Source organism: Amphiura filiformis, chromosome 8 (genome assembly GCF_039555335.1).
Source record: "Amphiura filiformis chromosome 8, Afil_fr2py, whole genome shotgun sequence".
Taxonomy (NCBI): domain Eukaryota; kingdom Metazoa; phylum Echinodermata; class Ophiuroidea; order Amphilepidida; family Amphiuridae; genus Amphiura; species Amphiura filiformis.
The window spans coordinates 14,758,845-14,819,792 of record NC_092635.1 but is presented as its reverse complement, the minus strand read 5'-3'; the positions used below and the strand labels follow the sequence as shown (position 1 = coordinate 14,819,792).

Sequence of the window (60,948 nt, the reverse complement as noted above, 5' to 3'; positions counted from 1 at the left end):
TTTTCATTTTCATAAACTTGCTAATTCATTACATTTTACGAGAATATTGCCCATCTCCAAATGGAAGTAAACATTTTTCAAAATATTCACAACCCAATGCTGGAGGGCATGCTGACCAACTCATTGTTGGATGGTGAATGGTGACACTGAAGATGACGATTTAATGTGGCTTGGTAACATGTGGTATCAATACGGGACAAAATTAGGAACTCGCATATAAGAAATAAAACCGAAGTCAAGGACATTCTGGAGAAAATAAAAGAGGCAAAATTGAGATGGGCAGGACATCTAGCAAGATCAAATGATAACAGGTGGACAAAACGACTAACAGAGTGGCAACCAAGAACAGGCAGAAGGAGAAGACAAAAATGCAGATGGCGGGACGACATCACATCTTACATTAGCACAACCTGGGCTAGGATAGCACAAGACAGAGAACAACAGAAACTTCATGAGGAGGGCTACAGCCAACATGGGCTGACGTAGCCAGCAAGGCAAGGCAAGGTAACATGTTCCATAAGAGTGGTGTGGCAGTACAAAAAGTACTGCTGATACTGAGTTGATTCCGATATTACATTTGGTAGTTATGCACAATTACGTGGAGAAGACTGTTCCACTTTGTTGCCAACAGGATATATGGACAATTGCTTTGGCAAATGAACAAACCTGCATGAAAGATTATGTAGTCTGATGGTGTTGAAGGGTGTAGGTTTGAGGCTGTGGAATATAGTTCACCAATGTCATCTAAACACATTTCATCTTTAAATTAATTTGTCATCTCTCTCTCTTTTAATGACATCACAGAGAGATACAATGTCTAAGAACAAGGCATGGAGTCACAGACAGACCAAATCCGTTGTTTCAGTTATCTTCATTTTTAGGGCCCCCATAAGTATCAAAATAATTGTGTGTTATGTGATTATGACACAAGATCAAGACAGTGATACCTCAATAAAACAAAATTCTCATCAAACTGCGATCTAAAATGATAATGTAAATCAAGGCATATAAGGTCTTTCAACAACAACTTTCATAAAGCTAAATTTTGTTTAATTTTCACAAATTATTTTTAGTACATGTAATTTACATGTGCATTTTGTTTATATTGTAATATAAAATACGAATGTAAATAGTCATTTATAACCTCATGAATGTATGCAGAATCATCTACACATAAATATTTTGGGCAATTTTTTACAAATGCAGGGCCCACCCAAAATGACTTTATTAAGCGCCCTGGGCAGTTAATGGAACGATCATGGTATTATGTTTTGGATCCAATTTCTTCACAAACTTGGATTCATCAAAACATAATGCGTTAAATAGGTTCCAATGTACAGGTACTGTTGTCTTGTTTATTCAAAAAGGTGTGTGCTTTAGATTGGAATAAAATTTTAATAACTAATCTATTTATTAACCACATAAAATTAACACTATTGGGTTACTCCATATGAAATCAAGGAGGCGCCACCTGACCCCCTCAGATTTGCTTTATATTTTAGTCATATGTTGTACCTGTAAAAATATTAAAACCTGCAAATTTGAGGTCTGTAGCTCTTACTGGATTTTCTGTGGCAGCCATTTAAAGTTGGAGTAGGGGTCTAAATTTGGACCCAAAAGTTGCCCTTCAAATAAATTTCATCTTTGGGAGTCTGTGCCTTCTTTATAAAAAGAAAGAGAGGTCTGAAACTTTGCATACACACTAACTGCATGCCCAATTTGTCAAAAAAAAAAAAATAAACAAATTCTGTAATTGTGCGTTGTGTCACGGGGTCATTAAATATGCAAGAAAAAATGTAATGTTTTGTAAACTGGCAAGTTTAGCCCCCTAAATTCACATTTTTGTCAGATTAATTATTTTTGTTGTCACCGATGCTATATATAGGATAAATACAATGCATACCCAAAAAATTGGGGTCACAACTCATTTACATTTCGAACAGCGCCCTCACGAAGATGAAATTTATTGCAAATTCAACATTTTCAGGGGGCCCCAAGTCGATGTGGTCCACCTTCAAAATTTATAAAACATCACTTTTATATAACTACTAGTCTTAAATTACAACTTTGCTAAGTCCCAGTAATTGTATAGGTTGACTTCATATAAAATGACAAGCCCAAAGTTAACCATTTTCTTATGATTGCATGTAGTGCAAATGTGCCGAATTCGGAAGGCTTGAAAGTCAAATTGGCCCCAATATTGAAAATAAAATGGAAATAAAAGTAAATAGGGCCAATAACTATGCATCTAGTCATTTATTTTCAATATTGTGGCTATTTTGACTTTTAAACCTTCCGAATTCGCACATTTGCAGTACATGCAATCATAAGAAAATGGTCAACTTTGGGCTTGTCGTTTTATATGAAGTCAATCTATAAAATTAATGGGATTGAGCAAAGTTGTAATTGAAGACTAGTAGTCATATAAAAGTGATGATTTATAAATTTTGAAGGTTGACCACATCAACTTTGGGCCCCCTGAAAATGGTGAATTTGCATTAATTTTCATTTTCGCGAGGGCGCTGTTGGAAATGTAAATAAATGGTCACCTCAATGTCTTGGATATGCATTGTATTTGTCCTATATATCGCATCAGTGACAACAAAAACAATTAATCTGACAAAAATGTGAATTTAGGGGGCTAAACTTGCCAGTTTACAAAACATTACATTTTTTTTCCATATTTAATGACCCCGTGTCCGGGCCTGTGACACAACGCGCAATTAATAATTACAGACATTTTTTTTTACTTGTTGACAAATTGGGCATGCAATTAGTGTGTATACAAGGTTTCAGACCTCTCTTTTTATTAGGAAGGTACAGGCTCCCAAAGATGAAATATATTCAAAGGGCAACTTTTGGGTCCAAATTTAGATCCCCCTACTCCAACTTTAAATGGCTACCATAGAAAATCTGTATATATTGAAAACGAAATGGAAATAAAAGTAAATAGGGCCAATAACTACTCATCTAATCATTTATTTTTAATATTGTGGCCAATTTGACTTTCAAGCCTTCACAGGAAATCGGCACATTTGCACTACATGCAATCATAAGAAAATGGTCAACTTTGGGCTTGTCATTTTATATGAAGTCAACCTATACAATTACTGGGACTTAGCAAAGTTGTAATTTAAGACTAGTAGTTATATAAAAGTGATATTTTATAAATTTTGAAGGTGGACCACATCGACTTTGGACCCCCTGAAAATGTTGAATTTGCAATAAATTTCATCTTCGTGAGGGCGCTGTTCGAAATGTAAATGAGTTGTGACCCCAATTTTTTGGGTATGCATTGTATATATCCTATATATAGCATCGGTGACAACAAAAAATAATTAATCTGACAAAAATTTGAATTTAGGGGGCTAAACTTGCCAGTTTACAAAACATTACATTTTTTCTTGCATATTTAATGACCCCGTGACACAACGCAAGCAATTACAGAATTTTTTATCTTTTATTTTTTGACAAATTGGGCATGCAGTTAGTGTGTATGCAAAGTTTCAGACCTCTCTTTCTTTTTATAAAGAAGGCACAGACTCCCAAAGATGAAATTTATTTGAAGGGCAACTTTTGGGTCCAAATTTAGACCTCCCTACTCCAACTTTAAATGGCTGCCACAAAAAATCCGTCAGAGCTACAGACCTCAAATTTGCAGGTTTTTAATATTTTTACAGGTACAACATATGACTAAAATATAAAGCAAATCTGAGGGGGGTCAGGTGGGCGCCTCCTTGATTTCATATGGAGTGACCCTATTAGGTCTTTTATCTGCAATGTGATATTTTATCAGTCAAAGAATGTAAATATCATCTTTTCATCTTGTACAAATTTACATCGTGTTAATGATGCACACATCAATGCGACATCTTTAAGTGTGTGTGGGAGTGTGTGTGTGTGTGTGCCTTTGTAACCGCATTCAAACTGGGGAGGTGGATGTGTTTACACACCTTCTAATTGTGGAGGAACTGCCAACTGGGGAGCTCCCCAGTTGACATTTATGATTTTCTTGGTTTTCTTGAGCTAAAATGATGACCCCTAAGTTTTCAGAAAGAAATAAGGTACCTCCACAGATGGCATGTTTTAACTGGATAATGTGTATGTGTGTGTAACAGATTGTGTAAGTTAGGGGGCTTTAGGCTAGCTTTGACCTTAAAAACTGGTCAAATGGAAATGTAATGATATGTTGCATAATCTTGGTTATACTCCTTTCCTCTGTAGGTAAAAAACAAATGTTCAACGTGCGACACATTTTTGGTATCAGTTGAACTTCAGTGCAATTGTGACGGAGATGATGACGGTGACGGAGATGACATTAGCTGCAGAAAAAGCCAAAAAATACATCAAGTTGCTAATAAAGATTGAGCCAAACACTTTTTTACTACACTGGAGACACATATCATTCTTAATCTGTAAAAAAAATAATAGAAAAATCATTTTGAAATTTCTATTTTCCAAACCATCAAATAGGCACCTTACCGAATATTGACCCATCTGAAAATTTAGTTATAGGGGGGCTTTAGCATTCAACAACCTTCCAACTGCTGCAAAAGCACCACTTCCAGCCAAGCTTGGAACTTTTAAAAGAATTGTATCTTAAGGGCTCTGGAATGAGCATTTCGACAGTATTTTTTGTGGGACATGGGAGCTAGCACATCAAATGTATCGAATTACATTCTGAATACGAAGAATGGCCTTCTGATATCAAATAATTTAGATTTTTTGAAATTCGGGATAAAATACAAATTTTATGACAAATTATCAAAATTTGATATTTTTAAAAATTTTGATATAAAACAGTCCTCGAAGTAAAATTTATCAATCTTAAAGTGTATGTAGCTGGGAAGAAAAGCCGATGATAAATTGAAAATTTTGACCTTTCATATGGAAGATATACATTTTTTTCCCCAAAACACCTAATTTTTTGGGTGTTTTTTGGGGAAAAAATCCATATTTTCAATACGAAAGGTCAAAATTTACAATTGATCGTCGGCTTTTCATCCCAGCAACATACACTTTAAGTACATATCATCAGAATTATAAAGTTTACTTCGAGGACTGATAAATATGAATGCAATTCGATATGTCTGATGTGCTCTCATGTCCCACAAAAATACTGTCCAAACGCTCATACCCCATCCCTTAATGCTTTTTAAATATATATTTGCTATCTGTACCTAAACGTCTTTTAATTTCAGAGTTGTAAATTGAATGTATTTTAATATATGATATTTATTATTTGTATTGTTAACCATTTTGATGTACTTTGTTTGACCCTGGGCACCCATGGAAAACAGTGTTTACACTGAATGGATTTCCCCATGTAAAATAAGATCTAATAAATAGATCTAATAAATAAATAAATAGCCAAGGACAAGCAAAAACTTTTTTTATCCTGTTTGAATTTGACATCCCCCTCATGTAATAACTCCACAAGGATTCCAAATAAAATTTCTGCATTCAGTCATTGTGGGCCACCAGGGTGGAAGGACCACTTAGCCTTTGGTTGTTACAATGTATGCTGGGATGGATCAGAGAAGATGTAATCTTAAATTGATAAATTTATCAATCTAATGATATGTACTTAAAGTGTATGTAGCTGGGAAGAAAAGCCGATGATAAATTGAAAATTTTGACCTTTCATATGGAAGATATACATTTTTTTTCCCCAAAACACCTAATTTTTTGGTGTTTTGGGGGAAAAAAAATCCATATTTTCAATACGAAAGGTCAAAATTTTCAATTGATCGTCGCCTTTTCATCCCAGCAACATACACTTTAAATACATATCATCAGAATTATAAAGTTTACTTCGAGGACTGATAAATATGAATGCAATTCGATATGTCTGATGTGCTCTCATGTCCCACAAAAAATACTGTCCATCCCTTAATGCTTTTTAAATATATATTTGCTATCTGTACCTAAACGTCTTTTAATTTCAGAGTTGTAAATTGAATGTATTTTAATATATGATATTTATTATTTGTATTGTTAACCATTTTGATGTACTTTGTTTGACCCTGGGCACCCATGGAAAACAGTGTTTACACTGAATGGATTTCCCCATGTAAAATAAGATCTAATAAATAGATCTAATAAATAAATAAATAGCCAAGGACAAGCAAAAACTTTTTTATCCTGTTTGAATTTGACATCCCCCTCATGTAATAACTCCACAAGGATTCCAAATAAAATTTCTGCATTCAGTCATTGTGGGCCACCAGGGTGGAAGGACCACTTAGCCTTTGGTTGTTACAGTGTATGCTGGGATGGATCAGAGAAGATGTAATCTTAAATTGATAAATTTATCAATCTAATGATATGTACTTAAAGTGTATGTAGCTGGGAAGAAAACCCGATGATAAATTGAAAATTTTGACCTTTCATATGGAAGATATACATTTTTTTTCCCCAAAACACCTAATTTTTTGGGTGTTTTGGGGGGAAAAAATCCATATTTTCAATACGAAAGGTCAAAATTTTCAATTGATCGTCGCCTTTTCATCCCAGCAACATACACTTTAAATACATATCATCAGAATTATAAAGTTTACTTGAGGACTGATAAATATGAATGCAATTCGACACGTCTGATGTGCTCTCATGTCCCACAAAAAAATACTGTCCATCCCTTAATGCTTTTTAAATATATATTTGCTATCTGTACCTAAAGCGTCTTTTAATTTCAGAGTTGTAAATTGAATGTATTTTAATATATGATATTTATTATTTGTATTGTTAACCATTTTGATGTACTTTGTTTGACCCTGGGCACCCATGGAAAACAGTGTTTACACTGAATGGATTTCCCCATGTAAAATAAGATCTAATAAATAGATCTAATAAATAAATAAATAGCCAAGGACAAGCAAAAACTTTTTTTATCCTGTTTGAATTTGACATCCCCCTCATGTAATAACTCCACAAGGATTCCAAATAAAATTTCTGCATTCAGTCATTGTGGGCCACCAGGGTGGAAGGACCACTTAGCCTTTGGTTGTTACAGTGTATGCTGGGATGGATCAGAGAAGATGTAATCTTAAAGGGTAAAACCTTTGCCAGAACACAAGGCCAGATTTTTTATTTCAGCAAAACTTGTTGGTAGTGGTGGAAACAAGTATTACACAAGCTGCCAAATTTGTGTATTAATGACCTCATTTGCATTGGCTGATAATAAAAAAGATTAACCTTTGACAGAATATAATGCCGGTATTTGGTATGTCGCAAGTGGTGAACAAGTATTACCCATGCAATTTTATTTTTCATTGCCATATTCGCATTAAAAACCTCACTTACATATTTGTTCAGATTGTCTTTCTACTATTTAGACCCACGGCTGCCTGAAAATGCACCCCTACATCCTGCCATAATGTCCTGCTATACAGTATTTTTCATTGTATGTGTTAATATATATATATTAAGCAGTGAAATACGCAGTCATAAGTGATCTCGGATCACATGACCTTAAGTCAGATGTTCAAATTGAAGTGGTACTCATAGCCAGACCACCTCATCATGTTTCCCCCATAGGTGGCCCACGTTTGTATATTCTGTTTATATAGGGAGGCGTGCAGGCAGAGAATCATGAAAGCAGAGAAAGCAAAATTCTAGTTTTAAAAACGACATCTATATTTATATTTGTTTTCCAGTTAGCTGAAGTGGCCCAGAGTGAAGAGACCCACAATAATGAAGTAAACGACACGGAAAATGCAAGAAGTAATGACGTCTTAAGGGATGATGATGACATCTTAAGGGATGATGATGACTTCATACCACCATCTGATGAAGAATCAGACTCTGGTAGATCTGACATTATTCCATATGTTGGAAAGAGAACTGTTCCTACAGAGACTTATATGTTATTCCAAACATTAAAAAGCCAGTTCCTAATTCTATAGAAGTATCAAATTCCGATTCATCTGATGATGTTGGAACCAGTAAAAAGCCAGCTCCTAGTCCTATAGAAGAATCAGATTTTAATGCATCTGATGATGTTAGAACCAGTAAAAAGCCGGCTCCTAGTTCTATAGAAGAATCAGATTCCGATGCACCTGATGTTGGAACCAGTAAAAAGCCAGCTCCTAGTCCTGTAGAAGAATCAGATTCCGATGCATCTGATGATGGAACCAGTAAAAAGCCAGCTCCTAGTTCTATAGAAGAATCAGATTCTGATGCATCTGATGATGTTGGAACCAGTAAAAAGCCAGCTCCTAGTTCTATAGAAGAATCAGATTCTGATGCACCTGATGATGATTGAACCAGTAAAAAGCCAGCTCCTAGTCCTATAGAAGAATCAGATTTTAATGCATATGATGATGTTAGAACCAGTAAAAAGCCAGCTCCTAGTTCTATAGAAGAATCAGATTCGATGCATCTGATGATGGACCCAGTAAAAAGCCAGCTCCTAGTTCTATAGAAGAATCAGATTCTGATGCATCTGATGATGTTGGAACCAGTAAAAAGCCAGCTCCTAGTCCTATAGAAGAATCAGATTTTAATGCATCTGATGATGTTAGAACCAGTAAAAAGCCAGCTCCTAGTCCTGTAGAAGAATCAGATTCCGATGCATCTGATGATGGAACCAGTAAAAAGCCAGCTCCTAGTTCTATAGAAGAATCAGATTTTAATGCATCTGATGATGTTAGAACCAGTAAAAAGCCAGCTCCTAGTCCTGTAGAAGAATCAGATTCCGATGCATCTGATGATGGAACCAGTAAAAAGCCAGCTCCTAGTTCTATAGAAGAATCAGATTCTGATGCATCTGATGATGATTGAACCAGTAAAAAGCCAGCTCCTAGTTCTATAGAAGAATCAGATTCTGATGCATCTGATGATGTTGGAACCAGTAAAAAGCCAGCTCCTAGTTCTATAGAAGAATCAGATTCTGATGCATCTGATGATGTTGGAACCAGTAAAAAGCCGGCTCCTAGTTCTATAGAAGAATCAGATTCTGATGCATCTGATGATGATGGAACCAGTAAAAAGCCAGCTCCTAGTTCTATAGAAGAATCAGATTTTGATACATCTGATGATGTTGGAACCAGTAAAAAGCCGGCTCCTAGTTCTATAGAAGAATCAGATTCCGATGCACCTGATGTTGGAACCAGTAAAAGCCAGCTCCTAGTTCTATAGAAGAATCAGATTCTGATGCATCTGATGTTGGAACCAGTAAAAAGCCGGCTCCTAGTTCTATAGAAGAATCAGATTCCGATGCATCTGATGTTGGAACCAGTAAAAAGCCGGCTCCTAGTTCTATAGAAGAATCAGATTCCGATGCACCTGATGTTGGAACCAGTAAAAAGCCAGCTCCTAGTTCTATAGAAGAACCAGATTCTGATGCATCTGATGATGATGGAACCAGTAAAAAGCCAGCTCCTAGTTCTATAGAAGAATCAGATTCCGATGCATCTGATGATGAAACCAGTAAAAAGCCAGCTCCTAGTTCTATAGAAGAATCAGATTCTGATGCATCTGATGATGTTGGAACCAGTAAAAAGCCAGCTCCTAGTTCTATAGAAGAATCAGATTCTGATGCATCTGATGATGTTGGAACCAGTAAAAAGTCGGCTCCTAGTTCTATAGAAGAATCAGATTCTGATGCATCTGATGATGATGGAACCAGTAAAAAGCCAGCTCCTAGTTCTATAGAAGAATCAGATTTTGATACATCTGATGATGTTGGAACCAGTAAAAAGCCGGCTCCTAGTTCTATAGAAGAATCAGATTCCGATGCACCTGATGTTGGAACCAGTAAAAAGCCAGCTCCTAGTTCTATAGAAGAATCAGATTCTGATGCATCTGATGTTGTTGGAACCAGTAAAAAGCCAGCTCCTAGTTCTATAGAAGAATCAGATTCCGATGCACCTGATGATGATTGAACCAGTAAAAAGCCAGCTCCTAGTTCTATAGAAGAACCAGATTCTGATGCATCTGATGATGGAACCAGTAAAAAGCCAGCTCCTAGTTCTATAGAAGAATCAGATTCTGATGCATCTGATGTTGGAACCAGTAAAAGCCAGCTCCTAGTTCTATAGAAGAATCAGATTCTGATGCATCTGATGATGTTGGAACCAGTAAAAGCCAGCTCCTAGTTCTATAGAAGAACCAGATTCTGATGCATCTGATGATGATGGAACCAGTAAAAAGCCAGCTCCTAGTTCTATAGAAGAACCAGATTCTGATGCATCTGATGATGGAACCAGTAAAAAGCCAGCTCCTAGTTCTATAGAAGAATCAGATTCTGATGCATCTGATGTTGGAACCAGTAAAACGCCAGCTCCTAGTTCTATAGAAGAATCAGATTCTGATGCATCTGATGATGTTGGAACCAGTAAAAAGCCAGCTCCTAGTTCTATAGAAGAACCAGATTCTGATGCATCTGATGATGATGGAACCAGTAAAAAGCCAGCTCCTAGTTCTATAGAAGAATCAGATTCTGATGCATCTGATGATGTTGGAACCAGTAAAAAGCCGGCTCCTAGTTCTATAGAAGAATCAGATTCCGATGCACCTGATGTTGGTACCAGTGAAAAGCCAGCTCCTAGTTCTATAGAAGAATCAGATTCTGATGCATCTGATGTTGTTGGAACCAGTAAAAAGCCAGCTCCTAGTTCTATAGAACAATCAGATTCTGATGCATCTGATGATGATGGAACCAGTAAAAAGCCAGCTCCTAGTTCTATAGAAGAATCAGATTCCGATGCACCTGATGTTGGAACCAGTAAAAAGCCAGCTCCTAGTTCTATAGAAGAATCAGATTCTAATGCATCTGATGATGTTGGAACCAGTAAAAAGCCAGCTCCTAGTTCTATAGAAGAATCAGATTCTGATGCACCTGATGATGATTGAACCAGTAAAAAGCCAGCTCCTAGTCCTATAGAAGAATCAGATTTTAATGCATCTGATAATGTTAGAACCAGTAAAAAGCCAGCTCCTAGTCCTGTAGAAGAATCAGATTCTGATGCACCTGATGATGATTGAACCAGTAAAAAGCCAGCTCCTAGTCCTATAGAAGAATCAGATTTTAATGCATCTGATGATGTTAGAACCAGTAAAAAGCCAGCTCTTAGTCCTGTAGAAGAATCAGATTCCGATGCATCTGATGATGGAACCAGTAAAAAGCCAGCTCCTAGTTCTATAGAAGAATCAGATTTTAATGCATCTGATGATGTTAGAACCAGTAAAAAGCCAGCTCCTAGTCCTGTAGAAGAATCAGATTCCGATGCATCTGATGATGGAACCAGTAAAAAGCCAGCTCCTAGTTCTATAGAAGAATCAGATTCTGATGCATCTGATGATGATTGAACCAGTAAAAAGCCAGCTCCTAGTTCTATAGAAGAATCAGATTCTGATGCATCTGATGATGTTGGAACCAGTAAAAAGCCAGCCCCTAGTTCTATAGAAGAATCAGATTCTGATGCATCTGATGATGTTGGAACCAGTAAAAAGCCGGCTCCTAGTTCTATAGAAGAATCAGATTCTGATGCATCTGATGATGATGGAACCAGTAAAAAGCTAGCTCCTAGTTCTATAGAAGAATCAGATTCCGATGCACCTGATGTTGGAACCAGTAAAAAGCCAGCTCCTAGTTCTATAGAAGAATCAGATTCTGATGCATCTGATGTTGTTGGAACCAGTAAAAAGCCAGCTCCTAGTCCTGTAGAAGAATCAGATTCTGATGCATCTGATGATGATTGAACCAGTAAAAAGCCAGCTCCTAGTTCTGTAGAAGAATCAGATTCTGATGCACCTGATGATGATGGAACCAGTAAAAAGCCGGCTCCTAGTCCTATAGAAGAATCAGATTCTGATGCATCTGATGTTGTTCCAACCATTCAAATTGTGCAAACAAACAATGTTGATGGTAAGAGAACATATGACAAAGTTGCATACTGTAAATACTGCAATAAAGGAATGAAAAAACTACCAGAGCACTTGAAAACCAAGCACAGCAATGAGATAGAGGTTGAGGGTGGGATGCAGCCACAGATAAAAAGAGAAATACAAGCTGCTTACAAAGATAAGAAATGAAGGCAATCACATCCACAACTATGAGGTAATCGAAAGTGGACAAGGAGACATAATACCAATATATAGGGGAAGCGGGAACCATCATGAACCAACTGATTACAAACCATGCCCGACATGTCTGGGGTATCTACCTAAAACAACAATGTGGAAACACAGGTGTCCACTAGAGAAAAAAAAAGATATAGATGAACCTGAAGCAAAAAACGACGGTATCGTGTCAAGGAAGGTAACCTACTATATGCTGCACAAATCTGATGTTGTGGATCTGCAAGAACAATGGCTCTATAACTTTGAGCAAGATGATATTACTCAAATCAACTGCAACTTCAGTGCATTTATTAAATCTGTTGATGATGACAATCCAATCTATCCTTTTCAGCACCCAAGAGGCTATTATAGTGTTGTTGCACTGTTATGGAATAAAAACCTTGACCACTTTGTCAAGAAGCTGCCTGACCAAGGTAAACGTGTGATGTGCATTAAGATTAATCTTGAATCTGAGCCAATTTGTGTTATCAACACTTGCCTTCCTTGTACGGTGAGGCTGACTATGATGATACACTGGATGAAGTGGTGGAGATTTTTCAGAAGTATGGTACTACACCTCAACTTATTCTTATGGGGGACTTGAATGCTTCGCTTAATAGAAAAATACCAGATTTCGCGCTGACAATGACATCTCATTCAGTGTGCAAAGTGATATACCTTCTTCCATGTTAATAGAACTAACAAGAGCCAGAGTGACTATATATTGGTCAGAACATGAGAAGAAAATCTTCTGTCATTTACCTTCACTGAACTGCCTTCCAATACTTGTGACCATATTCCAGTTATGGCTGCATTTGAAGTGTCTAATCTGAAGAGAAGGAAGGATGACTGTTAACCCATCAAGTGTTCTGGAAAGACTAATTGGAATAAAAGGAACAAAGTGGAGTACTGCAGTGCTGTCCAGAACACAGTTATGACTACCACCGACATTACAAACATATGTGAGTTGCAGATTCAAGTTGAAAGTCTTATTCACTCCCTTACTTCAGCATCAAAGCTGTGTTTTCAAGGCAAGAACAAGACAAAGATCTCCAAAAAAGGTTTGAAGATTTGGATGCCTGCTATTGCCAGGGCTGTTTCAGACAGCAAGAACGCACATCAACACTGAAAGCATGTAGGCTCTCCTGGTGATCTGCAGCATGATGCAACTGTGAACCGCAAATTAGACATTCGTCATATGAAATGCGACCGCCAACCAAACTATGATGATTGTGGCATACATGCAATCGCAAATCTAGTTTCACTTTTAAATGATTTGGATCTGACAAATATTGCTTATCTTGACTCTATATCAATGCGGAAACATTTTGTCAAATGTTTCGAGGAGAAATCTCACTCCATTTCCACATGTTGTTAATTCATGCAACTCGGAAGAGTTTAATTGGCCTGAGTTAATAACAATGATGTCAGTTTACTCAACTGACATCATTGCTTGTCATATTTGATTTTGCAAATATTATGCAGCGAGGGAACAGAAATACTCAAACCATAGATAAAACCTTTTGAGTGGAAAGGTTAGGAAAGTCCTCCAAAGAATGTCAAGGAATTTTTTTTTGAAAGTATGTTACTTGTACTATTCCAACAAGAAACTGTCTCCTACTCCTATCTCTGACCACAGAAGAGATGAGTGTGTAGATATGGTTTCCCAAAGACAAGAGTGGCGGTTGTATGACATTGTGAGATGTAGTTGAGTCTATTGTGGGAAGAAAACACTGCAAAAAAGTTGGCTGTAAGATCTGAGATAAAGGGAAAACAAGACAATGTACGATATACCGTAAAACCCCGTCTACAAGCATATAGTGTGCTTCTGATGAAAGCTACATTAATCCAGTCGCCATTATGGAGTTTGAGCAAATAAATTACGGATCCAAGCATATACAAACAAGTATTATTTTAAGACCGATCTATTGTATTGGTACATTAACGCTTGCTTCGAATTAATTAAGCTTTTATAAAAAACACTATATATGCTTGTAGATGGGGTTTTACGGTATTCAAGAGGAGCTTGGCAATTAAAGATATGGTGGAGCACCTGTTATTTGTTCATGCTTGTAGTCCAATAGTATTAGCTCATATGTCATAAAAAGGTTAACATTTCTCATAACAAGCTGTTTTCAGGATAGGTCCAGGAATATGTATAGAATCAAATTCCAAAAGTCCCGAGAATCCCCCTTGTGCTTCATTCAAATCCAAGATGGCGTCCAAAATGGCCGCCATTTTCAGTTTTTATCATAACTTTGCCCCAGACATGTTAAAATCACAAACAAAGCATCTAAATATATGTTTTGAGGTACAAGGAATGTTTTAAAAACATTTGCAAGAGAGGTTTCAATGATCCTAAGTAGCCAAATTCCAATATGGCGGCCAAAATGGCCGCCATTTTAGTAAGTAAAATCAGTTTTCAACCAGACATGTTAAATTCATATACAAAATATCTCACATAGGTTTTGAGGTACAATGGATATATTCAAAATGTACTCGGAAGGATTTCAATACCTAGATATAAAGCCAAAATACAAGATGGCGTCCAAAATGACTGCCTAAGAAGTGTTTAAGATGTGTTAATTGGCATTGAAGAAAGTTCAAAATTCATGATTTGTAAGCAGACTTATAATGCACATCATCCAAATTCACTACCATTATTACCATCATTATTTTACAATATTGATTCAGTGCTTTTACCATGTGTACAATACAATAGTTACCATTATTTTCTATTTGCCTCCAAAAGAGCTGAGCTCATGCCAAGATGGCTTAAGCCTATGTTCACATCAGTATCCCCATGATGTAATGCAATCAAATGGTACACCTTAAACTTAATCAACTTGCACTGTGTCTTCGGCATTAATGTTCTCCAATGCTAGTTCGGTCTCCTCCTCATTGTCCCCAACTAGTACGGGTGATGTGTTGCTGCAAGACTGACCACAGCATTTGCTGCATATCAATGTACAGAAGAGTCCAAGTTTCTTGCAGCTGCATGTTATGTTGTTGCAGCCATCTTGTTTGCATCCACATAATACCATGTTGAGCAATGTGTCTGGTGCAACAGCGAGTTCTGTTTCTACTGGAACAAGAATTCCATCTTGTGATCTCCATTCCCAGTCAGTTGGACTTAGGTTGTTCCCCATCCATTCTTGAACTGTGAGGAAAGTGCGGAAGTTGGGGGTAAACTCGCGAGCTCAAATGAAGAGCTAAGGGAACTGCGACCAATTGCCCTTTTGTATGCAGTGTGGCGGTATACATTCAATGAACCGTTGCTAACCCCATACATCTTCAGGATGAAGCTCTCCCCTGCTCTCTGTACCTCATCATGCGTGCTGCTGGCATTTGTAAAGGTAAACAAGTCATATCATGTTTCTTGTTCACCATGTTGAAGGGTTTGTGCTTTCCTCGACGATAAATGGCTGAGACTATGTCACAGCCTGTAAATAGCGTGAAGAGACATCAAGTGATGTCTTGTTTCTCCAATCGCCTGCTGGATGTGGCGAATGCTTAATACCATTTCAGGATTACTGTAGCATTTCATCATGTAGACATCTATACTAGCGCTTGCCCGAGCCACCATCATAACAAGTAGGTCATTATCTGTACCAACGACCACATCTGACACCTCTTCTGCCTCTGCTACTTCAACTGCACTTATTGGAGTTTTGTTGGATACTCCTGGCACCTTGGAGAGCATAGACAAAGTCCAATTAGAGAACCTTTACAGATCCCTTCTTAACCAGTGCAATACATCAAACAGGTGGCCCTTATTCGGCATTTCATTAGAGCTGAAAGAACAGGGAATTGGAAGCTCCACCTCTACTGCATAAGAGAGATGAAGCCTCACTTCCACGCTGCAGGGCATCTCCAAGGTTGTATTTACAACAGATGGAGTCTTTGGGGAAAAGCATGCCGCAGATGATTACCAACTGTTCCCAGACAAGGGATATTCACCATCCGACGTCTAGATTCTTTCTAGGGTGGAAACTTAATCTCAATCTAACTCTGTTAATAATTTCAAATTGCTTTTAAAAACTCATATTTTTGTTCAATAATTCACTCTTTGTTTTGCTTTGATTTTGTTTATCTGGATATGATTATTTGAACTTTTTAAATCTCTTTATGATTGTATATTTGTATTCTTTACTTTTATAGTTTTACTTTTGTACAGTGTATAAGGACATCTGCATTATGTGCTTTATAAATTTGTATTATTATCATTACAGCAACTCTTAGGTGGGGAGCCGAGCCGGGAGAAGAAAACAGAGCAAAAACAAGAAGATCGGCAAAACGCAGACCAGTCCACCACCCTGAGTCACTGTGCAAGTCCAATCAAGTACAAATAATAATGGCAACAACAACAATGCATTAACAAAATTAAATAAGTTAAAAACAAGAATCAAATCAAAAGCAAAATTATTCCAAGAGTCAGATCATGCAGTGCTCCGCAGCCGGAGGCACAGAAGAGAACTCAAACAAAAGGAAACGGAGAACTGCATAACCCAACCATGAGAAAAATACAGAGCGGCTTAATGGCAAAACCATAAGAGTTTATACGAGTTTGATCCAAGGCACAATAATTAAAAATATAAATATTATATCAGCTAACAAGTACAATAAATATTGAGTTGGAATGGCTGCAAACCTTTGTTTTACAGCTCTAATTTCTAGTATAGTTAATTATCTTGGATGAGCATTGGGCAATCGCCAAATGCATTTATACTTTTTGTGGATCGCTGCGCAGACGACAACATGGCGCCGAGCATAGCCCCTCACAGAAATGCTCTCATTGCAAATAATGTTCTTCTGCTACTGGTTTTGGTGATTTTGAGGCGGCGAAAGACGAAAGTCTTTCGCCGCATCCACACTTACCAACACGAAATCAATAGCAATCGAGCAGGTGATGCGTATGTCTATCGATCAGTTCGACTGGTTATTAGCGAGGGTGGAACCACACCTTCAACACTAAAATACACATGCATGTCTTGCATTTCCTGCAGAGAGACTTGCAATAACAATTCGGTGAGTAAATGTATCTTAATTCTTCACAATAATCGAATAAAATCAATCAATCAATCAATCAATCAATCACAATAAATCAGCTATCATAAAAAGTAAACCCAAATTAAAAGTTTTGAATATTTACTTTAAATTAATTTAACCTTAATTGTAACATCATTTTACATGGAAATTGTCTAGTTTGACTTTCATTACATCCATTACAGTCAATACAGGGATGAAAGTCCACTTTTGACAAAAAGCCTGAAAAACAGAGTGAAAATTACCAGAATGGCCCTAAAATGGGCTAAAAAAAAAATTGTGTAAATCTGGACTACAAAAAAGCCTAAATTGAAAACTTCCATCCCTGTAAATATTAGTATGGAAACCGCCTTAAAATGAACGCAAGCATCCCAAGTGCTTTTTATTAGGTCATATGCGGCATACATTTGTCATCAAAATACACACAATTTATAAAACTTGACTCAAGATTTTCAACAACAAATACATTCATAAAAGCAGCCATTTTACACATGTTAGTGTATTATCATTAATTATGTTCACTAGAAGACTGAGGTCCTGACAAAATGGAACTAAATGAGAACAACCATGAAATAAAACAACTTGAAAAACATTGGGTATATAATATCCAGCACACATTAGCAGACATTATCAACATCCCTGAGAAACCACTCACAGACCCCCCCCCATGTGACATCCCCACTCTTCTCACATGCACAACCATCTTTTTTTGTATTAATACATGCAGGATTGTGCTGATCGAAAGCGAGAACTTCAATATCATGACAATGGTGAGAATGATGAGGAGCCGCCGGTCAAGTACACAAAAACCATTACACAATCACTTGATGAATGCCTGAAGACGACGAATGAGCGCATATGTTCATTAGAAAAGGCCCTGATAAAGAGTAAATTGGAATTATTTGAGAAGAACCAACAAATAAGTCAACTTGAACATCCTGATCATGTTAGCTCGATAGCTCAACTATCATCTATCTTGCCAGAAGCAGCCCTTGAATTCGTCAAAAATGAGATCATTAATGCAAGTCGGCATCCGAATGGAAGAAGGTAGGACTATAGACGAATCCAACAAGCCAAGTCATGGTCAGGATTTGGTCGGCCATGACGGGTATTGGGTGGATTAAAGCCGCTTAAAATTTGATGTTAGATTCTTTTGTGTTGTACATTGTCATTATTCTTTTGTCTACGTGTAATTAACACAGGTGATAGAATGCAGTTTAAAATACCCTCCAAGGCCGCATCATTTCACATTTTAGGTGAGATGGAGCCGACGGGGACCCAACTTTGGCAGCCATTGAGGTGTAGGAATGCGTGAAATTGGATTCGTCTATATATTATGACAGAGAAATTTAAAAATTGTGTCAAATGAACTTAGTTAAATAACTGCAGGCAAAAACTTGATTTATCTTTTCCTTGCACCATAGCCCATTTTTAGTACCTTTTATTTCAATAAGATATAATATTATGGGTAAATTTATAAAGGAATGGCGATCTATGCATTTTCAGCACCATAGTTAATGGTTTTAGTTGCACGTACTGCGATCTCATTTGCGTATTCTTATAGAATGCACTACATGCGTCTTCTGTGTGACGCTATTGCTGCAGTGTACCGTGTGATAGAGGGTATGCAGAGACCAATGAAATTTAGCCCTGACAAGCTAAACCATAGCCAATGACTAAGAATTTTTTTAAATTTATTTATTCATTTTTAAAATTAATTTATTAATTATTTATTTTTAAATTTAAAAAAATTTATTTATTAATTTTTTTTTTTTTTTTTAATTTAAAAATATTCGTAAATTACTGACAACCATTTTGGTATTGAGTTGGAATGGCTGCAAACCTTTGTTTTACAGCTCTAATTTCTAGTATAGTTAATTATCTTGGATGAGTGTGGGGCAATGGCCGAATGCATTTATACTTTTTTGTGGATCGCTGCGCAGACGACAACATGGCGCCGAGCATGACCTCTCACAGAAACGCTCTCATTGCAAATAATGTTCTTCTGCTGGTTTTGGTGATTTTGAGGCGGCGAAGACGGCGCCGCATCCACACTTACCAACACGAAATCAATAGCAATCGAGCAGAGCGATTTTTACAATTTGATTCAGGAGTTGCGGAATTCAGGTGATGGGGGTGCATGTTTTAGGCAGGTGATGCGTATGTCTATTGATCAGTTATTAGCGAGGGTGGAACCACACCTTCAACACTAAAATACACATGCATGTCTTGCATTTCCTGCAGAGAGACTTGCAATAACAAATTGGTGAGTAAATGTATATCTTAATTCTTCACAATAAATCAGCTATCCTAAAAAGTAAATCCAAATTAAAAGTTTTGAATATTTACTTTAAATTAATTCAACCTTAATTGTAACATCATTTTGCAAGAAAATTGTCTGGTTTGACTTTCATTACATCCATTACAGTCAATACAGGGATGAAAGTCCATTTTTGACAAAAAGTCTGAAAAACAGAGTGAAAATTACCAGAATGGCCCCAAAACGTGCTCAAAATATTAAAAAATTGTGTAAATCTGGACTACAAAAAAGCCTAAATTCAAACAAAAAGCCTGGAAACTTCCATCCCTGTAGATATTCGTATGGAATCCACCTTAAAATGACCGCAAGCATCCTGAGTGCTTTTATTAGGTCAAATGCGGCATATATTTGTCATCAAAACACACACAATTTATAAAACTTGACTCAAGATTTTCAACAACAAATACTTTCATAAAAGCAGCCATGTTTTGGTTTCAGTGAGTAAACATCTTGTTTCACCAGGTATCCCAGCATACATGGTTGAACTGTTGCCGTGAGTTGATTTAGTCTTTAGGTGCCATTGCCTGAAGCTGCTTCAAGTTGGGGTCACATTCTTCTGTTGCTTCTTGCAGTAAAACCTAATAGGATACAAGGTAAAATATGACATTTTACTATCATTCAAAAAGTAACAACTCTTTAAAAACATGGAATAAAACAATTTACCATCCACACATATATTCACTACACACAAACCCAACCTATGTTTAACCCAGTTAATCATAAGCAACCTGTTGCAATAGTCTTAACCTGATGTAACTTTTAAAATGTGTTTAAACAAGATGGGTTCTTGGGCTAAAAGCCTGTGAAATAATGTACTGAGGTCAATAAGGCCAAAAATAAAGGTTTGTCTCAAAGCTCACGCGCGCATTTGTAAAAATCGCACGATTTGAAAAAAAAAACGTGGACATTTTTTTCTTCATTTTTTCCGGAAAAAATCAGATTTTTTTTCTCGAAATACCATAAAAATAAAAACGTCCGGAATAGCAAAAAAAAAAAAAAAAAAAAATATCGCATTTCTCATTGCATTGGTTTTCAAACAACTGGTGAGCTTTGAGACAAACCTTTATTTTTTTTATTGGCCTAAGATGGACTCAATGCTGGCTTCAACATCAATCATTCCCAGCTATTTGGCAATACCCATTGTTGACTTGCAAGCCGACGTCTTACAAAGTGTCATAAATAGTGGACCAGTTTAACATTATTAAAATCTTCAAAATGTTAAACATATATTATGTATCAATTATACAAATTGAGTTCGAATTTGACAAGGCTCCATAGATTTTCAGATCAACTGGCCTGATTGGGAAAGGTTGAGCTTATTTTTAATATTGAGTAAATCCCTATAACCTTTAAATAGATTTGGTGAGAATATAGACAAGAATGAAATCTGCCTTTAATACCTTGATAGAGTCTTGGTCTTTCTTTGCAGCAAGTATCTTGGCCAGTTGTAATCGAGCTACTGATCTCATGAAGACATCACATGGCTGATGAGATGCCACCAAGGCCTGCTGAAAACTACGCTTGGCATGTCTACATAATTATAAATGGTGATGGGAAAAATTGTTATTTAAAGTCTGTCACTCAATGGTTTGTATCAATGAATCAATCATTTATAATTTACATTAATTTTGCAGCACTTGTATCATGGTCATCAGCATTTATTATTTAGAAAGTGCAATTGCAAAAAATATCAGAAGGGCAAAACTGACAAATAGTTTTGGATGGCATCAGGCAATGGCTCCCTTGTACATGTGCCTATATAATAGCTGAAACCTCCTAAATTCAACCCCTTGGTTTGTATTGTACACATCCACAGAATGAGCCAAGCAGTTCATCCATTATCTTGAAATAGTTACAATGACAGTTGTGCCATTTTGCTGTCTTCCCGCTCAGAGATAAAAACCAAGTTATGTTTATGGTTAAACAAATTCATCAAGATCAGTGGAGTAAACTCTGTAAACAAAGTTTGTTGTATCTGATCCAGATAATGGTGTTGCCCGTTGTTGCCAAAACCTGCGCTGGAGATCTATCTAGTGTCAGTTGCCAGTAGAAATCCTTATCATCAAGTTTTGACAAAGGCAACAGAGTTGCTGAAACGTACACAAGTAAGTGCATTTTCTGGATCGCATACAACAAACTTTGTTTATCAAGTTAAGTGATAAGTGATTAAGTGATAACATAATAACCAGAAATAGAATATCATCCTTTCCTTTGAAACATGTTAAAAATCTAAATTCTAAGACAAGTGTTCACACAAGTGGCTCTTCAAAGTTTGGACTATCATCAACTTCACTTGCATGTTCCAAACCAGACATGTATAGTTAAATGCTGAAGAGAGTCAGTACTAACATTTAGTTTTTTATACTTACTTTACATTTGAATTTTGTGAGTGTAACAATCCTTGTAGTAACAATGCCACTGGATTTCCAGGCTTTAGTTTCAAGGCTTCTGTAATAGCTTCCTGTGCTAAATTCAACCATTTTTCTTTTTCTTCTGACACCTACAAAACAAAGAAATTATTCTGTAAATAAAATGTTTTCAAACCAAACATAGTACTCAGAAAGGGACATATATACCAAACTATTATTCTGTAAATAAAATGTTTTCAAACCCAACATAGTACTCAGAAAGGGACATATATACCAAACTATTATTCTGTAAATAAAATGTTTTATAAAACCCAACATAGTACTCAGAAAGGGACATATTATACCAAACTATTATTCTGTAAATAAAATGTTTTATAAAACCCAACATAGTACTCAGAAAGGGACGTATATACCAAACTATAATTCTGTAAATAAAATGTTTTCAAACCCAACATAGTACTCAGAAAGGGACATATATACCAAACTATTATTCTGTAAATAAAATGTTTTATAAAACCCAACATAGTACTCAGAAAGGGACATATTATACCAAACTATTATTCTGTAAATAAAATGTTTTATAAAACCCAACATAGTACTCAGAAAGGGACATATATACCAAACTATTATTCTGTAAATAAAATGCTTTATAAAACCCAACATAGTACTCAGAAAGAGACGTATATACCAAACTATTATTCTGTAAATAAAATGTTTTATAAAACCCAACATAGTCTCAGAAAGAGAGACATATACCTAACTATTATTTAAATAGGATATAACCATTTTTCTTTTTCTTCTGACACCTACAAAACAAAGAAATTATTCTGTAAGTAAAATGTTTTATAAAACCCAACATAGTACTCAGAAAGAGACATATATACCTAACTATTATTCTGTAAATAAAATGTTTTATAAAACCCAACATAGTCTCAGAAAGAGACATATATACCTAACTATTATTTAAATAGGATATAACCATTTTTCTTTTTCTTCTGACACCTACAAAACAAAGAAATTATTCTGTAAGTAAAATGTTTTATAAAACCCAACATAGTACTCAGAAAGAGACGTATATACCAAACTATTATTCTGTAAATAAAATGTTTTATAAAACCCAACATAGTCTCAGAAAGAGACATATATACCTAACTATTATTTAAATAGGATATAACCATTTTTCTTTTTCTTCTGACACCTACAAAACAAAGAAATTATTCTGTAAATAAAATGTTTTATAAAACCCAACATAGTACTCAGAAAGGGACATATATACCAAACTATTATTCTGTAAATAAAATGTTTTATAAAACCCAACATAGTACTCAGAAAGGGACATATTATACCAAACTATTATTCTGTAAATAAAATGTTTTATAAAACCCAACATAGTACTCAGAAAGGGACATACATACCAAACTATTAGTCTGTAAATAAAATGTTTTATAAAACCCAACATAGTACTCAGAAAGGGACATATTATACCAAACTATTATTCTGTAAATAAAATGTTTTATAAAACCCAACATAGTACTCAGAAAGGGACATATATACCAAACTATTATTCTGTAAATAAAATGCTTTATAAAACCCAACATAGTACTCAGAAAGAGACATATATACCAAACTATTATTCTGTAAATAAAATGTTTTATAAAACCCAACATAGTACTCAGAAAGAGACATATATACCAAACTATTATTCTGTAAATAAAATGCTTTATAAAACCCAACATAGTACTCAGAAAGAGACATATATACCTAACTATTATTTAAATAGGATATAAACCTTTGTAAACATTCACTGGATAACAATTTCATTTTATTTTATTTTATTAATTTCAATTTATTGTTCCATCACCTTCTGAATAAAGACAATCAGAACTGATTATATCACTTGTATGAGTGGATATAATCATATATGTGACACGATCAAGGGAAATGAGTCGGATGTCGCTAATATTGATTTTGAGATATTGGCAAAGAAAGTGTTAAAATTCTTTTGTTTTATATTGTTTTCAGCGATTGATAAATTGATAAATTTTGAAATTCAAAATGGCCACTATTTTTAGCCTTTTTTAAGCCGTATTTGTCCCGAAAGCGCACAAAGTCATATTTTTCTTAATGATTATTTATACTTTTGATTGTCAAAATCCACTAAGAACATGATTAGGATCATTTTCTAGAATCCAAGATGGCTGCCAAATCCAAAATGGCCACCAATTTGTCTAAAATGGTCTGCCAGCTATAAGGACATTGATTTCTTTCATTTTTCATGATTAATTTCGCTACTTATGTTTCTGAGAATCCACTGAGAACTAATAACTTAATTTGGTCCATTTTCTCCAATCCAAGATGGCCTCTAAATCCAAAATGGCCGCCTTTTATTAAAATATGGCATACTGCTTTTGGCAATTACTATCATCGAGAGTAAAATACACGTATCTCATTTCTGTCAGATATGGATATTAAAATGATTCTTAACATCTTAAAGTAGTGCAACAACATTGTTTAAGGAGAATATAGGTGCATTTCACCTTTCAAAATGGCCGCCAAGTGTTTGAAATTGGCTATGATTATTTTTTCAGCATTTATGCAATGAAATGCAGAAAATCATGTTTTTAAAAGGTGAAATATATTGTAATTCAACTTTAGATATTTATGATAGAGTTGACCTTGAGGCATCTAAATGCCTAGTTGCAATCAATACTCATCATCTATGTTATCAGTATTTTCAAGTTCCTCAGTTTTGTGCACATAGCTGTATTGGTACACTCTTCATCTGCTCTACAAGCACATGCTTCTGTACTCAGCTCAGATAGTGTCGTCTGCAGGAACATCTTCAGGAGCATTTGCTTTTTCCACATCCGCACCTAACAAGCTCGACAACAGACTCGGGAGCTATTGCAATGTCTGACAGGATAGGTACTGGAATGTTATCTGCATCATTCGACCATCCTAGTTTGAATGGGTCTGGAATATTGGGATGTACCACAAGGTCTTGACTCAAACATTCTGCATATACGCTCGAGAATGTATTGATGCCACGCACAGAAGTTGGAGGATTTTATCAATCCCCTGGTTGGCTCTTGAAGCGTTTCCGTCTCAGTTTTTCAGCTGTGTTGGCCTGTAGCTCGTTTTTTGTGCCCATGAGCCTGCACAAAACCTCTCACAGCCTGAAACAACACTTTGAGAAGGCATTTCTTCATCACCAAGTTGACGCAGTGCTGTGAGTTCTTCAGGTGTTGCTTCAGTGAAGACCTTGAAAGCAGCCTTCTTGCCTATACCTCTGATATGTCCACATGTGTCGCTTCCTGTTAAACAATGAAATCCCGGAAGCGCTGCTGCTTTTGATGTCCCAATACGGATATGTATTGGTTTCAGCAAGAGTTTCCTTCTGTTGTCACCTCTTCCCATAAAGCTCCATACGCATGGTTGTCTGAATGATGTTCGTCTGATTATATCTTTGATTGAGTTTTCTCTTCCATAATTATCAAATATGACACGGCAACCTTCATAGTCACTCTAACATGTCTGCATGTGAAAAGCAACATATATTATGTTCAGCCATCGACAGGTGTTAGTACACAAGAGGAAGCAGACAGTATAATCATGCTACATGCAGCTAGCAGAGATCTCTCAAGCTGGAAAGAATGTCCATATCATAACCCAAGATACAGATGTTATGGTCTTTGCTCTTCGAAGACTCACGGTTCTTGGTCTTCAGACAACCATGCGTATGGGAACAGGTGACAACAGAAGGGAAATCTTGCTGAAACCAATACATATCCGTCTTGGGACATCAAAAGCAGCAGCGCTTCCGGGATTTCATTGTTTAACAGGATGCGACACATGCATATAGGCAAGAAGACTGCCTTCAAGGCCTCCACTGAAGCAACACCTGAAGAACTCACAGCACTGAGTCAACTTGGTGATGCAGAAATGCCTTCTTAATGTGTTGTTTCAGGCTGTGAGAGGTTTTTGTGCAGGCTCATGGGCACAAAAAAGACCTACAGGCCAACACAGCTGAAAAACTGAGACGGAAACGCTTCAGAGCTAACTAGGGAGGATTGATAAAATTCCTTCAACTTCTAGTGCATGGCATCAACACATTCTATGGGCGCATATGCAAGCATATGTTTGGAGTCAAGACCTTGTGGTAAATATTCCAGACCCTCAAGCTAGGATGATTGAGTGATGCAGATAACATTCCAGTACCTATCCTGTCAGACATTGCAATAGCTCCCGAGTCTGTTGTCGAGCTTGTTAGGTGCGGATGTGGAATAAGCAAATGCTCCAGAAGATGTTCCTGCAGACGATACAATCTGACTTGTACAGTAGCAGGTGCTTGTAGAGTAGATAAAGAGTGTACCAATATGATAGGCCTACAGCTGTGCACCAAACTGAGGAACTTATGATGACAACTAGGCATTTACATGCCTCAAGGTCAGCTCTATCATAAATGTTTGAAAATGAATTACAATATTTAAATTTCAACTTTTAAAAACTTGATTTTCTGCATTTCATTGCATAAATGCTGAAAAATTAATCTTAGCCAATTTCAAGACACTTTGGCAGCCATTTTGAAAGTCTAAATGCACCTATATTCTCCTTAAACAATGTTGTTGCACTACTTTAAGATGTTTCGAATCATTTTCTTATCCATATCTAACAGAAATAAGACAGATGTATTTTACTCTCAATGATAGTAATTGTTCAAAGCGGTATGCCATATTAGAATAAAGGCGGCCATTTTGGATTTAGAGGCCATCTTGGATTGGAGAAAATGGACCAAATTAAGTTTTTAGTTCTCAGTGGATTCTCAGAAACATAAGCAGTGAAAATAATCAGGAAAAGGAAAGAAATCAATGTCCTTATAGCTGGCAGACCATTTTAGACAAATTGGCGGCCATTTTGGATTTGGCAGCCATCTTGGATTCTAGAAAATGATCCTAATTATGTTCTTAGTGGATTTTGACAATCAAAAGTATAAATAATCATTAAGAAAAATATGACTTTGTGCGCTTTAGGGACAAATACGGCTTTAAAAGGTTAAATATAGTGGCCATTTTGAATTTCAAAATGGCCGCCAAGACACACTCGAAAAAAAATGGAACCAACTCAGGTTTTGTTACCTAGGGTATAAGGAAGCAAAATAACCTTGGTTCCACTATTGTAGCAAATTTTGCAATGACTTATGATAATTCTACATAACACCATGTACTACAACATGAGTTTTTCAGTTTCTGAAAGCTCTAAATGTCCTCTTTAGAAACATGTGTAAAACCCATTTTCGACCAGGGCTGACATGTGACTCATTCCCCTTGATCATGTCACATATGAATTGAATTACTTTTTGTTACTTTTTTTAATGACATCATGACTAGTATAATTCATGTTAGCAATGGTTATGTGAATGGGACTTGCATTTATTGGTGGGCATAATAGATGTTCTAATGGTTACCCTTAGTTATTATGATAATGGTACCAAATTGGAAAAACATAATACTTAAATTACATTCTGTAAAGTTTGGTAAATTGCATTAAGTTTGATATTGAAATTGCCATTGGCAGTTTTAAGTGTGAGTCCTTAAAACTGGGTAAGAAATGAAACACAATTTGTAATAATATTTCTCTATAATAATTGTGACCTGATCCAGTCCACTCATGCTAAAGTCATATATTATTCAAAACTGAGTTATTATCAGATTTATATAAAGTAAAAATTTCCCTTCCTATCAGTCCAAACCCAATTTTTACAGAATGAATGCATGAGGAGATATAAACTGTGGATTTAAACTTCGGAATTTAGACTCTTTTTACACGTTTTTTCCCAGTCATTTTTCATCAACACATTTTCTCTCCATAGCAACAGAGGGATAGAAGTGAGGTATAGTAATGAAACTTGGCAGGTATGTGGAAAAGGCATCATGTTTTATCTATGAGTCAGCACATTTGAACATCAGTCATTAGGGTTCAAAGTCAATGAGCAATATTTATTTGGCATTTGTTGTATTTTGGTCAATTTTCTTGACACTTCTGGAATTACATGACTTCAGAAAAAATAATTTATCCCTGCAAGTGACTAGATATGAAAAAAATAAAAAAGAATAGCTAAGATAAAATTTTACTGGCTATACCACTGCATCAAAATCTCAATTTGCTCAAAAATCACCACTGACACCTATTTCGGGCTATATCAGTTTCGAATCAAGTTGCTGACATTAGCCTGAGTGGACTAAATCTGGTCGAAATTAGGAATGAAGACACATGTAGATGGTACAAGGGGCAAAAATCAGATTTTGTCTCTATGTATATCCTATCCCCTTCCTAACCCTGGTTTTTTTTTTAAGTTTCAATTCTCGCTATTCACAATAAGGGCGCCGCCAGCGGTTTGCTATGTAATCGTGATGTATCATGGGAAAAGGTCGACATCAAAGTCCGCGCAATACGAATATTACCATGCTATTACATAGTAACACGTGACAATATTTTTTTAGTTTGTCAAAATAAAGGTGTTACACACGAATCGATACTCAATAATACTTAATAATGTGATTTGAAATGTGCACAATTAATTTTTTCTCTATCGATTTGCGTGTAATACCATTATATTGACAAACTAAAAAATTGTGAATAGCGAGAATTGATGACCTAAAATTGCTTGGAACATGTCCTACTTTGTATGTGGTGTGGGCAAGATGTGCTAGCCTAAGCAATATAACAGCATGGTTGGAGGATTCCATCTGGAGGGCCTGTCGGTAACACACTTCAGCAGCAGCAAGTAGACCAGCATTCTTGTACACTTCTGCCAAAAACTGAAAAGATATTTAAAAAAATGTATACAAAGTATAATTAATATATTGATTAAAATCAATCAAACTAAAAGGACCAATAAATTGGCTTTATAGATGCACACACAAAATAGAATGCAAAACTCTTAAAACTGCAATATTTTGTTTGGTTAACCATATATAAATAAAAATAAATTAAGACATGTAAAAAAAAATGCAACAATTTGTATGATTGATTTTCTATGTGTGCTAGTTTCATGTTTCACAAGCAACATTGAGTAATGTTTACCTCCATATAAAACAACCCAGGGGAAATACCTTCACATGGACTTGATTTTTATGACAAAACCTTTTATTTGGTTCACTTAACAAATAACAATACCACCCACACTCATTTGGGAATTAGTAAAGAAATAAAATGTATATAAATTCTGTGTAACTAACTGTAATTGTAAATTTCTTTCCAGGCTAATGTGTATAGCAAACTGGAGTGTGTGTTCATGCATGCAGAAAAATGCCTCAGGATACTTCAGGCAGTTATATTTGTTACCTACTTTTCTAGAAAAGAATTGATTGATCATGGCTCTGGTAATTGATGACAATACTAACTTTACAAACAGCAGTGGCAATGGTGAAATGACATTCAAAGTGTATTACTGGGAGCAGATTTTAACATCAGTACTCTTTTTGCTTGTAGCACTCACTGGTATCATTGGAAACTCCATGATCATATTAGCAGTTGCATTCTCACGTAAACTACAGACATCTACTAATGCGCTTGTCGCCAGTCTTGGTGTCACTGATCTCATAACATCATTCTTCCTGATATTTTACACCATTGGTGTACTTGGAAAGAACCGCTGGCCCATACCTCATGCCTACTGGTTGTGTGAATTGACAGCATTCATGACCTATTCCTGCACTGGAACTAGTTTGTACACTCTGGGTGCCATCGGGGCGAATCGTCTTGTACTGATTGTAAAACCACGCCTGTATCCTAGAATTTTCACCTCTTGGAAGCTTGGCCTCTGGATAGCTATTCCATGGCTGATACCAGTACTTGCTAATATCATAGTTGTTGTGACAGATTTTGGAGCGTTTGGCTATGACGTTTTTGACTATGCATGTGCTGCTGTTAATGTTGGAAACACTACTTATCTCTCTCTATACACAATTCTTGTTGGATATTTGATTCCATTTCTTATGATCACCATCAGCTACTCTTGGATTTACATCCACTTAAGGACACATTTTAAAAACAGAAGGAAATCACTTCGTGCCTCAGCTAGAAGCTTCAAACCTACCACTCGGCTTGTGATTTCTACGCCCGAGAGCTCTAGTAACGATGCCTCTCATAGCAACCCAGATAGTTCTGTGGCCTCTCAAGATTTGCACATTCAACAAGCACAATCCAATAACACTTCTACTGCAGATCTGCAAACCAGGAGGAAACTAGCACGTGAACATCGCAAACAGGTTGATATCACAAAGAACCTGTTCTTGGTTGTGTGTTCCTTTTTCCTGTGTTTCTTGCCATATTTCATCTCGGTCCCATTTAAAAACTCCACTGTATATCATGTATTATTCTACACTCGTATAATAACACTTGGCAACTGCACAGTCAATTTCTTCATCTATGCAAGTAAGCATCCTGATTTCAAAGACGTACTGAAGCACATGATCACATGTTCCTATTCTGAAATTCAACAACCCTCTACATTTCTCAAAATGCTCCTTCAGTGGAAGAAATAGATGACTCCACATGGCATTAACATTTTTATAACTTGCATGTAAAATGTTTGAAAGGTGGAAATTGTAGAACACCAAACTTTACATAACTTTTTACAATATGTTAACAAATTTCATAGTCTAGATTTCATAGTAGATGTACCATTATAAACAGTTGATAAGCAAACAGATTTTATTTTCAATACACCAATGTAAGGCTGATAAAGTGATGAAAAGGGTAGAAAGAAGCAAAACAGATAACGAAAGATAAAAAACAGATGTTATTGCTCAAGGTCTGCATGAAAATGAGAATTGCCAGGAAATGTTGAATTGCACCAATAAAATCAAATTGTGTTGAAAAGGACAACATTTCAACCAGTTTTAACACGTCCTACAAACTCGCAGTATTGTGAGTTACACAAAATCACACTCCCAGCACAAGACCCAATGTTGCAAGTTGCTACAAGCATTGTGGATTATACTCCTCACCAATAACATCAGAGCATTCATAGGGCATACGATTTGTATTTATTATAGAATTGGGCCAAGCCACAAGCATGCACAGAAGAAGATTCAAACATGCCTACTGCGCCGAATTGTTGTAATTGGCTGAGGGACAGCTGGGATCACTGAGTTAATACACTAAGAATAAATATGCCAAGAAGAAACACTGTCTGCATTTTATGAACTGAATTATATGTTTTGGTGAGGAGTATAATTAATTTACTATTCATCCATTCACTATCCAAAATCACCATACCTACAAGTCCGTATAATGAGATCTTCCAAAATAATGGTACCCAACTTCTATCAGATTATTTTTAAAGTGTTGAGAAAAACCTTCCAATTTCAATAGAATTTCAGGTAAACTCTCACTCAATGTTTTGGAAACACAAAAATCCCTTTAGGTCTCAGCAAATGTTAACACTTTTCTTTCATGACTTTCTTTGAAAGTGGATATTTTTTCAAATAAGTAACAAAAACTGGTATCTAAGTTAATTGGACAGACAGTACGATTTCATACTGTGACTATCATTGCTGATAAATATATTAGAGGGGGAAAAGGAGCATATTACAGCTGTATTTGTATCTTGCTAAGCAACATCTTGGCAAAGCAGATGAAGACCTATTCAGGTTTTGAAGTGATAAAGCATAAAAAAGGGTTGTTTCCTGTAGGATGTGCACATTTTGTATTAGTAAGTAAAATGAGCACAATTCACATCAACCCTACTTTGCAACTAATTTGATCATAATATTTGTGAGTGAGATTTTAATATGATTTGTGATTTTAAATATATGCCATAATCCTGAGTCAAAATATAAACAACAAAAACAACAACAACAAAACAACAATAATAATAACCATAAATATAATTATAAAATGGAAACAAAATGTATCTTGGTAATGGATGCACCTACAGGAAACTTTTTTTTCTGGCTTTACCAACAAATGAAGAAACTATTTACACAGAAAAAAAGAAGAAAAAAAACACATTTCACACAGAACAAAAAAGTATGTGAAAGATTTTTAATTGGCTTATTATTTTACTTAAAAGGAGTATTTTGTGATCCTAGCATCTTCATCTTTGAGTTAGACATGATTATGTGTATTACAGTGCTCCATACGCCATTGTGTTGTAATTTTGTTCTGTTAACCAGAATATAAATATAAATTTGATATTTTTTGTACATATACATTTTGTAGCCAGAGGTTTTCAGTAGTATAAAAATTTCAACTTTTTTTGAGAAAAGTGTGGGGATGAGGCTGTGGATCACGAAATACCCCTTTAACGCAGAATTTGTACTGATAATTCAAGCATTTGTTTGAGGCATAATGTAAAGAAAAAAGAACAATTATTAGTTCTATGCTACTGACCTTTTCCTGAACCGGTTGTAGTTTGTACATTTAACAATAATATGTTTTGCTGAAAACACCTGCTGTAAAACTGCTTATTCACAGAGCTTTTGATTCTAACAGAATCTTGATTAAAACAAATAAATAGTATATCATTTCTCCCGGACTGTACGTAATTTCTCTTCCTAGATTATAGAGGAGGCAAAGTACAACTGTCAACTGAAAATATGATAGTGTACACATGCATGACAAGGTCTTTTTGAAACGATAACCTGACAAGGTCTCTTTGAAACACGCTTAAAATGATTTGCCCTTTGGGCAGAAGACGATTTTCCCAACAAATGTTACCCCATAAACCACATGTTGGTCATGCATGTGTACATTGATATTTTTTTTGAGAGCCCTTTTCCTCCAGGATTGAAAGCTTACACTAGCTTCCAGAGAAGTATGGCACTCTTTTGCTCAGATTGACGTGCACGCCGTATAATGACCAACAATTGCAGGGCTTTGCATGATGAGCGCTACTCTGTATTGATTTGATCGCTTCTTTGGTATGTAAATTGGCCAATCTGATTACTGGTCTGTCATTATAATCCTTAGATTATTGAATTAACCAATCAGGGCGTTATGTAGGCCCTCAAAATGAAAACAAATGCTGATCTTTTCTGCCAGCAAGTGTGGGCCAATGATTAAACCTCCAATGACACATTCAAACATGTGCAATTTTTCATCTGGTCCAATCACAGAATTAGTGGAGAACTGGGACTTGACTGCCATCTTTATACAGACATGGAGCAAAAATTGGGGGGTATTCGGTTTCTCCCGGAATGCTCTCACGGCATTCGTTGTCATGCAAGCGCGACTTCGAATACTAAGCGTAACTCGACACATTTAGCAAGACGCTAAAGATGAGACAGAGAATTGTTTTCGTATTGTATATGGTGGTATAGGGAGTCCCAATTCTCCTTCTTTAATTCTGTGGGTCCAATGGATCCCAAAAATGTGAAGTTTGCATTTGTACAACCTATATATTTATAAGAATTTATAGGTCATAAAAGATCTTGGTTCAATTTTTCTTGTTGGGGGGGGGGGGGGGGTCAAAAGTCACAGTTTCTATAATTTTGTAAAAAAAATGAGGCAAATTGGTTTGTCTAGATTAGTGGTGTCTGAAAAAAGAAAAGTTTGCACTATCTGCAAATTGTAGTTTGTATGTTACACGGCAACCAAAGAGTTAAAGGGTCAGTAAGGTCCAATATAATTCAATGGTCTTTGCTTGATATATCATCTATTTTCTGAACTTCATATCGCACATAGTGCTAATTATTCTATTCCTGAATCCGTGAACTTGAGGAACAATTTGCCTCCATTTATACAAAAATCAAAGCCACATTAATTTTAAACTCCTGCATAGCAAGCAAATTGACCTTGGACATGTTGAGCCCCATTACTTGGCGACTACATGAGGTTGTGATTCTTGGAAGTAGACAAATTATTTAACATGTTTTTGAGTGAATTTGGGGCACAATTAATTTTTGCCCCCTGTATGATCATATGGGGGGAATTTTGAGGTCTTTTTGAGAGTAATAGGGGTTCAAATACAGCTTTTCAGACAAAACATTTGTATTAAGCATACCCATAATTACAAAAATAAGCCGTTTGCCAGCTTTTATGCAAACTTGATTAACACAAATTGAATAGGCCTATAAAGGATTAGAGTACCTTTTATCTATTTGTTGTTGTTTTTTATTTAAAAACTAGTTCTGTATTTTGTCTGGAATTGGATAGTTTAGTAGGTAAGATGACCTACCTGCCATGCTTGTGATGTTGTAGCCTTGTCTATCACAGCATTCCTTACTGACTGGATATCTGTCACATCCCCCTCTCTGTATAAACCATTCAAATACAAGATCTCAACTTGAAGGAGTTGTAAGAAGGACTTCAATTCACTGTCTATATCCACATCAGATTCAACCTGTAATATAATGAGTCAAATAAATATAATATTAAAGTAAAACTGTCTTTAGTTTTGTAAAGTTGGTATCACTACTCAGTACATTTGTATTCACGCTACACCCTTTGCACAGTCATCTCAAAATATAGGTATGGAACATAAACAAATTATGGCTGGATCATAAATTAAATGCCAATAACTTATCTTCATGTCTTATGGTTTCAGCAAGCTTATGATGCTATTATATTTCACCTTGCCATTATATGTGCCATGATCTGATCCAATTAGACAAAAGTCAGCAAAAATGAAATTAAGATATACAGTTAGGACGCGGGACTACCGATTGTTATTGTTCTGCAAGGCTCACTCAGTCATTTAATAAGGCAATACAAACGATCGAATTTGGTATTCAAATGAACAAAATTTTGAGTTACACCTTTTCAGTGTAAAATTTTTTTCTCGGCCAAATGAAAAGCAATAATTTTCATTTTTTCAGTAAATGTCAGGAAAAACTGTAATGCTTGATACTGTATTTTTTTTTTTTCAAATCTTAGTGTTAAACTTAGTCGTGAAATTCAGTCATTTAGTGTAAGATTTTCGATTTTGATAGTCTTCAACTCTTCTCGCGAGCCTTTTTTTGGATCAATCTTTTAGCTTTTCAAAGTAATATAGTTCGCTAAAGAAGGATTTTTCCCAACTTTCTAACGCACATCACCGTGAGCGATATATCATAGTTTTGTCAGAATTTCCGTTTTGATTCCATAATTTTTGACTACTAGCTAAAATATTTTCAAATCTATGCGTGAAATCTTAGGCTAATACTAGCATTGTGGATCGATATCTCTGGGTGCCCGGCCTGGATACAGTGTTGCCAGAACTTCAATATAGCAAAGAAATTACCTAGTGTTTCAATTGTCATGAAGGTGACTGGGTATAGTGCCTTTTGTTTGTGTTTGTTTGAAATTGCTTAAACCCACCGAAAGTCATAATAAAGCAGCCAAAACAATACAAGGTTAAACATGGAAGTTTATAACAACCTATTATAATGACCTAAAGGAAAAATCATTCATGGCAACAATGAGCCTTGCATTGTAAGTCATGGTTAAAATGTGTTGAGTACCCACCCCACCCCCATAGGCCTACATAATATTACATACCGGTACCTTATAATATATTTATATAGCACGGCTATAGCTATAGCCTACATTTAGAAAGTAGGTCCTATAGCGCTAAATTATGACAAATAGGCCTACACAAACCCGAACGCAAGTCTGAAGGGTGTAATGAAAATGCCAACCTGCGATGGGGGGGGGGGGGTCATTCAAAATTCACCTGGAGATAGGAGGGACAGAAAATTAAAATCCCCTCTAATAACACGCGAATTTTTCTAGGTTTGGACAGTGGATTTTCACAAGGACCTCATCCTAGGTAAATAAACAAACAAACAAACAGACAAAATGCTTTTCATAATCATGGAATCTATAGCCCCTATAAATTGAAATTGCAGGCTATCACGGGAGCAAATTTCCAAAATTCACCTCATTTACCAGAATTGGGGATTTGGGCTACCAAATCGCTGGTCAGGCAATCCTGGTTTTCAATGGAAAAGGGACCTGGTTGACAACAATTGAAATATCGATTATTTCTGCTGGTTGTTCTCGAGATAAAGTAAGTTTGACATTTTCGGAGCATGAAGGGAAAAAGGGTAAAATAAAAACGGAAATTCTGACAAAACTATAATATATAGACCCACACGATGTGAAATATCTTTCTTTAGCAAACTATATTAGTTTGAGACGCTAAAAAATGAATTCCGTAAAAAGCTCACGGGAAAACTAAAGGCCTATAAAAATCAAAAATATCACACTAAAAGACAAAATATGATGCTTGAATTTTAACACCAGGATTTTAAAAAAAATGTATATCCAAGCACTATGTCTTTAACTGACATTACTGAAAAAAAAAAAAAAAATATTGCTTTATATTTGACCGAGAAAATAATTTTCATAGCAAAAAGGTGTATCTCTGAATTGTGCTGATTTTAACATGTATCGATCGACTTTTAGCGCGACTATGCATTTCTAAAGAATTAGTAGTCCCGCGTCCTAACTGTATACAGAATTCTATTACTCTTACGACCCATTATTCAAAATCGCGCACTGTGATTTGTTAAAACATGTCATGTGAGAGCCCATTATTCTGCAATAATGGGTCAAGCGCTGTAACACATTCTATGCACAGCTATACGATTGGTTACCCGTGCAATATTTCCGCGATATGCGCTGTCACTTACGCGTACACGCTCCACCTTGAAGTAAACAACTTAAAATATTTGTGCCAAAAAATGATATTTTCTCTTTAAATTGCACTGTTTTGTGGTAATAGAATAGAAATAAAGGGTGCAGCATTATCCTTTACACGCAAATAATGTGTCCTCGGCAGTAAAAACATAAATAATGGGTTCGGCTGCGCCTCACCCATTATTTATGTTTTTACTGCCTCGGACACATTATTTGGGTGTAAAGGATAATGCTGCACCCTTTATTTCTTAAATATAAGGAGCAAAAATACAATAAAACATATAACATAAGTTGAAGATCATAACTTTTGCAACCAAGTATGCCATGATGTGCGGATTTCAACATCAGTCAGCATAGAAACTGAGCAAGTTGGAAATAGTAACAACTCAATTTTCAAAATTTTCTGACTTTGGTCTGAGAGGATCAGATCAAGTCACATATTAAGAATCTGAAGTGACTTCAAGTCATGTCTATATTTAACTCCTATTTAATGCATGTAAAAGTCCGCTGGATGAATAGTGTGATAATACATTGTGATATCACCTGCATCCGCTACGCCTCTTAAATTGAAATTAATTAGTGTCATAGAAATGGGGGTAACACTCAACTTTTATTTTGAGTGAACATTTTTTAGACTTTTTTGGAAATCAGTCATACAGAATAGGTAAATTAGGGTCCTGAAGTTAATGACACCAAAAAACCCAGAATGGTCACAGGCTGCTAACATTACCATTAAGGTGCTATTTCATGTTATGTGATGTGATTTTTTTGTGTGATTACCACAAATCAATACCTTTTCACAGAAACACTGTGCCTCATCCAAGCGTCCACATTGCACCAAACTCAGGACAACTTGACCAGCTGACCAATTAGACAACTTACTCTGACCAGTCTTTGTTGCTGTATAAAAATAAAACACCAAAAATGAGGGTATAAAATCAAATACAAACTTTATATGTATGTGTAATTTACATCCTGGGTCTCAATTTTGTGGTCTTGCCTTGTCACTACAATAATCCTTGATATACATACATAGACATTGGGAAACAGCTATACATTGAATGTTCGAATTTGCCTTTTAACATTTCATTACATAACTTCATTATGCTTTTCAGATATAATGAAAGAAAAGTTTCTTAATATTGATATTAGGCCATTGCCGCTTCCGCCATTTTGACATATGGAAAGTAAAACCACATTCTAAAGCTACTATAACCTAATGTAGTGTTTGATTGTATTTTAAACTGACTGTCAGGTAGTAGAAACTAGTAGCATACAAGAGTGTTAAATTTTTTTTAATGTTAATTTTGTTTAAATTAAATATCAGATTTTGTTGTACAAGTCCAAAATTTTACTCACGTTTTAGACGTTTCATCTTCCGTGCGGAAGATTTCATCAGTAATTTTTAAAAAAGCTCGCGGAGGGCAAAAACATTTTTTTTCTTCTTTTTTTCTTGGCCTTATTATAGACCTAGTATGATTTTACCAGTTAATACATTTTACAATTGAAAAATTCAATTAAAAAATATCAAATCTATTCAATATTGGTCAAATATTAAACATAATATTCATTGCGTAGTAAAAACATTCTTATGTTAATAAGAAATAGATGCATTACCTTGTTGGTATATAAACCTTGCAATCTTTGCAGCAGTATTAGATTTACAGGGAATTCCTCCATGACTATCCCATGTACATTTTGATGAGGCACTTGCAACAAGTGTGGCCCAGTCATTAAGATTGTCTGTAAAATGAAATAAAAGTACATTTTTGTGGCGCCCTCTACGGAGGGGCCACATATAGGCATGTACTTTGTGAAAGGCTTCTAATTTCAGTCTTGCTAGATTTACTCCTTAATTGTTTTGCTAAAATTATGCCCAGCTCAGAAATAAAACCACAATATGCTAGGATTTTATTTTATTATTGTTTTCTGATATGCACGGGATAAAATGATGTGTGTATATTCTTTGTTTAAAATACAAAATTAATGGACTTATAAAAACACCAAATAACCCGTGACCTTTGTATGGTTTAAACCAGTTTACCGCCTCTTAGAACCCGATAGACGGTGACATTTGACCATTCTAATTATGTATGTTTTGAACATGTTTGCACATGAACTAGTTGTTTACAGTGTGAAGAATTTACAACATGCTCATCTATCAGGGCACAGTTCTTTAACCCCAATACATTTGTGCATTCATTGAATGACCTTTGAAAATGTGAGTACAAAAACTCATACTTTGCTTGCAAATTAAGGTCAAATTTTGCACTATGATTGTTTAATTGAGGTTATTGATAATATAGTGATTGCACACAGTGCACCTAATCCTTAAACCAACACCAATTAATTATAGTTGACCAACACAACTACTGACCAAACATGAAATCACTAATGGTTTATGTGCTTGAATACAGCTCAGTATCTTTGTGGTGACTATCTCTGATAAAAAACAAAACATTAATTAACGAAAATCAATCCTGGTCAGCAGAGAAAGGAATAAATTTGGAAGACATGACTGTGTTGAAGGTCAGAAGTTTATTTGCAGAAATAATATTTATTGTAATATGCCTAACTGCTGGGAAGGGTTCCTAGCAAGGTAAAGTGAAAGAAACCCCAATGGCTATTTTGTCTGTTTAAAATAGAGTTCTATGGCCGACTTAAAGTCATAATTATGACGTAATTTTGTTATTTATTAATTAATTTTAGCAGAATTAATAACATAAAAATGGGCTGTGCCCGTTTCATGAAGAATAACGATCGATCTTACCCTTGATTTAACAGGCCTGTCAATTTCTTGGTATTGTTTGATATGAAAGGAGGGTATGATTGTTTTGTATTAGTTTAAGTATTTCCTAGCCTCTCTTAGCCACATGGTTGGCTACAAAAGACACAGAGTAGCCTATACCTTATAAACTGGCATGAGTGCGCCGACCCCAAGTTTTCAACATTTCAGGATTGTTTCTGGACGGAGGTCGGGTGAAAAACGAAATTACGTTTACATGACTTTGTCGAAATTGTCGTGTGACAAGAATGAGTGTATATAGATGACTAGGGGGAAGCTTACTTATTTGTGTCTTCTAGTTATCCATCATATACCCTAGGCCCTGTTAACGAAATTCAACAATATTCAATATCCAAAGCAATATCCTCACTACAACGGCCCCCAAAACAGAACTCCCACCCACATAATCTCAAATTGACACGAAAGCTTCATTCCATGAAGCATTTCTCTCAGATTTGATCATCTTCTACTCTTCCCTAAAAAATCATTATAATACCAAATCTAATCACCATGGAATTCACCATATCCCGTCCAGCTCACATTGGGCGCCACATTCCTTTTTTAAAGGAATTTTTATTATAATTGATAATGTCAAATGAAATTTAATTTGCCAAATGCAAGGTCATAATAATAAAGTATTTACAACATTCTTGCTTGAAATTTCATGATATACTTTGATCAGCTCATAATCGTAATTATTAGGCTTTTACCACTACGCCGAAAAGTAGACCCACCTTAAGAGTGATATAGTTGATCTGCTTGGTCTATAATTTGTGTGTTAAAGAAAGTAGACAAAGTATAGGATTTCAATTAATAATTTGTAATAGTTCTGGCGAGATGTCATTAGACAATACTCCAAAAAAAATATATCGATATTAATCTGTGATGTTATAAGGCCCGCCGATTACGAGCTGATCAAAGTAGTGAGTACTTGAAAAGTCAAAGATTTATGGGCTGCACTTTGCCAGTACAGTGATGCAGGCCTCTGTGCATATTTCATTTTTGTATTACTATAAACCAATGGTGTTGGCAAAATCGAGAACAAATATTTGAGACCAAATTTGAATTGTACTGGTGGCCAAAAAATAATGCCTTTTTTGCAATTTTACATCGCAAACACTTTCACATAAATGTTTCCAACATGCTTTCAATAATTTTTATCATACAGTTTCATCACCATGAATCTTTTTCAAATGGCAAGTTAAACATTTTGCCTGGGCCCAGTCACAGCTTAATAGGACTGCATCAGCAAATCTAGGCCTTGTCATCAGTGCACCTAAGATAGAATATATGACTGCAAACTGTAAAGCCCAGCCAGCACTTGAAGTCTATGGTAGTACCATCAACCATGTCACAGATTTCAAGTAGTTGGGTTCTAAGATGGGCTCTAGTCCTGGAGACCTAAAAGAGGAAAAACACTAGCATGGGCAGCTTTCTGGATACTGGAACGCCTTTGGAGAAGCCCATCACTGCCAAATCAAATAAGAAATCAAGCTGTTTGAGACAACCTCTGTTACTGTCTTTCTGTGTGGGTGTGAGTCATGGATAATCACCAAGGACATGGAAAACAAGATCAATGCCTTTGCAACATCTTGCTACAGAGTCATGTTAAACATCAAGCGTGTGGATTGGATTCCAAATGAAACCATCTACAATCTGACCAACACCACTCCACTGGTTGCCCGAGTCAAGATTCATCAACTCATATTTCTCGGCCATATACCGGTGTGGTGGCCTAGTGGTTAGAGCGTCCGCCTCACGATCGGGAGGTCGCGGGTTCGAATCCCGGCCGGGTCATACCAAAGGCTTTAAAAATGGTACCTACTGCCTTCTTGCCAGGCGTTTGGTATTGAAAGAATGGAGTAGGGGAAGTTAAACACATAGCTACCAGTGGACTAACCCCCTGCTGTAACGGAGATAGGCGCCGCCCAATGGGCCGAAAGGCTTGGGAAGGATTTAACTTTTAACTTTTTTTATATACTGCATCTTGAAGACGACGAGCCTGTGAAAGAATGTGCACTTTATATCCCACCACATGGGAAGTGGAAACCGGGACAGCCGCGTACACTGTACTTACAGTATGTCCTCTTGGGAGATACTGAAGGGATGCTGCAGCCAAACAAAATTGTTTCCCTTGCCCAAGATCACAACAGTTGGAGAAAGCTTGTAGTCTCTTGCTCCGCAGCCGACTGATGATGATGATGTCTATCATCACAATGGGAAGTCACAATGTACCAATGAGCCATTGATACCATGGGGCACTCCCTCCCCAACCCACTACTCCTTTGGCTATCATACTGCTACAAATTCTATGTTAATAATAAGTATTTGTAATGTGCCATGCTACATTCACTTACCTGGGAAGAGATGTACAGATTTCTGGGCAGACTTCAGGCAATCAGGACTACCAGCAGCAGTTTCACACACAGCATTTACCAATGGGATATCCTATAATATCATTGAATAACAGAAGTTACAAAATTAAGACATGAGAGTGAGTGGTCTGATTGTCAAGACAAGAGTTGGGAACTGCTGGTAAACACTTCTTGAATAATCATGTTGGCAAACCTTCATTGATAATTGACTGAATATAAGAGGGGTAGGTGGCCAAATGAAAGGAAAGAATTTCAAAATGTCAAACTTGTGGGTTTTGCTTATTTTTTGTTTTCTGGGTGATCAGCTTATAAATGTTTGGAATGAACTCTGGCAGTGAACCGGATTAAGCTAACAGAATTGGTCAAGTGACTTCCTTACCGCAGTATTAAAGATATATTAAATTATTTGAATTTCAATTTTGTCAAATCATGATACAAACCTTGCAGGAGGTGAATGTTTCCATTGCTGTTTTGCTGTAAGAAACTGATTTCTGCAAAAATCAAGATTACATTTTTAGAATAAACATCACAAACATTAAATGTATTGTGTGAAAAGTTTAAAAACAATGGCGGTATTGAAATTGATATTCTGCTACTTTCTCATCTTGCATTGTTATATTCTGAATGTTTTTACTTCTTACAATAAATATTTTATTACTTCCGTGGTCCGGGTATGCGCTAGTGATCAGCGATCACATAGAAGTGGCGAAGTCTCTTCCCCTTCTACGCGCCGACGAACAATGGGTCAACCGTCTTGTTGTCAAGACCGTGGATCAACCAATCAGTGCATCACTTCTGTGTTTACGACGCACAGCGCAGACCACAGCAGTAATAAAAAATTAACTGTAAATCTGTGATCCCTTGTTTATCTAATTCCAATATTCAAATATATTTTACATCGCATGACTGTCATTTATGGATATCAAATTTAACTGTTTTAAAGGAGTATTTCATGATCCTAGCATCCTATTTTTATTACATTTTTTAGTTTTTAGTAGATATCAACTAAAAAACCTTATTCCCAAAATGTCAGTTGATTCAGAGTTTGTATTTGCGAGTTATGCATGATGCATGTGTAATACACTGCTCCATAGGCTACTGTTGTAATTTCATTCTGGTACACCAGAACGTAATTCAAATTTGACGATATTTTTGCTCAACAAACTGCAAGAAATTTTTTTGTACATATACATCATGTAGCCAGAGGTTTCCAGTGGTATAAAAATCTCAACTTTTTTCAAAAAAGTGTGGGGGGGGGGAGCCTGTGGATTGGGAAATGCCCTTTGAATTTGTGTGATAATCAAAAGAATACAATCCCTTACTGGAGGACAAATCCTTACTTATTATCCTGCTTGAAAACAAATTAATCTACCTTTAAACTTGGAATAGATTTTTCATACTATCATACCTATTATTTATATTATTATTATTATTATTATACCCTTATGCAGTTATGTATAAAATCAATGCCATCATTGCCATGTCCCAAGTGCGGCTACCAGACCGCTAGCCATGTTTTGTTCTGTCTTTTTATGGGACCTTGATGGTTGTCTTACAATGCGTGCGTGGGGTGGGTCCAGCTGCAGGTTAGTTGAGAAAGAACTTTCCTGGGGTGGTGTGAGGAAGTATAGTGGAGTGGGGTGGGTGTAGGGTATGATGTCTTAATTTTCTCAAACCTTGTTTCTATTGTAGCTTATTGTCATATTATATTTAATTGTAATTTTACCATTTCTTTTGTATTAAGGGAAGGGGTATGAACGCTTGGACAGTATTTATTGTGGGACATTAGAGCACATCAGACATATCGAATTGCATTCTGAATCTGAAGAATGTCCTTCTGATATCAAATAATTTTGATTTTTGAAATTAGCAATGTAATACACATTTTATGGCAAATCATTAAAATTGACATTTTGATATTTAACAGTACTCGAAGTAAACTTTATAAATCTGATGATTTATACTTAAAGTGTATGTAGGTGGGATGAAAAGCCGATGATCAATTGAAAATTTTGACCTTTCGTATTGAAGATATGGATTTTTTTTCCCAAAACACCCAAAAAATAGGTCTTTTTGGGAAAAAATCCATATCTTCAATATAAAAGGTCAAAATTTTCAATTGATTGTCGGCTTTTCCTCCCAGCTACATACACTTTAAGAATATATCATTAGATTTATAAAATATATTTCGAGGACTGTTATATATCAAAAATTTGAAAAATATCAAATTTTAATAATTTGTCATAAAATTTGTATTATATCATGAATTTAAAAAATGAAAATTATTTGATATCAGAAAGACATGCTTCGTATTCAGAATGCAATTCGATACGTCTGAGGTGCTCTCATGTCCCACAAAAAATACTGTCGAAACGCCATAAACGCTCATTCTAGATCCCTTAATGAATGTTTTATGAATGCACCGCTGTTTTACATGCGTGTGCCGCTGTTATGAAAGCGTATGTTCAAATAAATAAATAAAATAAATAAATAAAATAAATAAATATAACATACCTGTGCTTGGTTGGGTGACAATTGCAGTGTTAACTCTGCTGATAGATTCCACAACTCTCCTCTATGGGAATGTCTGGTATTATGTAAAGGAATGATTACAAGATAATTAGTATTCATAATAAGTGAAATAACAAGCCTTTGTGGCAGTTACAAGGATTACAAGATTCATGTAAAGGAAAATAACAAGCCTTTGTGGCAGTTACAAGGATTACAAGATTCATGTAAAGGAAAATAACAAGCCTTTGTGGCAGTTACAAGGATTACAAGATTCATGTAAAGGAAAATAACAAGCCTTTGTGGCAGTTACAAGGATTACAAGATTCATGTAAAGGAAAATAACAAGCCTTTGTGGCAGTTACAAGGATTACAAGATTCATGTAAAGGAAAATAACAAGCCTTTGTGGCAGTTACAAGGATTACAAGATTCATGTAAAGTAAAATAACAAGCCTTTGTGGCAGTTACAAGGATTACAAGATTCATGTAAAGGAAAATAACAAGCCTTTGTGGCAGTTACAAGGATTACAAGATTCATGTAAAGTAAAATAACAAGCCTTTGTGGCAGTTACAAGGATTACAAGATTCATGTAAAGTAAAATAACAAGCCTTTGTGGCAGTTACAAGGATTACAAGATTCATGTAAAGTAAAATAACAAGCCTTTGTGGCAGTTACAAGGATTACAAGATTCATGTAAAGGAAAATAACAAGCCTTTGTGGCAGTTACAAGGATTACAAGATTCATGTAAAGGAAAATAACAAGCCTTTGTGGCAGTTACAAGGATTACAAGATTCATGTAAAGGAAAATAACAAGCCTTTGTGGCAGTTACAAGGATTACAAGATTCATGTAAAGGAAAATAACAAGCCTTTGTGGCAGTTACAAGGATTACAAGATTCATGTAAAGGAAAATAACAAGCCTTTGTGGCAGTTACAAGGATTACAAGATTCATGTAAAGGAAAATAACAAGCCTTTGTGGCAGTTACAAGGATTACAAGATTCATGTAAAGGAAAATAACAAGCCTATATGGCAGTTACAAGGATTACAAGATTCATGTAAAGGAAAATAACAAGCCTTTGTGGCAGTTACAAGGATTACAAGATTCATGTAAAGGAAAATAACAAGCCTTTGTGGCAGTTACAAGGATTACAAGATTCATGTAAAGTAAAATAACAAGCCTATATGGCAGTTACAAGGATTACAAGATGAGCAGTATCATGTAAAGGAAAATAACAAGCCTTTGTGGCAGTTACAAGGATTACAAGATTCATGTAAAGTAAAATAACAAGCCTTTGTGGCAGTTACAAGGATTACAAGATTCATGTAAAGGAAAATAACAAGCCTTTGTGGCAGTTACAAGGATTACAAGATTCATGTAAAGTAAAATAACAAGCCTTTGTGGCAGTTACAAGGATTACAAGATTCATGTAAAGTAAAATAACAAGCCTTTGTGGCAGTTACAAGGATTACAAGATTCATGTAAAGTAAAATAACAAGCCTTTGTGGCAGTTACAAGGATTACAAGATTCATGTAAAGGAAAATAACAAGCCTTTGTGGCAGTTACAAGGATTACAAGATTCATGTAAAGGAAAATAACAAGCCTTTGTGGCAGTTACAAGGATTACAAGATTCATGTAAAGGAAAATAACAAGCCTTTGTGGCAGTTACAAGGATTACAAGATTCATGTAAAGGAAAATAACAAGCCTTTGTGGCAGTTACAAGGATTACAAGATTCATGTAAAGGAAAATAACAAGCCTTTGTGGCAGTTACAAGGATTACAAGATTCATGTAAAGGAAAATAACAAGCCTTTGTGGCAGTTACAAGGATTACAAGATTCATGTAAAGGAAAATAACAAGCCTATATGGCAGTTACAAGGATTACAAGATTCATGTAAAGGAAAATAACAAGCCTTTGTGGCAGTTACAAGGATTACAAGATTCATGTAAAGGAAAATAACAAGCCTTTGTGGCAGTTACAAGGATTACAAGATTCATGTAAAGTAAAATAACAAGCCTATATGGCAGTTACAAGGATTACAAGATTCATGTAAAGGAAAATAACAAGCCTTTGTGGCAGTTACAAGGATTACAAGATTCATGTAAAGGAAAATAACAAGCCTTTGTGGCAGTTACAAGGATTACAAGATTCATGTAAAGTAAAATAACAAGCCTTTGTGGCAGTTACAAGGATTACAAGATTCATGTAAAGGAAAATAACAAGCCTTTGTGGCAGTTACAAGGATTACAAGATTCATGTAAAGTAAAATAACAAGCCTATATGGCAGTTACAAGGATTACAAGATGAGCAGTATCATGTAAAGGAAAATAACAAGCCTATATGGCAGTTACAAGGATTACAAGATTCATGTAAAGGAAAATAACAAGCCTTTGTGGCAGTTACAAGGATTACAAGATTCATGTAAAGGAAAATAACAAGCCTTTGTGGCAGTTACAAGGATTACAAGATTCATGTAAAGGAAAATAACAAGCCTTTGTGGCAGTTACAAGGATTACAAGATTCATGTAAAGTAAAATAACAAGCCTATATGGCAGTTACAAGGATTACAAGATTCATGTAAAGGAAAATAACAAGCCTTTGTGGCAGTTACAAGGATTACAAGATTCATGTAAAGGAAAATAACAAGCCTTTGTGGCAGTTACAAGGATTACAAGATTCATGTAAAGGAAAATAACAAGCCTTTGTGGCAGTTACAAGGATTACAAGATTCATGTAAAGGAAAATAACAAGCCTTTGTGGCAGTTACAAGGATTACAAGATTCATGTAAAGTAAAATAACAAGCCTTTGTGGCAGTTACAAGGATTACAAGATTCATGTAAAGGAAAATAACAAGCCTATATGGCAGTTACAAAGATTACAATGTTTCCATTGCTGTTTTGCTGTAAGAAACTGATTTCTGCAAAAAATCAAGATTACATTTTTAGAATAAACATCACAAACATTAAATGTATTGTGTGAAAAGTTTAAAAACAATGGCGGTATTGAAATTGATATTCTGCTACTTTCTCATCTTGCATTGTTATATTCTGAATGTTTTTACTTCTTACAATAAATATTTTATTACTTCCGTGGTCCGGGTATGCGCTAGTGATCAGCGATCACATAGAAGTGGCGAAGTCTCTTCCCTTCTACGCGCCGACGAACAATGGGTCAACCGTCTTGTTGTCAAGACCGTGGATCAACCAATCAGTGCATCACTTCTGTGTTTACGACGCACAGCGCAGACCACAGCAGTAATAAAAAATTAACTGTAAATCTGTGATCCCTTGTTTATCTAATTCCAATATTCACTCAAAATTGTATAAAGCTGTTTTGTTTCTGTCCATTTGAAATAACCCAACTTTAAACACGCAGATTAAATAATTTTTTATTCCATATTTGTGTAATCATGGGCAAGTCCAAATATTCTTTTTCACATGTTATTTTGTTAATAGATATTGAAAAAATATGAAAAAGTGTGGTCATCTAAATTGTACACAGATGTGTAGTTTAATTTCAAAACACCTCGCACACATATTGAAAAAGTTGTGGTCATCTAAATTGTACACAGATGTGTAGTTTAATTTCAAAACACCTCGCACACCTGTCGATTTTCTATGCTGGATTTATTGCTTGGAAACATTATTCAATTGAATCAAGAAATTCAACTAATTTTCTTCGAATCATTGCAGCTTAAGATAAATATATTTTACATCGCATGACTGTCATTTATGGATATCAAATTTAACTGTTTTAAAGGAGTATTTCATGATCCTAGCATCCTATTTTTATTACATTTTTAGTTTTTAGTAGATATCAACTAAAAAACCTTATTCCCAAAATGTCAGTTGATTCAGAGTTTGTATTTGCGAGTTATGCATGATGCATGTGTAATACACTGCTCCATAGGCTACTGTTGTAATTTCATTCTGGTACACCAGAACGTAATTCAAATTTGACGATATTTTTGCTCAACAAACTGCAAGAAATTTTTTTGTACATATACATCATGTAGCCAGAGGTTTCCAGTGGTATAAAAATCTCAACTTTTTTCAAAAAAGTGTGGGGGGGGGGGGAGCCTGTGGATTGGGAAATGCCCTTTGAATTTGTGTGATAATCAAAAGAATACAATCCCTTACTGGAGGACAAATCCTTACTTATTATCCTGCTTGAAAACAAATTAATCTACCTTTAAACTTGGAATAGATTTTTCATACTATCATACCTATTATTTATATTATTATTATTATTATTATACCCTTATGCAGTTATGTATAAAATCAATGCCATCATTGCCATGTCCCAAGTGCGGCTACCAGACCGCTAGCCATGTTTGTTCTGTCTTTTTATGGGACCTTGATGGTTGTCTTACAATGCGTGCGTGGGGTGGGTCCAGCTGCAGGTTAGTTGAGAAAGAACTTTCCTGGGGTGGTGTGAGGAAGTATAGTGGAGTGGGGTGGGTGTAGGGTATGATGTCTTAATTTTCTCAAACCTTGTTTCTATTGTAGCTTATTGTCATATTATATTTAATTGTAATTTTACCATTTCTTTTGTATTAAGGGAAGGGGTATGAACGCTTGGACAGTATTTATTGTGGGACATTAGAGCACATCAGACATATCGAATTGCATTCTGAATCGAAGAATGTCCTTCTGATATCAAATAATTTTGATTTTTGAAATTAGCAATGTAATACACATTTTATGGCAAATCATTAAAATTGACATTTTTGATATTTAACAGTACTCGAAGTAAACTTTATAAATCTGATGATTTCTACCTAAAGTGTATGTAGGTGGGATGAAAAGCCGATGATCAATTGAAAATTTTGACCTTTCGTATTGAAGATATGGATTTTTTTCCCAAAACACCCAAAAAAAATAGGTCTTTTTGGGAAAAAAATCCATATCTTCAATATAAAAGGTCAAAATTTTCAATTGATTGTCGGCTTTTCCTCCCAGCTACATACACTTTAAGAATATATCATTAGATTTATAAAATATATTTCGAGGACTGTTATATATAAAAAATTTGAAAAATATCAAATTTTAATAATTTGTCATAAAATTGTATTATATCATGAATTTAAAAAATGAAAATTATTTGATATCAGAAAGACATGCTTCAGTATTCAGAATGCAATTCGATACGTCTGAGGTGCTCTCATGTCCCACAAAAAATACTGTCGTAAAGCATCATAAACGCTCATTCTAGATCCCTTAATGAATGTTTTATGAATGCACCGCTGTTTTACATGCGTGTGCCGCTGTTATGAAAGCGTATGTTCAAATAAATAAATAAAATAAATAAATAAAATAAATAAATATAACATACCTGTGCTTGGTTGGGTGACAATTGCAGTGTTAACTCTGCTGATAGATTCCACAACTCTCCTCTATGGGAATGTCTGGTATTATGTAAAGGAATGATTACAAGATAATTAGTATTCATAATAAGTGAAATAACAAGCCTTTGTGGCAGTTACAAGGATTACAAGATTCATGTAAAGGAAAATAACAAGCCTTTGTGGCAGTTACAAGGATTACAAGATTCATGTAAAGGAAAATAACAAGCCTTTGTGGCAGTTACAAGGATTACAAGATTCATGTAAAGGAAAATAACAAGCCTTTGTGGCAGTTACAAGGATTACAAGATTCATGTAAAGGAAAATAACAAGCCTTTGTGGCAGTTACAAGGATTACAAGATTCATGTAAAGTAAAATAACAAGCCTTTGTGGCAGTTACAAGGATTACAAGATTCATGTAAAGGAAAATAACAAGCCTTTGTGGCAGTTACAAGGATTACAAGATTCATGTAAAGTAAAATAACAAGCCTTTGTGGCAGTTACAAGGATTACAAGATTCATGTAAAGTAAAATAACAAGCCTTTGTGGCAGTTACAAGGATTACAAGATTCATGTAAAGTAAAATAACAAGCCTTTGTGGCAGTTACAAGGATTACAAGATTCATGTAAAGGAAAATAACAAGCCTTTGTGGCAGTTACAAGGATTACAAGATTCATGTAAAGGAAAATAACAAGCCTTTGTGGCAGTTACAAGGATTACAAGATTCATGTAAAGGAAAATAACAAGCCTTTGTGGCAGTTACAAGGATTACAAGATTCATGTAAAGGAAAATAACAAGCCTTTGTGGCAGTTACAAGGATTACAAGATTCATGTAAAGGAAAATAACAAGCCTTTGTGGCAGTTACAAGGATTACAAGATTCATGTAAAGGAAAATAACAAGCCTTTGTGGCAGTTACAAGGATTACAAGATTCATGTAAAGGAAAATAACAAGCCTATATGGCAGTTACAAGGATTACAAGATTCATGTAAAGGAAAATAACAAGCCTTTGTGGCAGTTACAAGGATTACAAGATTCATGTAAAGGAAAATAACAAGCCTTTGTGGCAGTTACAAGGATTACAAGATTCATGTAAAGGAAAATAACAAGCCTTTGTGGCAGTTACAAGGATTACAAGATTCATGTAAAGGAAAATAACAAGCCTTTGTGGCAGTTACAAGGATTACAAGATTCATGTAAAGGAAAATAACAAGCCTTTGTGGCAGTTACAAGGATTACAAGATTCATGTAAAGGAAAATAACAAGCCTTTGTGGCAGTTACAAGGATTACAAGATTCATGTAAAGGAAAATAACAAGCCTATATGGCAGTTACAAGGATTACAAGATTCATGTAAAGGAAAATAACAAGCCTTTGTGGCAGTTACAAGGATTACAAGATTCATGTAAAGGAAAATAACAAGCCTTTGTGGCAGTTACAAGGATTACAAGATTCATGTAAAGGAAAATAACAAGCCTTTGTGGCAGTTACAAGGATTACAAGATTCATGTAAAGTAAAATAACAAGCCTATATGGCAGTTACAAGGATTACAAGATTCATGTAAAGGAAAATAACAAGCCTTTGTGGCAGTTACAAGGATTACAAGATTCATGTAAAGGAAAATAACAAGCCTTTGTGGCAGTTACAAGGATTACAAGATTCATGTAAAGTAAAATAACAAGCCTTTGTGGCAGTTACAAGGATTACAAGATTCATGTAAAGGAAAATAACAAGCCTTTGTGGCAGTTACAAGGATTACAAGATTCATGTAAAGTAAAATAACAAGCCTATATGGCAGTTACAAGGATTACAAGATGAGCAGTATCATGTAAAGGAAAATAACAAGCCTATATGGCAGTTACAAGGATTACAAGATTGATGTAAAGGAAAATAACAAGCCTTTGTGGCAGTTACAAGGATTACAAGATTCATGTAAAGGAAAATAACAAGCCTTTGTGGCAGTTACAAGGATTACAAGATTCATGTAAAGGAAAATAACAAGCCTTTGTGGCAGTTACAAGGATTACAAGATTCATGTAAAGTAAAATAACAAGCCTATATGGCAGTTACAAGGATTACAAGATTCATGTAAAGGAAAATAACAAGCCTTTGTGGCAGTTACAAGGATTACAAGATTCATGTAAAGGAAAATAACAAGCCTTTGTGGCAGTTACAAGGATTACAAGATTCATGTAAAGGAAAATAACAAGCCTTTGTGGCAGTTACAAGGATTACAAGATTCATGTAAAGGAAAATAACAAGCCTTTGTGGCAGTTACAAGGATTACAAGATTCATGTAAAGTAAAATAACAAGCCTTTGTGGCAGTTACAAGGATTACAAGATTCATGTAAAGGAAAATAACAAGCCTATATGGCAGTTACAAGGATTACAAGATTCATGTAAAGTAAAATAACAAGCCTTTGTGGCAGTTACAAGGATTACAAGATGAGTAGTATCATGTAAAGGAAAATAACAAGCCTCTATGGCAGTTACAAGGATTACAAGATTCATGTAAAGGAAAATAACAAGCCTATATGGCAGTTGTGATTAGATTAAAATTTCCTCTTATTTGACCCTAATGCTGAAAGTAAAATTGTTCCCACGATTCGTTGGCAGTGGCCATCTTTTCCTCCCTCGGTTCATTATCTTCAATTATGTTTTTTTTTCATTCCACTTTGGCCAGCATGCTCATACGATACAGGCTTTTTATCCTGCTGGAGTATTTTGCTTGAGCCTAGTCCAATCAGGAACCAAGTGTGTCGCCACACAAAGCCACCATTTACAATGAAAAAAAATATTTGAAACTGCATTAATTAAACTGTTTAACAACTTTATATGAAGGAAAACAAAAACCTTTAATTTATTCATCCATTTTTCTTTCCTGTGATCTATTTCATATGCACAAACTAAATCAAAATTGAAATCACTTACTTTATCACAAGTGCTCAAACATACCTTTTCAGTAACTTGGCAACCTGTCTACAAGCTAAGTCATTATGCCCCTGCAAGAAGCAAAAAAAAAAGAAAAAAAAAGTTCATTGATAATTTAATTGGTGTTAAGTGTTTGCAGGTGCCAGTGATAATCACAATACATTTTCTGTGAGAATCATTATTCAAAATCATCATTAAATCATATTTTCTTATGTTTTTCATTCCGAACAAGCTGAGGTTGAAACGATGCACAAATTGTTTATTTGATTGATGGGTTATTTCTTTTATCTTAGTCATAATCTGTATGGGTACTGGAAGCTGAGGACTAGAATATGCATCAAAACAGACATACAATTAAGCAAGTCAATAACAATTCAACTGTTATGACTTTGGTCCTACAGCCATCTATATACTTGCTAAAACATATCTTACCTGTAATGCATATATCATTGCTGATAAGAATCCCAAATCTACAGCAATAGTTTCTCCTTCCTCTTTGTCCTGCCATTTCTGTAGCTCAGTGATAGCTGCTGTAGCTAATGTCACATCACCCAATACTAAGCCTAGAGAACACAGAGCAAATAAGCCATCCACACTTGGGCTCGATAGCTGACAACTGTAACAAGTTCAAAAAGTTAAGATGTTATCAGTAATAGCTGCAGTAGCTAATGTCACATCACCCAATACTAAGCCTAGAGAACACAGAGCAAATAGACCATCCACACTTGGGCTTGATAGCTGACAACTGTAACAAGTTCAAAAAGTTAAGATGTTATCAGTAATAGCTGCATTCGCTAATGTCACATCACCCAATACTAAGCCTAGAGAACACAGAGCAAATAAGCCATCCACACTTGGGCTCGATAGCTGACAACTGTAACAAGTTCAGAAAGTTAAGATGTTATCAGTAATAGCTGCATTCGCTAATGTCACATCACCCAATACTAAGCCTAGAGAACACAGAGCAAATAAGCCATCCACACTTGGGCTTGATAGCTGACAACTGTAACAAGGTCAGAAAGTTAAGATGTTATCTACTTTAAAAACTGGAAATAATAAAATGTATAATGTAGTTGGGAAGAGGAAGAATAGGAAAAAGACTAAGAAGAAGACGATGAAGAAGATAAAAAATATGAGAACAACGATAAAGCTGAGGAGCAGGAGAAGAAAAAAAAGATGGATATGAAGACTAAGATGATGGAGAAGATGAAAACAAAAACAAAGATGACAAAGATGATGAAGAAGACAAAGAAGACGACAATGACAACCATGTTCACAATAATGACCAAAACTGTGACAACCATGGCTAGCATGTGAAATAGAGGGTATTCAATACTACGTCACTCATGACAGAGTCATCCTCATTTAAATAAAATTCTGTCCTCCATAAGGTAACACGGGGTAATTCGAATGATAATGCAATAAAACAGGTGATATATATGAATGCTTGTGGAATCGATCTAGAGACCTGTCCCTCTGTCATCTTAAGCTATCTTAGAACTGTCTTCCAACATGGTTGACATTTCAATTGTTATACCATTCCAGTTGGTTTATTGCATACACTCTATAAGTTAAAGAATTATTTTTAGCAAAACAATATTCTTAAGGACAGGTAACACAAATAAATGAGTCAAATTTAGACAAATTATACCAACCTTTTAAAGAGCAACGTCTTTGCTTGTTCAGTATTACCATTCTTGTATGCCACCATGCCCATTGCAGACAAGATCTGAGATTTATCAGCCTCATTAGATGCTAACTGCAAGGCTTGTTCATAGGCTAGATAAGTAAATGATAAGAAAATCAAAGGTGATGATCCAATAAATCTATCGTAATTATAGACAGCCCACAGCGTCATCATCCCTATATCTTTGTGTCAAAAATTGGTGTGATAGTACGGCAAATCCACTCGTTTTCAACAGCTACGCATGGCGATTTTGTTTGAGATAGGCCGAGCGACTCAGGCTAAACATATTATTTAAACGATATGAGATACCGCAGAGTTTCCATTCTACACGTTTTTGCGATCTGCGCATGCTCAGTACCCCATATGATGTTGCCATTACAAGAAAATTCTATTTGTTGTCAGGTAAAACGCAGGTTTTGTTTTCAATACACTAACTGGAAATTCAATATACTCAGTGGCGATTGCTGTTTTCTTTAAACATATATATTTTACTGCATTTTAACTTTTTTGTTTTTAAATCGTACGTTAAAAATGTGATATATTCAACTGTCTGAGAATTATAATCATATGAAAGGAACACGCGAAATACCAATCGCCCGTCGCTCACCAACGGAGTATTAAGGGAAAAAGTATTTATAATACAGGGTGTCGACACTGTGCAGCAACAATACTGCCATTGCATCATAATGGTATGTTAAGCAAAATGACCTACTTGTCACAAAATGAACACATTGAAATCTAATAAAAGTGTTTGAATTGTTTTTGGCTATATTCAATGAACCAAGATTATTATTATTTTCTTTCTAGGAAATGCAGCCTTTGTCTGATTTTCTCATATGCCAGCGAAAATTACCTTTTACCTTAGCCACCAGAAGAATTACAGATAATTGCCAGCTTTGCAATAATTCTAAGCAGGCTTTGCAATAATTCTAAGCACTGCTATTTCAATACATTGCAGCTCTTAAAATATTCATAGTTGATGAAAAAAATATAAATATCCATTCAGACCAGGAGAAAATAAAGATGATGTAATATTAAGGCCATCAAATTAATGTATTCCTCTATTACACAAAATTAATGTTTGTAAAAACTTTTTCAAATATGACTTGGCTTTAGAAAGGGACAATTCCATCACAAATGGCAAAATGGGCCATAATTTGTGTACACTTTGTCTTCATCTGAGTTCCGATTCAGGAGTAAAACAAAATGCGATCGAGATGGTTTTAAAATGGATCATTTTGATTCCATCACAAATGGCAAAATGGGTCGCAAGTTGTGTACACTTTGTCTTCATCTGAGTCCGATTCAGAAGTAAAACAAAATGCTATCGAGATGGCTTTCGAAATGGATAATTTTGGTTCAATCACAAATGGCAAAATGGGCCATAATTTGTGTACACTTTGTCATCATCGAGTTCTCAGATTCTGAAGTAAATAAAAAATGCAAGTGGCTTGGCTTTAAGAATGGACAATTTTGGTTCTATCACAAATGGCAAAAGGGGCCATTATTTGTGTACACTTTGCAATCATCTGAGTTCTCAGATTCATAAGTAAAACAAAATGAAACTGGCTTAGCTTTAAAAATAGATAATTGTGGTCCATCACTATTGGTAAAATAGTTTATACATTTCGTAATTTGTGTACACCTTGTCATCATCTGAGTTCTCAGATTCAGAAGTAAAACAAAATGTAACTGGCTTAGCTTTAGAAACAGATAACTGTGGTCCATCACAAATGGCAAAATAGTTAATACATCTTGCAATTTGTGTACAGCTTGTCATCATCTGAGTTCTCAGATTCAAAAGTTGAACAAAATAAAACTACCAAGTTTGCGCATAGTTAACTCACCTTGATAACTTGCTGAGAAGTCCTCCATCTTGTATAAAGCTACAGCAAGGCCTAGGATATCACTGTACTCAATCAATGGGCTGATTGATTGGTACTTCTTGACTGCTTCTTCATGGCGATCACACATACTATAATAGTTAACTCACCTTGATAACTTGCTGAGAAGTCCTCCATCTTGTATAAAGCTACAGCAAGGCCTAGGATATCACTGTACTCAATTAATGGGCTGATTGATTGGTACTTCTTGACTGCTTCTTCATGGCGATCACACATACTGTAATACAAAGTGTGAAGACAAACAGATAGTTAATCTAAGGGTATGTTTGTATATTCTATTCTTAGTCAGTGGGAGTGGTCTAGTTCGTAGACACATTTCTGATTGGACAATCGCATGATTTCGGGTGCCGTCTATCAGGCCGTAGATGACCCCACGTCATCATGCGTCTTGATAATGCGTAACTGCGCGTGTAGAGGTGTGGCGTATGTATCGCGCTGGATGCGTGAGACTAGTGCGGAATACGCGAACGCGCTTAGCAGTACGCATAACAGAATATGTGAAGTTGTAAACAAGTTTCGTTCATTTTATAATGAGGGAGTTTTATGACGGTAACTTAGTTTTTGCTTTAAAAAATTGTTTACAGTTATTAAAATAATATTTAACTGACTAAGAATGAGAATAAGCGATAGGAATTTTTATTTTGCCTATCCTCTACCTATGATAGCGACAGGCAGGTCCAATATTTTTATCGTAGTGGATACCGGCTGCGCCGGCATCCACTACTCAAAATATTGGACCTGCCTGTAAATCATCACACGGATAGAGGATAGGCAAAATAAAAATTCCTATCGCTTATTCTCTAAGTAGAAATCATTCAGATTTAGGTAAAAAGAGAAGATGGTACTCTGCTGATTACATTGGAGCTAGAACTATGGTATCAGCAGAAATCTTGGAGCAGACAAAATAAGTTGGCTTATAATTGGCAACAAAAAGAGACTCATAACATTAATATAGCATAACTGGATGGAGCACTTATGTGAATTTAATGCGAGCGTAAGTTGAGACTTCATGAAATAAACAGACTACTTATTTTTGCCAATTATAAGCCAACTAAAGTATGGCAAATATGGAATCTCTATTAATTTCTTTACTTTACTTTAATGAACTGTAACCTGGTCAAGTACACACATTTCCAATAACAACATTTTACTCATAGTTAGACTATCTTTTGAATAAAGTGCTCAATCCCAAAAGGGAGAGCGTATAAAAATTCAAAGAACAGACCTTCCAGAATAGGTAGTCGTTACTCTGAGTTTCATTTCCAATATTTTGTTTCATAATAGCCAAGACTCAACATTGTGGATTGATAAGAATGGTTGAGTATAGCCGCAGTCTGTGGCCCTCACGGACTTAGCGAGCGCGTAGCGCGAGGAATCGAGCGCGTAGCGCGAGACGTTCAATCGAGCGCGTCAGCGACTATCTCTGGATAGTATACTAATAGCAACAGAGCCCGAAAGTAGTGCTAGGTTGAGTACAGCACCTGCACCAGCATATTTGCACCCCTTCCCTCCTAAACATTGAACAAAGCTATTTTTAAAGTATACAACTTATTTCATAACATGTTTTCCTCAATACACCCACCATAGTGTTCTTGCATGATTAGCATAAGCCAAGTTCTTCTCATCTTTCCCTCCTGTCTCCTGTAGTAAATCTGATGCCCTGAAAAATATAACCATAGAGTATTCAGTCATATGTCTTATTTCATAATCATACACCACATCCATGCACGTATTTTGGGGGCTTTGGGGGTGCCAGCCCCGGGGTCAAAGTAGGGGTGGCAAAAACGAAGGGCGGCGGAAGAAGAAGGGCGGCACTTTTCAAACGACCGTGAAAAAAATTGGGTCAACCTTTTCGGGCTGTTAAGGAAGGGGCGGCAAAATTGTTTCTTCTTCAGCCCCCCGGGGTTGGGGCGGCCACGGTACGCCACTGACATCAATTAATGCATGCAGAGAATCAAGTCATTTTCAAGGATCTTTGTGATAAGCAAATGTTACTGGAGCTTCATATCCTTCTTTTTAATGAAATAACAAATTGGATTGACCACACCCTACAAACTTAAGCAAGTGAAAAAGAAATGAATTAATTTTGAAAGTCAAAAACAAGTAAATGAAATACTAAATTGATAGTTGTACTGAAAACCAGTGGCATGAAAGTGAGATCATGTCAAGCTTCAATACCCAATTTGCTCATTGCTGCACATGGTACAGGGTGTCCCTGAAAGAACTGTATCATCGGAAATTTTATTGTTTGGGTATTTTAACGCCACAACTAAACATCACTAAATAACTGGTGTAGTTGAGAAATAAATCAGCTATCACATACTTTTTGAATTTTGACAATTGACCACACCGTTCGTGAAATATAAGAATTTTACGAAACTCCCTCACTTTCGAACCTTTCCACAGATTCATTTATCAATCGATGATCTGTATTTGGAGTGCTAATCACTGCACATCATCAGCGCATGATGAGTCTATAGATATTTGACTCCATGGAACGGGCTGAAAATGAGGTACTTTCGTAAATTCTTTTATTTAAAAAATGGAGCGGTGAATTGTCAAAACTCAAAAAGTATGTGATAACTGATATATTCCTCAACCACATCGGTTATTTAGATATGTTTAGTTTGTGTGTTAAAATACCCAAACAATTCAGTTTTCGAAGATACAGTTCTTTTAGTGACACCCTGTATGAGCCTTATGGGTGTAATTTTCACTTAATTAAAAAAATATTTTCAATGTGCTGTGAAAATCATTGAAGATGGGTTTGATTACCATGGCAACATCAACTGAAACCAAATGATCATTGCCATGGTAACCTGTGAATTAATGATAAATACATCTTACTATTTGCATGATTGTGAATATGGTAGAGGGGTCAATTTTTAAATTTTTAGTGATCAAAAACCAGAGTTGCTCTGATTTTTGTAAAATATGGACTAAATTACTTGTCTAGCTTAGGGAGTCAGAAAGAGAATAGTTTCACTACCTGTGTGTTCAGTTACTAAGGTAGAACTGATAACCAATTTTATATGACAATAGTGCTATTAGATCCTACAGACATACATGCATACATTTCTATAGCGATTGTTCACATGCAGCATAAAGCGCTAAACAAAGAAAAATAACTAAAATTACAATAATTTAAAAAGGTGAGTTTTAAGATGCCTTTAAAACTCTACTCCCTTTACGTGTACATTAGCTAACAGCAATGAACTCAGACCTTCGTTTTTCTGGACTGAAACTGAGAAGCTCATGATCTTAGTGGTCATACCTGTAATAACCATCATTGGTGATGCAGGGAATCTTGCGTTTCTCTTCACTACTATCCGTGTGGCAAGAATGCATAAGGTTGCCAACCTGTATCTGGCAACCATGGCTGTTGTTGATGTCTTCTTCCTCAGTAAAGTATGTATATCATATAATTACGCTTACTTGATATCACCTGACCTGCGTGGTAATTGGCAAAGATCGTCAGCAACATGCTGGTTGGATTACCTTCAGAGCTTTACCTGTTACTTCATGTCCCTTGTAGTGATCACTTTGTTATCACTGGAACGCTACTATGCCATCTGCTACCCTCAAACATCGGCTATTTACTGACAGATCGCGACCGATAAAACAGTTGGCAATATCCTTACTGCTTGGACTGCTGTTTGGGGCTGTCACTACAATCAAATGGGGTGATTTCAACATCATCAAATTTTGCGTCAAGCCACTCAAAGATGATCCCATCTTTGAGCCTTATCTTCTCTTTATTTACACATGTCAGCTTCGAAATGGACGTGCATTGGTGAGTCTTGTATCAGAAGCACTGGCAACCATTGTATTTCTTCTTGCCCTCATCAGCAGCAGCTTCATGTACGCCAAAGTTCTCAAAACACTCAGTCAACGCTCTCAAATTAACTTGCAGTCCAATGTTACCGGCAGTGACAAAGTCCACAAGCAAGTTGCTCAGATGCTAATTGTTAATGGCATTGTCTTTTTCACTTGTCAGGTACCATACAGACTCTATAGCATTCATGACATATTGGCAGATACTCTCCAGGTATGGTCACTTCCTGAAGATCAAAGGGCATCATTGATCATTGTGGGTCGCATATTTCTGTACCTTAATTCTGCCATTAATCCATACATCTATGTTGTCGGCAGTACATTCTACAGAAAAGCTTTTATGGAAGCTTTTGGACTTTGTACTGGCAGTAAGGAGACCAGTAACAGTATTAAGATGAATACTAATTCTATTTCAATAAAATAGAATCAAGTCTGGGTTACAAAATGCTTTGTGTCACATTATAATGCATTACTAAACAATCATTGGGAAACACAATGAATTACATTACAATGGATATGATTATACCATCCCTAGCATGGTAAAGGTGCACAAAACCTATGCTATTGTGTTGTAAGATGAATGCATTTCACATTTCAGTTGTGTGATATTTAATAAAACATTGGTTGTATTATATTACAAATTTGTTGAGACGCAACACAATCACACACATCATTGACTCATTCCATTTATATATATTTTTATGTTGTCAAATTGTATCAATTTCTTTTTTGAAATGAGTTGGTAACCAAACCAGTGTTCAAATCCTGGATAGTCAGTGTTGTTTCCCTCCATTCATGTCGTGTGGCAAGCATTCAATATTTTAACAGTGTTGCATGATATATGTATAGTTAGATAGCTTTTGTGCAAACCTCTTTTTGAAAATGATTTTTCATAGTAGAAACTTGTCCTTAGCGTGCCCAATGAAAAGACTTTATAGGTGATCAGGATTCAACTTGATAGCTTACATTGACAGAAATTGTGATTGGCCTGTCCTTTGAATAAAATTCCAGCATAGATTTGACCTTCAATCATATTATTTAATAGGCATGTAGTGAAAGCTTGTGTCCTTTCAGGTCATTTCATTAGTCCCACTTTTAATTGCTTTCTTTTTCTATTTTTTGATATTTTTGTGCACATGATAG

General features: G+C 35.6%; 1 protein-coding gene and 1 non-coding gene across 2 annotated transcripts; one reads left to right on the top strand and one right to left on the bottom strand.

Annotated features, from left to right (window-relative positions):
- Window positions 1-19,622: 19,622 nt before the first annotated feature.
- On the bottom strand, window positions 19,623-53,903 carry LOC140159430 (tetratricopeptide repeat protein 37-like). Its single transcript, XM_072182905.1, has 15 exons — window positions 53,893-53,903; window positions 52,813-52,996; window positions 52,405-52,451; window positions 49,436-49,508; window positions 46,981-47,018; window positions 44,101-44,173; window positions 42,027-42,077; window positions 41,569-41,659; window positions 38,044-38,169; window positions 37,220-37,326; window positions 33,983-34,147; window positions 28,479-28,616; window positions 21,799-21,929; window positions 20,830-20,959; window positions 19,623-20,007 (listed from the first exon to the last, which is right to left on the bottom strand). Exons 1-15 carry the CDS (start codon window positions 53,901-53,903, stop codon window positions 19,933-19,935), a joined length of 1,440 nt encoding a protein of 479 aa, XP_072039006.1. The 3' UTR covers window positions 19,623-19,932.
- Window positions 40,936-41,013, top strand: Trnav-cac (transfer RNA valine (anticodon CAC)). The gene has a single exon. It is a non-coding gene; the product is annotated as a tRNA-Val (tRNA).
- Window positions 53,904-60,948: the final 7,045 nt, after the last annotated feature.

Coding starts and splice junctions, on each gene's coding strand:
- LOC140159430 (XM_072182905.1), bottom strand. Junction 47,019..49,435: donor TGTCACCCAACCAAGCACAG/GTATGTTATATT, acceptor GATTTTTTGCAG/AAATCAGTTTCTTACAGCAA. Junction 20,008..20,829: donor AAGACCAAGACTCTATCAAG/GTATTAAAGGCA, acceptor GTATCCTATTAG/GTTTTACTGCAAGAAGCAAC.